Consider the following 72,089-nt stretch of genomic DNA (forward strand, 5'->3'; position numbering starts at 1 on the left):
TGCTTCTGAATCTTGTCGTCTTCAGCCGGCGCCATTTTCCAAAATGGCGCCGAAAAATGGCGGCGGCCATAGACGAAAAAGATTGGACGGCAGGAGGTCCTTCCGGACCCCCGCTGGACTTTTGGCAAGTCTCGTGGGGGTCAGGAGGCCCCCCACAAGCTGGCCAAAAGTTCCTGGAGGTCCAGCGGGGGTCAGGGAGCGATTTCCCGCCGCGAATCGTTTTCGTACGGAAAATGGCGCCGGCAGGAGATCGACTGCAGGAGGTCGTTCAGCGAGGGTTCCGTTTTAGTGTGCCGGTTTTTCGATTTTTCGATTTTTAACGATGTTCCGGCGAGGGATGGGGTTCGGGAGGGTGGGGGATTTAATTTAAAGGATCGGGGGTGGGTTTTAGGGGGTTTTAATGTGCCGGTTTTTCGATTTTTCGATTTTTCGATTTTTAACGATTTTTAACGATTTTTCATGATATTTTACCCCCCCAAACGGCAACAATACGATTCCCTCCCCCTCCCAGCCGAAATCGATCGTTAAGACGATCGAGGACACGATTCACATCCCTACTGCACATCATTGAATGTTTAGGGCTATTGCCTTCCAAAAGAGAGGTAAAAAAATGTCAGTGCACCCGATTTAAAAGTCTAACACTTTTTTTTTGACAGCTGTGCACCACAGCGAAGCCCTATCAAAGTCAGAGCTATGTGTGTGCTGGCACTAAACCTATTCCCTGGTGCAAAAGTAGATCTGACACTACGCTCCATTGGATTTGAGATTGGCTTGATATATTCATCCAGTGGCACTGACATTTCCAAATGCAGAACAAAATAACACTGCTATTATTATTATGTATTATTGTAGGGTTGCAATAGTACATTAACCCCACAGTCTCACTGGTGGACAGTAAGACTAAAATCAATGGGGATTTGAATTCATACCAGGGCAAGTCACAAAAGCATTTATGTGAGAAACGAAGTATTCACTCAGATAAAACGGCCTAACTGAGACTGTCCTTCACAAATGTGGCAAAATGTGCACATGAGCGTGTACTTTTGGCTGTAGGAGAGAGAGACATTCCTTTAGAAGCTGGAGGAGGAAAACAACCAGTTTCTACCTGTGTACGTGCTGCTACCTCTCCGCTTCGGGGGAGGGGAGGGGAGGGAGGATTCAGACGACAGCCAAAGCTGGACCCTGACATTACCTTCTGAGGTGCTGATGCACAGACATTAGGGATAAAGCACAGGCCTGCTTCTGTGCCTAAGCACGTTCCAGCAGCATTGTCTGAATTATCAAGAAGGCTCCACAACTTGTAAAAATGTTGCTAGCAGTGATTTTTTTTAATGGATTTCACAGTTATTTAGTTTTGATTTTTTACATTACTATCTTTAACATAAGGCTTGGGGGTTACCTGCACGTAGTAACAGTTACTTCCCTAAACTGAAACATGGGGGGGTAACCTTCACAGAGCGGCAGTTACTACCCTTAACAAACATGGGGATAATCTCATGGCGTGGCAGTTACTACCCATAACAAACATGGGGATAATCTCATGGAGTGGCAGTTACTATCCTTAACAAACATGGGGATAATCTCATGGAGTGGCAGTTACTACCCATAACAAACATGGGGATAATCTCATGGAGTGGCAGTTACTACACATAACAAACAAGGGTTAACCTGACCGAGTGGCAGTTACTACCCTTAACAAACATAGGGATAATCTCATGGAGTGGCAGTTACTACCCATAACAAACAAGGGTTAACCTGACCGAGTGGCAGTTACTACCCTTAACAAACATGGGGATAATCTCATGGAGTGGCAGTTACTACCCATAACAAACATGGGGATAATCTCATGGAGTGGCAGTTACTACCCTTAACAAACATGGGGATAATCTCATGGAGTGGCAGTTACTATCCTTAACAAACATGGGGATAATCTCATGGAGTGGCAGTTACTACCCATAACATACATGGGGATAATCTCATTGAGTGGCAGTTACTACCCTTAACAAACATGGGGATAATCTCATGGAGTGGCAGTTACTACCCATAACATACATGGAGATAATCTCATGGAGTGGCAGTTACTACCCATAACATACATGGGGATAATCTCATGGAGTGGAAGTTACTATCCTTAACAAACATGGGGATAATCTCATGGAGTGGCAGTTACTACCCATAACATACATGGGGATAATCTCATGGAGTGGCAGTTACTACCCATAACAAACATGGGGATAATCTCATGGAGTGGCACTTACTACCCATAACATACATGGGGATAATCTCATTGAGTGGCAGTTACTACCCTTAACAAACATGGGGATAATCTCATGGAGTGGCAGTTACTACCCATAACATACATGAGGATAATCTCATGGAGTGGCAGTTACTACCCATAACAAACATGGAGATAATCTCATGGAGTGGCAGTTACTATCCTTAACAAACATGGGGATAATCTCATGGAGTGGCAGTTACTAGAGATGTGAATCGTGTCCTCGATCGTCTTAACGATCGATTTCGGCTGGGAGGGGGAGGGAATCGTATTGTTGCCGTTTGGGTGTGTAAACTATCGTGAAAAATCGTTAAAATCGTGAGCCGGCACACTAAACCCCCCTAAAACCCACCCCGACCCTTTAAATTAAATCCCCCACCCTCCCGAACCCCCCCCCCAAATGCTTTAAATTACCTGGGGATCCGGTGGTGGTCCAGAACGGCGGCGGTCCGGAACGGCCCCCTCAATAGAATCGTGTTGTCTTCAGCCGGCGCCATTTTTCAAAATGGCCGCCGTAAGATGGCGGCGGCCATAGACAAAAACGATTCGACGGAGGAGGTCGTTCCGGACCCCCGCTGGACTTTTGGCAAGTCTTGTGGGGGGTCAGGAGATCGAGTGCAGGAGGTCATTCAGCGGGGGTTCCGGACCGCCGCTGAACGACCTCCTGCACTCGATCTCCTGCCGGCGCCATTTTCCGTACGAAAACGATTCGCGGCAAGAAATCGCTCCCGGAACCCCGCTGGACTCCCAGGAAACTTTTGGCCAGCTTGGGGGGGCCTCCTGACCCCCACAAGACTTGCCAAAAGTCCAGCGGGGGTCCGGAACGACCTCCTCCGTCGAATCGTTTTTGTCTATGGCCGCCGCCATTTTGCGGCGGCCATTTTGAAAAATGGCGCCGGCTGAAGACAACACGATTCTATTGAGGGGGCCGTTCCGGACCGCCGCCGTTCTGGACCACAGCCGGATCCCCAGGTAATTTAAAGCATTTGGGGGGGGTTTCGGGAGGGTGGGGGATTTAATTTAAAGGGTCGGGGGTGGGTTTTAGGGGGTTTTAGTGTGCTAGTTTTCCTGCCCTCCCCCTTCCCCCGATTTACAATTTTTAACGATAAATCGGGGGAATTGGTATTGTATCGTGGCCCTAACAATTTTTTGATGATTTAAAATATATCGGACGATATTTTAAATCGTCAAAAAATGATTCACATCCCTAGCAGTTACTACCCATAACATACATGGGGATAATTTCATGGAGTGGCAGTTACTACCCATAACAAACATGGGGATAATCTCATGGAGTTGCAGTTACTACCCATAACATACATGGGGATAATCTCATTGAGTGGCAGTTACTACCCTTAACAAACATGGAGATAATCTCATGGAGTGGCAGTTACTACCCATAACATACATGGGGATAATCTCATGGAGTGGCAGTTACTACCCATAACATACATGGGGATAATCTCATGGAGTGGAAGTTACTATCCTTAACAAACATGGGGATAATCTCATGGAGTGGCAGTTACTACCCATAACAAACATGGGGATAATCTAATGGAGTGGCAGTTACTACCCATAACAAACATGGGGATAATCTCATGGAGTGGCAGTTACTACCCATAACAAACATGGGGATAATCTAATGGAGTGGCAGTTACTACCCATAACAAACATGGGGATAATCTCATGGAGTGGCAGTTACTACCCATAACAAACATGGGGATAATCTCATGGAGTGGCAGTTACTACCCTTAACAAACATGGGGATAATCTCATGGAGTGGCAGTTACTACCCTTAACAAACATGGGGATAATCTCATGGAGTGGCAGTTACTACCCATAACATACATGGGGATAATCTCATGGAGTGGCAGTTACTACCCATAACAAACATGGGGATAATCTCATGGAGTGGCAGTTACTACCCTTAACAAACATGGGGATAATCTCATGGAGTGGCAGTTACTACCCTTAACAAACATGGGGATAATCTAATGGAGTGGCAGTTACCACCCATAACAAACATGGGGATAATCTCATGGAGTGGCAGTTACTACCCTTAACAAACATGGGGATAATCTAATGGAGTGGCAGTTACCACCCATAACAAACATGGGGATAATCTCATGGAGTGGCAGTTACTAACCTTAACAAACAAGGGTTACCCTGCACCGAGTGGCAGTTACTATTATAAGAAACTGGCGGGGCAGACTGGATGGTCCTTTTGGTCTTTTTTTTTTTAGGTCATTACTTTGAGGCCGATTCAGTGAAAGTCGCGGGAGAGCGGACGAGCGCCCGCGTTTCAGGGGGGAAGAATATGCTCACGAGGGCCCGCCGGGGCGCACTGTGCTGTATGGGCCTGTAGATTATGCCCCCCTATCCCACCACGTGAACAGCAAGTGCACAGGGGCTTTTGCTAGGTGTACTTTGCATTTGCTTGTTCTCAAAGAGAAAAGGATGACCAGGGTTTGTTAGTAGATTGTCCCCCTATGGAAGGTAACTAAGCAGCATCAGAAGAGTTGAAATTCCTGTGCTTTTAGTGATGGTGTTTTTGGTAGGGAAGGCCACAGTGCAAAAAAAAAAAGAAAACAAAAGAGAATCCCATGAAAACGTTTTCCTTGTGTCACACTGCTATGAATCTTTTGCATGCCTTAGGGCCTTAAATTGACACGCGCAATATTACTGTTAATTGTTATTACTCAAGTTTTGTGAATTCGAAAAAAAATACAGTGTTAATGGCTCCCCTTATTCGCAGTAGTTCGAAGGATCTTCTACCCCTTAGCATCAGCAATCCTTTGGCTGCCTTCTCCAGTGTGTCTGTGTCCTCCCTTCCCGCCTCGCTCTCTCTCTCTCTCTCGCTCTCTCTCTCTCTCTCTGCAGCCTGGAAATGTAGCTGCTCTGGGACCGTTTCTGCTCTGCTCACTTTATAGCCGGGGTCTCCTGGCAATCCGCTCACCCTCCCAGAAGAGCTTCGTGCTAATCCTGCAAGGATATGCCTCTTGATTTGAGGTCAAGCCCCCAGTAACCGGAGACAACAGCTGCAATGTCTTCGGCGGCTTGCATCCGATCGAGCGACTTTCAAGTGACCGCGCGAGCGGGATGGCCCCCGGGGACGTGCGCGCACATCAAAGGACTGCGCGGGGGGGGCGAATGAAATAGGGATCTCGGCTATCTGGCGTTACGATTACGGATGTAAAAAAAAACAAAAACAACCCAGGTGTCCGTCTTTGGATAGGGAAAGTTGGCCGCGTTCTTGGGGGCTCTCACCCTGGATCTGTCTTGCAAGGGATCCGGATACGGAGAGAGAGCGAAATAATTTACGCAAACAGCAGTGAAATACGGAAGGTGCGAAAAGGATTGGAGAGACAGCATGCTGGAGGCAATGCAGGCAATCCCTGCTCGCACTGAAAGCATCCTCCGCAGGTCCTGAAAATCACACACCCACCCACACCCACCCCCCCCCCCCCCCACACACACACATACCCACCCACCCACACACATCCACACACACAGACACATCCACAGACACACATCCACACACACCCACCCACACACAGACACACACACACACCCACCCCCCCACACACACCCACACACAGATAGACACACACATCCACACACACACACACACACACCCCCACACACACACAGATAGACAGACACACATCCACACACACACACCCACACACACACAGACACACCCCCCACCCCCCACACACACCCACACACAGATAGACACACACATCCACACACACACACACAGACACACACACACCCACCCCCCACACACACACCCAGACACACACATCCACACACACCCACCCACACAGACACACACACACCCCCACCTCCCACACACACACCCACACACACACACACCCACCCCCCCACACACACACACAGATAGACACACACACACCCCCACCCCCCACACACACACCCACACGCACACACAGAGACAGACACACATCCACACACACCCACCCACACACACACAGACACACACACCCACACACACACAGATAGACAGACACACCCACACACACACCCACACCCATTCACACAGCCACACCCACAGACAGACAGACACACACACACCCACACACAATATATTTGTGATACTAGGCTAGCAACTACCGTTCAAAACTCCCATCAAAGCAATTAGACCACCAGCTATTGCAGCTCCCAGTGACTCCCCCGCGCATTTATCCTCCCGAAATGTTTCATTTCACCGTTTCCTGTAAGCCACCCGAATTTTTTTTTTATTTTTTTTAGCGCTTGCTGGAAAACTGCAGAAAGGTGGCCATAACCCTGGCTCGTCTCATTCTCCTGGCTTGTGCGCTGCACTTAAAGCACTGCCGGATTTTCAGGCCCCAAGCCCGTGGCAGAGGCTTGTTCCCCCCCCCCCCCCAAATCTCCCCCTCCTCCGCGGGCTCGGGTCCCCCTGAAAGAGGAGCAGCTTAGCAGCCCTTTCATTGCCAGGAAGTTGGATGGGGGCAGCTTGAGATTTCAGTGCCTTTAGGCGTCTAAATAAAGTACGTTAATAACGCTGGAAATCAGTCACCAGTGTATTGTACAGAAGAACGCGGAATGTATTAAACTTCCTTCAACACCACCTGAGTGAGTTTGCCTTGATCAACAAGAACACATTTTTCAGGCATTTTTCTCTTGCCTTGGGCCTCCCTTTTTGAAATTATAATTTTAAAAACGCTGTATGGACAGGAAACGTAACTTTCTGTGTGTGGTGGGGAGATGTTCCTATGGAATGTTTTATTTTATATCTATTTACAGCTGAACGTGAACTGAAGAGCAAGGGGGTATCATTAAAAAAATAAAAAATCCCCATAATTTATACAAGAAAATTAATCTCCCGCTTCTGAAGGGCTGCATCCTCGATGCTGGTGGGTTTTACTTAGCTCCCTAATCCCTGTAACAATTCCCACTCCATGCTGCTGTTTATTTGTGCGCGTATCTGCGCCACAGATCTGCAGCCGGCTAAGGAAGAATGGGCAAGAGTTAAGGTTGTTGGCCTGAAGAATAAACATGAAAGGGGCACCCGCCCCAGGTATTTTATCTTCGGCTGAAAAAGTGGCCGGAAGCTGATGCTCTCGGGCAAACAAAAGTGCTGAATGGAAGGGCCAGATGTGATTGTCAGGGGAAACAAAAGGAGCCATCCGAAAATCCCAGAGCTTTTGGCAAGGATCATTTAGTTCCTAGATCTTGTAAATATTGGGAGAATTTAGCCAGCTATAAAAAAAACTCTTGAGAGAGAAAAGGATGCGGAGCTCAAATTAGCAGATCCTGCATTGCAGGAAGTGCAACGAGGTGTAAAATGAAATGCAGCTGTTTGAAAAGGGAAGGAAAAAAAAAATATATATATCACTTCCTTAACAATCGGAGCTGTTGGGAGGTGAAGGGCATTCTCGGCGGGGGTGCGGACCGGCAGCGCGCTTTATCAAACGCGCGGAGTTTTTTTCTCCAGAATTTCCATCTCCCGAGAAACCAAAGCAAGACGCCGAGCGCTAGATTAAAAAAAAAAAAAAAAAAAAAAAAGTCGTCTTTGGCATTCCAGTGCTTTTCCTGGCGTCAGCAAGAGGCTGGCAGCCCGCACACATTTGGAAATAAATATTACGTGGCAGATAAAGACCGCCCTGTATCTGATAATTGAGGGGGGTTATCTAGCCTGGGGTTTTTTTTTTGTTTTTTTTTAATAGATGGTCCACGATTACTTTCTTAAAACTATAACCCGAATAGGATGTTAAGTTACATTTCCAGAGATCAGAGTGACTGTAAAACAAAAAAAAAGTTGACTTCCTAGAAACGCCTCTTTCACTAACTGTTAATATGCCTCAGGTAACTGCTCCTTTATTCCAAATATTAATTATTAGTAGTAACAAAACAAAAAAAAAAAAAAAGAGAGAGAGAAAGAAATATCCCAAATGCCTAGAAACAGTTCCCAGTAGCCAAGGTATTTAATGTCCTGTCTGAGTTAATGATCCTGGGCTTCTCCCAGGTCCTTGGGCGAGCATCAGACGACTTGTAAATTCCCGATGCATGAAACCGACTCTTCCCTGGAGTTTAGAGTGACTTTTAGAGAGTAGCGCTCTATAATCCTGGGGCTAAGGAGACAGACACACTGACCAGCTTCAAGCTTTTGTGCTGGAGGAGGGGAAAATAATAAAAAAAAAAACACACAACTTTCCAATGTGGTATAGATTTTTAGGCTCATTAAGGAAGCACTCTCCATTTAGCTGGAGTCAATCAATTATAATCAAGGCTGTGGCCACACAACGATATCAAGCAGAACAGTTTTAGATTATTCTCTGCAAGAAAAAAAAAAAAATGCCCCGAAAGGTTGCACGAGATAACTCAGGCCACTACCGAGAAAACTTCACCTTCCGCCTTTCTCTAATCCGCTTCAGTTATTCACATCTCTAAAGGAAAGTAGATCTACTAAAAGCCAAAGCACAACCAAATTAAAAAAAAAACAAAAAACACCTTTTTCACAGTTGCATTTGTTTGCTTTTACGATTATTATAAGGTTTACGATTTTTATACACACACAAAACATAATAGTTTATCACAATTAGTTTCAGTGCTTTACTCATTTCAGAATAACAAATCCCACGATTTCTAAAAGTGACTTTTGTTTCAATTTACGATTAAAGGTTTCGAAGTGATGCGGTCCCCCTCCTTCGCGCCGTCGACCACTTAATAACCATTCCGCGAGATTGAAAAGCGGCGTTAAAGCAAACAACTTTTGTTGCTCCGAAAACGACGACTTTCGATTCGAAAGCCTCGTTCGTTGCAAATTCCTACGTCAGAATCATAAATAATCCTAAAAGCATCCCCCATCCGTCTTCTCCCCGCTCCAGGCGACCTGCAGAAAAGTGCAGACCCAGTGCCGGTTAATGCTGCAGGAGGGGAGGGTCTGTAGAGAGCCAGCAAGCAAGGAAAGCCCAGCCCTGGCCAGGCTTGCACTCGGAGGGGGGTAGGTAGGTACCACTTTGAAATTAAAAGCAACTCTTTGCAGACAGATCTAGGAACCCCACACGGGGCACGCCAAATTATTACAGGGATCCGTGTGTCCCCCCCCCCGACCTTCCCTTCCTACCGCTGTGCAAAGAACTCGGGTGGGGGGCTTGGAGGAGACCGAGAAACTTCTCCTTTCCCGCAAAAACCCAGTGGTGCGCAAAGAGCGCCTACAGCAACCCGCATCGGTCGCAGCTGGAAACAAGATCCAAGCAGCTCTCCCCCCCCCCCGACCATAGAGCTGGGCGGCGGAGGTTAGGGGAGCGTCGGTATCGCACCGCTTACATTCTGCTCAGCTAAGGGCCACGTTCATTCACCGGGGGGAGGTACAGCAGGCTCGGGCCCTGGCACTCCCGTACTGCTGCGGATGAAACAGGCCGGGGTTCAGCCGCTGCACCTTTCTGACTTCTGCTAAGCAAACAAACAAACAATAAAAAGGCCCCAGGGGAGACTTTCAGATTTCCCTGTGTGCAGGTTACTCTGATGAATGTTTTTGAGGTTGGGAAGGACACAGTGACAGACGGGGGTTAGGTCGAGCTAGCAGATAAGGCTGATCCCTTTTCACCTCGGCTCACTTCCAGCCCTAAAGACCTGGAGCTTGGCCACCTCAGTTTTCTGAACTGCTTGGGGGGGCGGGGGGGAAAGAAAAAGAGAGACAGGCCCACGCTAATACCCACACACTGAAAAAAAGGTAACAGGAGTTTCAGCCTTCTGACAATTCAACCTGAACAGATCACAATTCCAAACCCTCTTCCCTGTGAAAAATATAAACAGATTTCCAACCTAATTAAAGTCAGGTAACAGGACCAGGACCTGCCCCTCAATCTTCCGCATGCCGGCAGTGCCAGGCGGCGTTAAACAATGCTAAAAATTAACAGCGTGGGGACACCAATTCCCATCATTTGACATCACATCATTAATATAAAGTTGGTAGTTTACCCTCTTCCCCTATATATAATTTTAATATGGAAAGGAACCCCTATCTCTAACTTTTAAATGCAACCTTATCTTCGAGGGATCTCAGCAACAGAGACAGCTTGCTAGTGAGGTTTAGAGAGTATAAAATGTCAAAACTTCCGTCAAGTGTGGCGATTGGACCTAGGATGAATGTATTTTCCAAATTGATTTCAAAACATCTAAAGACTACTAGAGGCCTGTCCAACCTGTGTATTATACCCCCCTCCCCAAAGTTAAATACACAAAGGAAGTGGCAGGACAGTGTTCAAAACACATACACACAACAACACATCTGTTGCAAAACGTCTGTATTTGATTACTCGAGTAAAATTACAGTAGCTCTTCTGTTAGTAAGTATTAAATGTTACAGAAACGGGACCCCCCCCCTTTCCTTCCAACCTTCCACGAAAGTGCATGTGACAGTCCATTGTTTTCAATACCAATACAAAATAATCGAACGCTATAAGGTGTCCTCTCGCTCCAAGAAGACGAGCCTGGATTTATAAGGAACGCATGTACACTTTGTAAATGAAAGTGAATATTTTTTTTTCCCCCCCTCCCCAGATTTTTATATACAGGAGCATCTAACATTTTCCACTGAAGGTCGATCCAGATGCTATCACCTTAGCAGCATTGTGAAATTCCAGCACATTGTCTCTAATGGGTATACCTACAAGGCAAAATGTTATGTCTCAGTTTCAACTACCAAAACAACACTTCGTTATCTTCTCTAGCTGCGTGCTTATTACTGTACAGAAACTTACTACCGTGTAAGACGACTCAAGTAAAAAGCACAGTACAAAGAACAGTTCAAAACGGAAAGTTAAACCTACAAAACTTAAAAGCAGTTTTAAAATTTTAGAATAAAAATCAAAAAACCAAGCCTGGTGGAAAGGACCCCACTGTTGGGAGTCCAGAGTCTCAGATTTCAGTCCTTTTTTTTTTTTTTTCCCCCCCCTTAAATCTGTTTGGAAGATTAAACAATGTTGTTGCTGATGAAATTTCCAGCAGGATCAAAAAGTATACATTTATATACAGACTTTTATTAGAGATCTAATGCATTACTGAGGCATTGCATCAACACCAGAGTTCATATTAAACTGGATATATAAAATAAGTTAATGCCAGAATAAGATCACCTAGCAGAACAGACTTGCAACTGCCATAAATGTTACAGCATGTTTACAGCACTCTAGTCGATTAGTATTTAGTTCAAAATACAGAAGACCAAAGTTAATGCTTGCTTTTGTTTGCAAAGCAAGGTTGTATCACTAATAAATAAGCTCTCTTAGAACTCTAGAAGTTGGACGTCGTGTACAAAAGAAAGCAATGTCTTCATTTCATAGTTAATAAATTTGAAGAGAAGAAAAACAAAAAAAAAAAACAAAAAAAAAACAACCGTGGGTTGCACTATTTGCAGAATTGTCTTAAATAATGTTTTTTGTTTTTTTTTTTCCTAGTTTGTTACAATTTCTTTGTTGTCTTCTACAAAACGGGTAAACCGGAAGCTTGTTCCATTCTCCCCGCTCGTCATCCTCTCCAGACCAGCTAGAGGTGCGCTGGGTTCAGAGTTTTGCAGCTTCTCCAGGGTTCCCGTCAGGCCCCCCACTGGCGAGCAGCCACCGTTCCCCAGGCTTCCAGGAAGAGGAGGGGTGCCGCCGTTCTGGATGACCGAGATTTCGTTGGTCTTCATCGCCAGGCCGTTGGAGAGGGCAGCGGCGTATTGGTTCCAGAAGCTGGACGGATCGCCGTTCGCGGCCCGGGCGGCCAAATCTTTCTGGAATATCTCAGGGAGCTTGATTGCACTGCCCCCCAGGAAAGTCATAGGGCCATCCACGGAGAGCCTTCTGCCTCTTCTTGCAGGAGTGCTGTTCCACATATGAGTCCCCATGTGAACCTAAAAAGAAAAAAAAAAAAAAAAGACAAGCATGACGGACAGAAGAAGAATTTTGCAATTTCTCAGTTAAAATAAAAGTCCTAACCCCCGGAGAAGAGCAGAGGAAGATATCCAGTTTTCCTTTATGATCAAGGGAACAGGCCAGCTAGGAATATGGACACGCCTCAAGTTTGGCCAGCTAGCTAGCAAGTATACCCTGTACAGTACTCCCTTATTACTCACTCATTATTAAATGCATTTAGCTTAGAATTGTTTTCTGTTACTCAAGTCAGCTGCTTCTGGTGCGAGAATTGCTATGTCCACTTTCATTGCAGTGGCAAGTATTATATTTGACACCTTCTACCCTATAAATGTCCTTTTCAGACAGGGGAAAAAAAAAAAAAGTATCCCCTACCGATTGCTCATTGGAGAGAGCCCAGGCTATAGACAGAATGGACTGAACGTAATTATTCATCTCACATTACTGCCAGCAATCTCTGGAGAAATACTCTCCTGTGCAGAAAAATGTCCACAGCGCAGTGTTCAACTGGTGCTCTACAGCTGTAATATGTTCTAAGATATATTTGTTTCATTCCCACCCCCCCTCTCCATCAGTAGGAAAACATTACAGGTCAATAAAAAAGATGCTGTGGTCATAGTCGAGAATTCTATTAATTAATAAAAGCATGCGGTGCTAGTCACCTTTCAATGTATGCAACTATCTTAACTAAAGAATAAAAGATCTCAGTCCCTTTCTGCATCCTGTAAGCTGGTGTTCTCTCATTGGGTAGGCACTTTCAGCTAGTTCAGTTGGCTGTACATTACCAGATGTTAGGAATATCTTTGGTTTTGCATGGTGCACTTAAAAACAAAAAGTTCCACGTATTGAGGGTTTCAGAAAAAAAAACCCAAAAAAACCCCAAACAGAAGCTGCAGCTGCAAATGCCAAGTATAAAAGCAAAATCAATGTTGATACCAAAATAGTTTAAAAGCAACGTTTCAGAACAATTTATGTGAAAAAAAAATGAGAAAGCTTATTGCAATGTATGTGAACAATAAAATACAAGATCATAAAAACAGTGACTCTAGCTCCAATATTTTGCTAAAAAAAACCCAACAAAAAACAAAACAAAAACAGTATCAGGATATATATTGGGATACACTTAAAAATATTTTAAAAAGTTAAACTCAATGGTATTTATTGCAGGTTCTCTCTTATAAAAGACATTTCTGAAATGAGATAGCATGATTTGGTAGAAAATAGTTTGGTTTTCTCACTACTTAAAATGTGTACCTAGTGTTCCTCTGCTAGATTACATGTAAAAAAAAATAAAAAATTAGGAAGTACACTTACCTAAAAATAACAACAAAAAAACCCCAGACCTTGCTAAAAGCGTGCAAACCTGGCAAACAGAGCTGCTCATTAACACAGTTAAAACCACTAAGCCAAGAGCCTGGCAGAGCCCATTGCAAGGCTCACTATGCTGAATCGTCTCCAGGCACCCTCTCATCCGCAAGGCAGCGCTTGTTTGACTCCAGTAAGCTTAACCTCCAATTGCACACCTGCTTCAATCTGTCTACAGACGGAAGAGAAGCAATGGAAAGGAAGAAAAAAAAAAAAAGATAGCTGTAATCTGGTTTAAAATCTGCTTCTTCTGCCCACAGCTGACCAAGGCTGGCTTCAGAATAGGAAGCCCTGGCTTAGACCAACTGTACACTGCCCTCACACCCCTTCTAAGCGCACGAAATGCCAGGACAAAGACAGAGGCCCCTGCACACTTGCAGACCATCGCAGACACCGCCGAAAAGACAACAGGCCCAAACCAACCTGGCACGTTTTCATAACTAAGGAGGGGAAATCCAATTAAACCCCTTTACTTTACAGTGGACTAATTATATGGTCAAAGCAAGGTGCCGATGCCAAAAACTGAGCATCTGAAATTCAGTGCACTTTCCTATTTTTTATTATTTTTTTTAATACTCCCGATGCAGTAAGCTAAGGGCAGGCTACTTGCCCTGGGAGTTAAAAATTGCACACACTCTAGAAAACATGCACACACAGAAAAGGCTCAAGCGTACAGAAAACCAAGCTTGTGCGCCCAAATCATATTTTACGTGTGCAAAATGATTTATGTACATAAAGCATGTTTTCTGCACATAAAATATGATTTATATGCACAAAAAATGTTTTTAGTGCAGAAAGCATATTTTTGTGCATATAAATCTTATTTTATGCATGGAAAACTTTTTTTTTTTTTTTTTTGTGCAGAAAGCATGTTTTCTGTGATTTAAAATCCCAACCGGAGGTCACAGCACCAGAACTCCAGCTTCCACCACAAACTAACATCAGCCCTGGAAAATGTTATTCCACCTTGCATTAGGAGTCAAGTTTCCAGTGCTAAGAAAACAGGAGCTAAACCAGCACTCCTCTCTGGGCTGGGGAGTGATACCTAATGCCATCACTGGCACGGAATTCCCAGGCGAGGGCAGCAACTTAAAACGACCAGTGGGGTCTACGCATAAAACATGTGCACAAGACTGAAGGTTAAAACCAAACGTGGCGCTGAGCGCACCATTTTGCATCAGTCCCTAAGTCTGTTGGAGATGCAAGCGAGGGGCTGCCAGGCCGGGGACAAGAAACCATAGTAAACGGAAGTGTGAAATGGAAAGGACCCAGGTCTTCTGCTTCCCTTGGATCTCCTTAACACATAGAAAGAAAGGACCACCATGCACATACTGGGCCTGATTTTCCAAAGCATTTGTAGGCTGAACATTGGGTTTTACATGCAGACATGCACATTACCTGCGTAAGTGGGCTTTTGAAAATCGCTACAATAGATGCCATTAAAATGTCAATAGGTTTCACCCATGTCAAGTGCACTTAATGCAAGTAAATGGCTTTTGGAAATTTGCTATGACAGTAACTCCTTTGAACATTCACCTGACAGTGTACAAGCAATTAGGGGTTAAATCTAACACATTTAATACATTGGGAGGGGGGACTGGTAAACCCCCCCCCCCCCACACACACACAGACAGACAGACACTTGTACATACAGACAGACAGACACAGCTTTCCCTGGCAGCAGCAGCATTCTGTGCCTTTGGATTTCCAGCACAAGACATGGCTGGCTCTTACTCAGCCGACCCTGCCACGAGCCTTCCTTCACAGCTAGCTATGCATTTTCTTCTTCTTTTCAATCTCCTCCCTGCCGGGGGGGGGAGGGGCGAAGTCCCACTAGCAGAACCACCCCCATTCTAAAATCCAGTGCAGGTGCCCACTGAGCCTGCAAGATAGCCAAGACCCCCCCCCCCCCTTCCCCGAGGCTGTAAGCGCAGTCCCCACATTATGCCAGGAGCTTCGGAAACAAACCCTGGGCCTCCTACGCCGTGGGGCACCCACAGCCCCTTCCACCGAGCCGTCGGGCTAGCCTGGAATGTGTGTGTGTGTATACATACAATGAAGCAAGTTCCTTTCTATATGCCCACGGCTGCTCTAAAGAACGTTAAGAAGAGGTACCTTCAGATTGCCTTTTGTGGTGAAAGCTCTCCCACATATAGTGCAGGCAAATGGCTTTTCCCCAGTGTGCGTTCTCTCGTGAATCTGTAAAGCACTAGAGGAAGAAAAGGTTTTCCCGCACGTGTTGCAGTAGTGCTGCTTGGGAGTCCTCCTTGGTAGGGTTGGGAGCAGAACTGGTGACGTGGCAGAAGATGGCAGGGGCCCTGCTGGCGCGATGCTGGGCGGTGGCGGTGGTTCTTTATTATCCTGAGGAGAGCCATGCAGAAAACCATTAACCTCAGTTTTTATGAGAGCTGACAGAGAATTAGCAGGTACAACTGAAGAGTTCTGATTAGTGCCAATACTGGAGTTGGGCTCAAAAAGCTGTGATGGTAGATCTCGCATCTGATGTGTCAACATGTGCTGCTTCAAATTACCCTTTGTGGAAAAGCCACGATTGCAAACTGTGCAAATAAATGGTCTCTCTTTGGTATGGCTTCTATAATGAATGTCCAAGGCACTCTGACAAGCAAAGGTTTTGCCACAAATATCACATGCTGTGTTTCTAAATTTACCCCGTTCTCTGAAAGGAAATAGCATGCTTAAAGACTCTTCTTTAACCATTTTATCTGCGTTACTAGATGTCAAGTCCAAAGTGCCCCCATTAGCAGAAGCTGGGGACAAACCATTGGCAAACTCACTTGATAAAGCTGCATGCTGTTTCTCTTCCATGCAGGGGGACTTCTGGTAATCATTCGTGCTGTTGGCGGGGGATAAGGCCTGCATGGAGTAGGTAGACTCGGAGATGGCAGGACTTCCAGCGCTTTGGCTATCCACATCTCCACCAACAGAGGACGACGAGTCATTTGTCATGACATCCCCCTCCACGGATCCAATTTCAGCCGACCTCAAGCTTGCCTGAAGCTGCTCTGCCAGCCCGGCGTTAATCATCTTCATTTGATTTTCTAAAGCAGCAATACTTGAGATTTCAAGAGGCAGAGGGGAAGAGGAGAAGCTGTCTTGGGAAGCATCAACAGATTTAGGTGTGTCTGGCACACTGCTGTCAGGACACTCTTCCATGTTCTCATCCGAAAAGTTGTCCAAGTCATCAAGAGTCTTGTCGTCAAAAGATCCAGTGTCAGATTCCATTGACTCGGGATAGTTTTCCGAGACAGGCGTGTTGGGGATCTGGCCCCCCATGTGCATCCTAATATGCTGCTGTAGCACCACAGCATTAGTGAATTTCTTCTGGCAGATTGGACAGGAATGCTGGACCCTTAGTGGGGGCATGGCACGGTGGACACTGTAATGGGTCTTCAAATTTCCTTTTGTAGTGAAAGCACGGCCACAAACTTTACACTTAAACGGCCGTTCGCCGGTGTGAGTTCGATAATGCATTTTTAGTGCACTCTGGCAACTGAGCACTCGATGGCAAATAATACACTCGTTTGGGTCAGTTGCCTTTTTGTCAATGTTTTCCACCAGCTGTTGTAATTTTGATGTCTCCGATGCTGGGGCAGACTCTAAAAGACCTCCGAATGGAAACTTTGCTTTAAACTGTTCTGACATCAGAGGCATTAGTGGGTTGGTGAAAGTGACAATACTGCTGGAGCCAGAGTCGGCGGCAGGAGAGCTGCTGACGTTTAGGAAAGTGTTTGACGTTGGTGGGCTTTCTTCAGTTTTGCCGTTTGAGGTAGGCAAAGCGCCAGTCTCCGCTTCATCTGAATGTCCATTCGAGTTTTTTAGGCTGAGATCAGTAGCTCCCGAGTCACTTTTAACAGAATAAGGAGGGCTACTGGAAGGGTGACTAATAGGAAGAAGTTGGGGCTCCTCGGTTTTGATAAATGGCGTCAAGCTTGGAACTGTTGGAGGGAGTGGCAGCCCAACCGAAGTTGTCAGAGTAGGCAATACTGGCTTAGTGTCCAACCAGCTGGTTACCGGCTTCTCCGGTGGTATAGACATGCCGTAGGGGATGCCCGTGCTGGTTGGAATGTTGTCCAAATGCTCCGGCACTGGGTAGGGATTCATTTGAATGTGAGGGTATTTTTCCTTGTGCCGCTGAAAGTGGACTTTCAGATTTCCCTTGGTGGAAAACCTGTTCCCACAGATGTTGCACTTGAACGGCCTCTCCCCTGTGTGGGAGCGTAAATGAATCTGCAAGGCACTGTCACTCCCAAATACCTTAGCACAGAACCTGCACTTGTGTTTAAAGAACGCCTCGTCGGATGTACTCTTTGCTTCAAAGGCGGTTACGTTGGGTGGCTTGCTCTTCCTTTGCTGTGCCAACGCAGACGAGGAGTTCAAATCTTCTGCCGTTCTTCCAATACTGGGCAAGGGATTGGAGAAAAGAGAGTTACTGGGGGAAGACTGAGGTAGACGTGGATTCGATGCAGGACTTAATAAACTGCTTATTGCAAAAGCTGGTGAGGATGACGTGGATACTGGTGGGTTGCTGAGCTGTGGGCCCCCAGCATTTGAAGTCACTTTGTCTGAGGATGGTGGCGTAACTACTGCTGCCAGGACATTAATATTTGGAGAAGAGCCACTACTGGATGGAACTGCGGTGCTGCCAGGGTTGCTCTGAGGTAGCTGTATAGGGGGCAGTTTCACACCGCCGATGCTGGCAGAATGACTGGCGAGGCTCTGTGCTAATCCAGCTGCTGCAGCCAGCTGCTGGGACAAATGGGAACTTAATGTGGTCAAGGGGTTGGTAGATGGCCGGAGAGTACCTTGAGAGGCATTAGACGTTACTGGCATTTCGGTATTTTGAGACGCCAACAATAATATTTGGTGCCGGATTTGTTCGATCAGCTGCAACTGGTGGATCTGCTGCTGTTGTAAAGCCAAAAGCTGCTCCATCAGGGCAGGCACAGCAAGTTTATTGTTCGAGGCCCCTTTACACCGGGCTTCCTGCGAAAACTGTGCTACTGCCACTTTAGTGCTCTGGAGGTTTTCAATTATGACATTACTATTTATCACTGAAAAATTGCCCAGTGTTGTCAGATCCCCTAGTTGAGGTAGAGAGGTTGTGATAGTTGAGGTACCCACCGTGGAACTGTTACTGCTTGAAATACTCTCGGTGATGCTATCGGAGCTGCTACCTGTATTGTTAATGCCGGAAACCTCCACGTCCATGCACACTTCCTCGTCAAGTTTGTCATGCTCCGAAAGGTCGCAGCGGTCGACTTGATCCGTGTTATTAACTGTGTCACTCATCTGCTCATCAGGATTATCCGAAGGGGAACTTGGAGAGAGCGCTTCAGGAGGAGAAGCTGCATTTTCATTCACAATTAGAACCAATTGATTTTTGGTGCAGTTCTTCTTGTGTTGCAGGACATCTGATAATTCAAAGAACTCGGCGCAGCACCTGCCACAGATATGAGCATCCTTGCTCTTTGTTGTTCGATTTGCTTGAGCCCTCTCAGTGTCTCCTGAAACATTGAAAGATGAAGGATTAGGAACAGAGCAGAAATACAGAACACTATCTATGGCTTTTTAATTTTAATCCACTATTGTCTATCAGAATAAACTATAACCAATGTTGGACAAGAAAACAGATCAATATTCCTACCTCACAGATATTGCTCACGACAGATTTTTTTTTTTTTTTTTAAGGCTCTGCAAGGGACGTCTATCAATTCCTGTGTCTTAGATAATCATTTCCTTCAGATAATCCATCAAAATATAAAATACTATGAACTGAAGACATTGGGGCATAATGAAATTCCATAGCTAGGTATTGATTTCCAATATTTCATACTCTTTATTGTCTACTTGTCCGCTGAGTGCAAATCAACCATTTGAAGGACTCATTAGACTCAAGTTCCTGTCAACCTGCTTCATTTTCAACTGACTCAGAGATTTCTCTGACAGTTTGCCCTGTCACTAAACTAATTTGTAGTCATTCAGGTTCCAATCAGTTGTTGACAAGTAAAAAGTGCACAGCACTCGGCTGCGGAGTGACAACTTGAAAAGTGCTTTGAGCTTCTGTGCAAACCCTCCGCCGAGTCTGATTCTATGAAAATTATCGGTTCGTTTCGATCACGAGCAAAGATTGCACTGCTGCAGAATGCAGAGGAAACCCCTAGATCCTGCAGAAGAGATTTCAATTTTATTTCACCACTATTGCAAGCAATTGTTTTATAATTTGGACTATAAGATACCTAGGCAACAAAATCAAATCTGTTACCGCTCAAATCAAACATTGTATTTCAGTAGCCTGGTAAATATATATATTTTTTTAAATAAATGCTCTCTAAACTTGCATAAGTTTTGCATCTCTGATTAAGCATAGCCTTTAAGAAAAAAAGGGCATTCAAAATGGAAGAGACAACTTGTAAAGTCTCACCATGCCAACAACAACAACAAAAAAAAAATCATGAGTCTTAAAACGGGATATTTCTACGGAGCTGTTTGAGTCCATTGCAAAAGGGTTTTCTGTTAACTACTTCAATTATTTAATTGATAATTCTTAGTCGCTGTCATAAAACCCCCATTCATTTTGTTTGTTTCCGCTAGTTGCACATTCTCCTTATCAGTGGGATCCGTTTGCAAATTAAACATAAAAACCTCCGACTCTAGACTAAAGGGATCCTATTCAGAGTCAGGGTGGCTTCCTATTGTTTGCTCAGCATGAGGACACCAAGTTCTGTTGTACAAATGGTGTGTGGTCATCCTCGGAGGCTGTGGAGAGAAACCTGTTTAATTCAAGGATTACCTCCCCTACAAGAAGGAAAAAAAAAAAAGATAATAGGCAGTTTCCATGACTTTCAAACTGAAAGTCACTGAAAGCTAAATCAAAACAAAAAAAAAGTTCTTGCAAATATTAACAGGCATGACTAAAAAAAGAGGGATTCTCTAGGGAGTTACGTGCAAAGCTGTTCTGCTACATTAAATGGATGGGAAAACCGAGAGCAGATTAGACAAAACGGCTGATGGCACTTCTTTGATATAATCAACCTGTTTGCTGCCAGGCATATGTGCATTCTCCCCTTCTGATATTTGTGTAACTTAAATATTTTTTTAAACATGATTAGCATTAGCACATCAATTGATATTAAACGTCAATCTCATCCTATGCCTACTTGACTGAATATGATGCACATACAATGGCTTCATTGCACTGTCAAAGAGTTCTGATCTTTGCATTGCATTTTTTGTTTTTGACTGATGTACTGAAAATGATATCAGTACACCCTGCCCTCTTTAGAATCCCTACTTTTTTTTTGCAAGCTCAATAACTGCAGCCAAAATATTATACCAGACTTACTAACCCTGAGTACTTTGTTAAGCAATGTGGTACAGGACTGAAATAATGCCAAAAAAAAAAAATTCACCATGTAAAGGTTTTTGTTTTGACAACTAATTTCAAGCAATGTATCCACTCCCAAAGGCTTATTTTTAACAAGGAAAAAGGCAATTCCTAATATATGCAACAGAAATTCTATTTCTTTCTCTTCGCACATTTCCATATGTAATGGCTTATGTTTCCATCTACTTTTACAGCCAATTATGAAGGAACAAAAGCTATTCTGTTTGTTCACACATTTTCAACAAAATGCATTAAAACTATTATGTCAGCATGTTCTATTAAGCTCTGCATTCAGTGGAAAAATACTTTTCAACCAGATCACATTTATCAAAACATAAAGCCACTTTAAAACACAGTTTTGCTTGGTCAGCTGTGCTAAGACAAATAACGGCAGATTCACAACTACATAACTAGCCAGAGGGGGGAGGGGAAAAAAAAGACAAAACTGCCTTCATCAATTGTACAGATTACAATGCCATTATTCCAAATATTTAAGACTGCCACATGAGGAAGACCGACTATGAATGCTTTACAGTCAGCAAATATCTAATAATCACATTTTAACTCCCACACCTCTACTTCTGCAGAGCAACCTTAATTAGCGACTCTTACGCAGTAAAACCTAGCAGAGATTCCAGTGTAAGTGCCTGACCTTTCAAGATATTGTACACTTATCTGAACACTCAGACACGATGAAATGTACAAAACAGAGATCCCAGACAGCAGAAACTGAGAAACTATTTCTAGGGTCTAACCCACAACAAATGAAATTCAAATTTTTTTTAAAAAAGAAAAAATGTATTGACATACTATCATTTTTTATTTCTGATTTCATGTCTTCTTGTCCACACTTCATCTGGTTTAATTCTCTGATGATCTTTAACTGTAAGTAATCCAATGTACCTGGTTTGAGAATAACAAAAAAATACATTATATTTATAACACATTATTTAATAAAATTACACTATGTCTCTTTCCACATTTCCTTCCATCACATCAAGTAAACATTTGCAGTTTGATGAACATATCAACCAGTGCACTAACCGGAAACCTGCTGGAAAAAAAAATGCAGTTTATGTAACAGCAGTGTACAAAACGCTGTACAAGACAGGACAGTTCATTGTCTTGAAATGTCCCTAACTGAAAGAGCTTAAAACTGAAGGATGAGAACAAGGAGATTTAGATGACACTGAGCAGTGGGAGAGGGGAATCAAACTCGGGTCACAACTACAATTATACGTAAACCACATTATTGGTTTAAAGGCTGGAAGCAGAGTCACAAGCAACCAGAGGAAAAAAGGTTCCATTGCTCTGAGCAGTACCCTACAGGCCATAAACCTTACATTTTACACTAACCTGCTCTGGGAATGCCATAAACATTTACATATATGTGCTTAGAGGTTTTTTTTCATATCTGAAAAGTGCATTACAGAAAACAATTTTTTATTACAATAAGCACTAGTTCCTATCTTCGTGGTTTTCAAGAACTATCCAAATTCATATAAAGGGTCATGAATGCGTAGGCTCCAAGGTGCAGAAACCAGAGATCTTGGGATACAGCAAAATGATTTCTCATGCTAAAAAGGGCATGGATATGCATCAATTACACATAGAAATAAGAAACCTGCAATCCACAAAGAGAAGCAAGAAAGCAATGCTTCAAAACGGGCTCACCTACTGCACATTACAGAAAACATGTCTTCCCTGCGGAAGAATCAAAACGAACACTAGATGGGGTTCCAGCTGCAACAGTTTCTTGGGAAAAGTTCAGGGCTGTTGCACACTTCCATGTAAAAAGAAGGGCTCCTTAGGCGATGTCTAAAAACCCGACTACACAAACATTGGCAAAGGAACAAGAAACCAAATCCTGGTTTGGAGGGGAGAGCTGAGCTACGGGAACCACCTGTCAATCTCTTCTCTGGGGGTCTGCCATCTCAGGGTGAAAGGGGAACCGGGGTTAGCAAAAGAAGCAAAGCCGATAAGGTGTAGCTAAAATATCAGACTGACTTCCTGCTAAGTGACTAGCCGGACTCAGTCTGGGGGAGGAGGGGGGGGGGGGTCACTGGCAGGATCCTGCGATCTGAACTCTGCCACCTCTGCACAGAAAGAGGCTAACAGAGGTTAAAACAGCTGAAAGTTTACTTTTTTTTTTTTTTTCTTCTTGCAACCATGCTCTAAGCTTTATTGAATGTCAAATCAATTAAATGCATTCCCTACCTCGAAAAAAACACGAAGTCAAACCTGCCAGCAGATTCTACATGGGATGTCCTGTCACAGACTAAATTTCCCCAAGCTCCCGGGGAACATGTTTGTTTTTTTTTTTTTTTTCCAAGCTCTTGATGAAACTGTGTATAGGAACTTTGGTGCCTGCCTCAAATAGCTTCTTATAAAGGGGAAGGCTAATGTGGCTTATGCGCCTTAAATGTAAACCACGAAAAGGCTACACTACAAGTTTTAGCCCTGTAGAAAATCATATGCTAAAATGTTTTAGGCACGACAAGTCTTTATTTCCTCAATGTATTTTACACTAAAAAGCTGACCCTACTGTAAAACGTTAATTTGTTTACACTGAAAAGGACTACTATAGACGAGCCTAAACAGATGCACGGCAGCTAAGTGTATTTGACTAATATATAACACAGATATTAAGTTATACAAATAGACAGCAACAGGTCTAAACATTAAATTAGAAAAGTGGGACAATTAATTCTGATTCTCACTGCTCTTTGGACCCTAACGATAAATTTGTGGCCAGCATCATTATTAAACCCTTCAAATTAATAACGCCAGGAAATTAATTAAATCAACAGAAATAAAGAAGTGGTTTCTATGAAGGGGATGCAATGTATCTTTTTAAACTGAAAAATACAGAGCACGCTGCAGTACGTTCACAGTTAGGCCAGGAACTCTCAGAAGTAGCATGCAAATTCTTGAATTTCACCATCTCTTATGGAAATGAGCTCAATTTAATCAGCACTACACAGTAAACACTCGATCAAAATGTACAGTTGAATTCTAGGTAAGTTCAATTGTGCATTTCTTACATTTTACTATTCCTAGAAAATATCTTCTTTTTTTTTGCTCCAAATATGGCATGGTAGGTATGCTATAACTGACCAAAACAAACCCCACAGTTATACAACATATGTATTTTAAAAACTCATTCCTTTCCTGTTTGTAAAAAAAAAAAAAAAAATACCAGTAATAGTCAGATCCCATTCTCTAATTGAACAAGTCATTTTGGAATACAGGGTTCAAACATTTCTGCAAATTTCAAAGCCTTAAGGATGGCATCTAATGTACTTACCAGTTTCAAACTTGGCTAATTAACAATTATTCTTCTGTATGCATAAATTACAATGAACTAAAAAAAAAAAAACCAAAAAAAAAACTAGGCTCCAAAATACATGCACCGTATTTACCAGTGGAAAATTCTCACAATAAATATTTCCCTAATTTATTAGCATATTAATTACACACAATGCTTCACTGATCTTAAGACAAACTCACTTTCTTTAATAACTTACATAAACTACAAAATTGTTAAAGAGGAAAAAAATATATATATATGTATCCCTTCCTACAAAATCTTCTGTGGCACAACACAAACATAGTATATTTATGGATAGATAGATGCGATACATACACACACACATATATATATATATATATATATATATATATATACATACATACATACATACATACATACATACAGAGTGCCTTCTGGTTGTGGAATTAGCCTGTTTACCAATATTACAACACACTAAATCCTGTAAGACTTTATGAAACATACCCTGAGGGCAACTTGGCCCAAACCTTATTGTTCGAGCATGTTTAACAGTCCTAGCAAAAAAAAAACAAAACCATTACTTCTAAGGAACAAAGTCTCTTACAAACTTTCTAATAATTGACTACTTTAGCTGAAATACTGAGCTAACATATTTGAAAGCTAAATTACTCCTTGGTCCTGGTCGATTGTGTCCATGGTGTGCACCTATGTAATGGACTGTGCTTCTCTGCCATAATTTAACCAAAGTGTAACCATTAAATACTTTTTTTTTTTTTTATGATCTGGGAGAAGGAAGCAGACTGCTAAATGTACTTGGGTCTTTCAGTTTGGAATTATTTTCTTAAAAGATGCCCAAATCAAAAGGGCTACGTTTTGCAGAAAGTTGTCCAACCTCACTCAGTGACTTTGACGGATCACCTTCCCTACAAACTAAAAAGTTGGTGGAGGGGGGTGGGGAGTTTACAATCAAACCAGATGGGCCCCGGTTCGGACCGATACCCGCATTTAAAATGTGACTTTTCATGTTCTTCGGCGTTTAACGTTCAAAAAGCAGCAGTTCCTCAACAAGCAAACGAAAAGTGCCATCCAAGGCACAAAGCAGACGCTTCCAACCGAGGCGGATCTCCCATGCAACATTAAGCCAGGATAAAACTGAGCACCACTTAAATAGCAGCAAGGGGACCGCATGCGTTTACACAGCCAAGTCCAAATAGGATAAAATGCACAAAGACAAACAAACAAACAAAAAAAAGGGTTTAGGTAGCAGAGCTCCTCTACTTTTCGAAATACTGATTTGCACATTTATCAGAAATAGGGAGAGAAAACAAAATAAGTCAGAGAGTTCTACCGTTCCCAGAACCTCATCTGCTACACCTTATACGCTTCTGGGCTTGCAAGTGTTGAGTATCAAACTTTTTTAAAGTTTGCGCAGAGAGAGAGATGGAGAGGAAAAGGAGCTGCCATGCACAAAACTGGACAAAAAGTAAATTAAAATAATAATAATAATAATAATACAATGTAAGCAGAAGTATTGCAGTGGCCATCCCCCCACCAAAAAACCTACCTCAATCCTGACCCATGGTAGCATGATTCTCTCAAAAAAAAAAAAAAAAAAGTTAAGTTTTCAAGAGCTGGATTAATCTATAACCAGGGGTCGCGCTAGCTCCGGGTTAATGGCAAATCCGCGAGCTGATTGCGCGGAGAGCTGGAGGGGTTTCATCTCCATGACTCAGATCGGAAACGGGCACGTCAGCTCTCTCACCAAGTCCCTGAGCCATCCAGCAATCTGTTCGGTAGGAAACCCGGCGCGGTGCAAAGAGGATGCGTTAAAAGCCTCAACAACAACAACAAAAAAGTTATCTGCAGAAGTCAAAGGTGCTTCCTATCCTCGGGGCTGATGAGTGCAATCAGAAGTAGGAGCCAGCGTAACTGCGGGAGAACTATGGAAACCCCCGAGAAGCGAGGACTCCCTCATCCTGGGCCTCTCCAAAAACGCCAAAAAGATTCACGGACAAGCGGAGCGTTAACCCCTAAAAGCAAACAAACAAAAACCAGCCCCCCCCCCTGAAATGATGAAAACGGCTCAGAGGAACAAGTGCCCCCCCCCCACCCACACACACTCACTCTCTCTCTCTCTCTCACTCTTAACTCAAATAAGGGAGGGGAAGCGAAAGCTTTGCGCGCCTGCCACCCTCCGCACCCGCGAGAGAGAGCGCGCCTTGGGCTGGCTCGCCCGTGACTTTTCGCGCTCCTGCCCGACTTGCCCCTCCGTTTCATCGCAGCTGCGATATTTGCATAGCCCCTGCGTGCCGAGAAGGAAGCCCCTCGGGCTTGTTACCGAGATGATGGGACCCTAAAGTTTACGCGGGCGGACAAACAGCTCTGCGGGTAGCGGCCTCACCCGGGGGGGAAGTGCGCGTCAGCAGGAGGCAGGCATGAGATGGTAACTCGGTTAAAACAACAACAAAGTCTGCCTCGCTGCTGCTTTCTTAAATGCTTGCCGCCCTAGCGCGCTTTTATGTGCGCGCGTAAAATGAAAGCGAGCCAGCGAGTACCGAAGAAGCGCAGCCCGGCCAGTCCGGCGAGTTTCTCTGTTCTCATCCTGCGCGCCTGCCAAGTGAAACGGGTTTCCAGGGACCTCCGCTTCAGAACAAAAATAAAAGGCAGCGCTTATTCCTTCCTTTACTTTGGTTTTAAAAGAAATAATATGTACGTACGGTAAAGTGCACCCCCCCCCAATATAGCTCCAAGATGCCGAGAACATTTCAAGCGCCTCCAGATCCGCCGCCGTCTTATTTCCCTGCTGCAGCTGCGAGGAAAGTTGCCACTTACATTGCAGAAGAGGAAGGGATCGCGTAAAGGGAACTTTATTAGATAAGGGGGAAAGCGGCGAGCCCTCCCCCTCAGGACGGGAGCTGCTGCTGCTGGACCCTAAAAGCAAAACGGAGGAGGGTGGGTGGGAGATAAATCGCGCCGGCAACTCTCCAGGGCTCAGGTCGCAGAGGAGGCGAAAGGGGTCCCCCGGACTTCCGCGAGAAAAAACGCCAGGGAAGGGCGATCCCAGGCTGCGGACAGCACCAGCTTTCATCTCCCTCGGAAAACCAAGCTTACAAAAAAAAAAAAGATGTTTCCCAAAACTTGTCCCGGAGATGCAGTCATCGCTCAGGGGGTAGGGGAAGAAGTACCGGGGGAAAAACAAAAAAACAAAATACTCCCCACCAAAAAAAAAAGGTAAGTTCGCATTTTTTGCGCGCCTGTGTGTGTGTGCACGCGTGAGTGTGAGCGCGTGTGTGTGCGTGGGGTCCATCCCGAGCTCGCACTCACCATTCCTCTCGGGTAAGGCCAGATCGGGGTCCGACTGGAAGTGCTGAGGCTTCGCCTGCTTCCTCCGCGACATGCTGGCTCTTCCCACATCAGCCGGGGCAGAATAAAAAAAAAAAAAAAATTTTACGGGGAAGGGAGAAAAAAAAAAAAATCCGCTCTCTCTCTCTCTCTCAAAATTTACGGAAATCGAGCCCCTTCCGACCGCGCATGTGTCCTGCTATAATTATGATTATCAATAATGCATTGCGATTAATCATAGAAAAGGGGGGGAGGGGGGGTCGCTCTTTGAAAGGCGATTGGCACATGGCCAGCAGCGTTCGAAACCCCCCCCCCCTCCCCAGCTCGCCTTAATCAATTAGAGGCCGTGATTCGCCGGCGCCCCCTGTCTCTCTGCGCTCGCGCCCAATCAGCCGCGCCGGGGCGGGATCTCGGAGGCTTCTTTGCATACACTTTAACCCTCTTAGCAACCGGCTGGCACTCTCACGCCAGCCCTCCTTACTACAGGAATGTTTTAAAGGCTTTTTTTTTTTTTGCTTTTTCTTTTGCTGGTGCCCGGCGCTTTTCAAGAAAATCTATATAAAAAAAAAACCCCCACAGAAAACGAAAAAGGTCAGATGGGTCTGTTGTGTACAGAGGCTTGGTGAAATGCGCGCTGACTTTTGTGATCCCCCTGCTAGTCTCAGAGAAACGCGATCTTCCCAGAAATGGAGAAAAAAAAACAAACAAAAAAACCAACCCCAAAATAAAATAAAAGCTTAATGCATGTCTTTTGTTGCTGTTTTCGTTTTCCCTTGCAAAGCGGCACTAAGAGAAAGTTGCAACGCTCGCAACTGTTGTCAGTCCCAACTTCTCCCAACTTTTTGTTTACAAGGCAGGCGCTTGCTACCGGCTCAGGCTCTACCGTATTGCACTGCAGTTGGATGTTTTAAGCAATTTAAAGAGTGCATTCCTCCAATTTCCCTCTCCCTCGCTTTTTTTTTTTTGGTGCCTTCCATATATAGCCGACTGGCTTTGTAAGGCGACCAGGGGGAACCCCCTCCCTCCCCTCTGCAGAGTTTTACCTCGCACACATTCCCAGGACAATTCGGCAAAGGTGAAGGAGCTCCAGGTGCTTGGCAGGGAAGCCTGGGGCCCCGCCCCCGCCCCGCCTCAATTGGCTGCCGGAAGTGTCAATCAGGGCGGAGGGAGCCCGTCGCCTGGGGGGCTCGGCGGTCGGCAGCCCCTGCGGAGCGGAGGGAGACCGGCGCCGGACTTTTTAAGTTTGCGCGCACGGAAGCGAGCGCTCTGCTTCCTCCTGCTCCCCCGAAATGGCCTTTATTGGATGGCTCGGCTGCTGAAGGCGGCTTTCGTGTCCAAAAGCGTCCTGTGTCGTCCCCCCCCCGCTAATCCAGCTGATCTCTGGAAGCAAAAAAGCAGCCCATTAGTGTTCTTTTACGAAAGGACTTCACTTAAACTCTCGCTTTGGAAAGTCCTAAGAAATATATGGCAGATTACATGAACATTATTACACTTTTCCATAATGCAATAATAGGCTGCATATAAGCATGCAATTTGATAATGCTATGTTACGAACAAATATAATTGATGGTCAATGTAGAATATTCTGCATACATATCTAATGTATATATATATATAGGCACGAACTCGACTAAATTACAGTTTACAAGCAATTGGGGAAAAAGGCACTGTAACAAAAAATATTCCAGAAGTTAGAAAAAGTCTTTTTAGTTTTATTTTATGCGCCTAGAAAAAGCAGTAACTGAAAGGAAAAGGGTTGGGGTTTTTTTTTGTTGTTGTTGTTGTTGTTTTTTTAGCAACAGTAATTTTTGTTTTTCTTCCATTGTATCAGCGCCACGTCCCGGCCCTGACGGGTTGTTTCCTCTGAATTTAAACCGCTTGTTCCCGTATCACTGTGAGCAAACACTCGTAAACGCAAAACAAAGCTGATTTCAATTTCAAATTAGGCGGCGGGAGCAAGAAATATCTCCAAAATGGGCTCTGACAGCTAAACAGTCTCTCTCTCTGTTAGCGCCGCTTGTACTACGGCAAATGTTTACCAAAGATCGGGAAACAAATCCTAACAAACTTTCGCCAAAGACGTAGTCATCTTTTTTCCATCCGAATGGCAATTGTTTTCGGGCAGTGCTTTTTGTACAGTAGTTTTTGATAAAAAGACAAACGCAGCTATCAGTGGGGATGATGTTGAAGGATGGAGATAATAATGTTTCTATACGTGGCACTTCACATGCCATTATTTTTCACTGAATATTTAAAGAGCTCATGCGGCAGAGATGGATATAGTCTGTGCTTGTTGTCAACCCCCTTACACTGAAACAGTGCGAATCTATCTATCTATCTATCTATCTATCTATCTATCTATCATACACATTGCAAGGTATATTATGCTAGGCTTTATGTGTATATATACAGTTTTATATAATGATTCGAAGATCACAGCTATCCTGTACAGCCTAGGAAACCATTATTTGTATGTACAGTTCATTTAATTACTATTTACATTTTCACATTAACCCTGTTGTATAGAGCACTTTTTACATCTACACAATTATTCGCGCGTTAATTAGGAGGGCTGAAAATTGAATTTTTTTTTATTCTCCCCTTTTAACCATTTCTAGACAAGTTTATTACTATTTTAATTGTCTGGTATGCTTCTTTCGTTATTAAACTTTTTTTTTTTTTGTGTTTTGTTTTGTTTTTCTCTCTGTCTTTGGAGACGGAAGATGTCTGAGGGAAGAGAATCGGCCTTTATTATTTATAGCAATACATCTATTAAGTGTCATTGTTTTCTTCACAAGTTATGAGTGTTTACAAATAAATATTTGGATCTGTTTGCTACAGGTTCCCCCCCCCCCCCCCTGGAATGACAGATCATTTTTGCTCAGTGATCTCTCTTAGGTGAGATTCGAGATCTAAAAAAAAGTTATTGGATGCAAATGAAGCCTGGGCTTGGGAAAAGCTGGAATCGATCTGTAATTCATTAAGATGAGCAGAGAGGTGAGATTGTAAACAGGGGATGATTTGCAGTTCATTTGGGTGCCAGACGATTTAAACGAGAAGCCACACGCATAAACAGGCTGGATTATTGTTATTAAAGGTTTGTGATCAGCTAGAACTGGTTCAACGCTTAGGAGTTAAAAGCTGCTTAAACTCGGTCATGAATAACGTTCTGGGGTGAAGAAAAACAAAAAAATCCAACTGGCGTCATATTTTCTGTGAATTGTCACCGTAAGTCTCAGCTAAAGATGTTGAATGCACTTAAGCTAAACATTGCCCTCATTACAGAAGCAAAACAAAACAACAACATCAACAACACAAATCAACCTGCGGTGATAGAAATGGACCTGTTCAAACATGGGCGCTGGGTTTTGCTCCCATCAAAGCATTTTAGTAGTGATTAAAAAAAAAAAGCTGCACTTGTAGGTCAGTATAGCTAAACTAAAATTTCCAGTGACATACGCACATTTACTTACAACAAATATGAAAACAGGATCATAGACTCATATGGGTCAGGACTCCGGCTAATTAATTTCAGAAGACATACAGAGGGATACATGCAGATGCACATCCTAGTTATATTATAATTATATCGAGTCCTGAATGCACGTCACTTATATATATGCTGCATAAAACCTGGAGAAAGTTGTATGTATAGTGGATAGGGAACTGGAGTGCTGCACGCCTTTTGTCACGTTACCTATTGAAAATACATTTCCCATCCGCGCCTTTGTAGCGCTGTGTATACATATAGATATTCTTTTAAAACGACCCTTGCTGATACGGCAGTGGTTTCTTGCATTCATATCAACAATGTGTCATCTGGTTCGCTACTGAAAGGGGCATAGAGATCCGCTCCTGTGCGCTGAAGGAATGGTCCCTTTCTGCGGGGTTTCTTTTAAAAATGTAGTGCTCGATGATCGATAGTCAGAAAAGGGAGCCCGAATTTAATCCTTCTCCATTATTACTGACAACCGATAATTGATCATTGCTCGCCAAACAGCTTTTGGCCACATAATTGAATCATAAGCAATTTGGGGGGTGGGGGGAGCTGAAGGCACAGAACTAAATAGCACCAAACTGATGGAGCCTTTTCGAGATGACCAGAGGGGAAATCTGGTAAAAAAAAAAAAAAGACTAATGTTACAAGCAGCCAAGGTGAAATTGTTTAACACAATTGCCTCCTTCTACACTTGCTGCTTTCTCTTTGACCCGATGACCAAATACATTTTTACACCTAGCTAGAGATGTCCTTTTAGAGCTTTACGGATGAAAGTGCTTTAAAAATGATTAGCAGGAGATTTACAGCTGTCACTCCTAACAAGGGGCAAAGTAATAAAATCAATCCCCCCCATCCAATCAATCAGAGCCTGCACACAGCTTTGCTTTTTTTTTTTTTTTTTAATCTATTCATTTTAGCGGTGTTTGCTTGTTCTTACAACTCGGACATTAAACATGTGCGTTTCAGATATTACACAAAACGTCTCTTAAAGGCTGTCAGCTTAGCTTAACATGAATCAGCAAGTTAACAAGGTAAATTAAAAAAAAAAAAAAAGATTTTCCTTGTTAGAGGTAAAGCTTTAGAAAATAAAACGTCCACATAGCTTGATCCATTTATTAGCCGTGTCCTTAATACGAGGGGAGCTGACGGCTTAGTCGCTTGGCATGTGTAGGGCATTGCAGTAGACGTAAAGCTCCCTGCACTTTGCTCTGGTTTTCCCTATCAGTTTTAAATCCAAAAGAGCAGAACGATTAAAAAAAAAAAAGTACAAATAAACGTTCGCATATGTATAATTATCTAAACAGTTACTATTTTTTTTGTTTCGTATTGGTAAACGAAAACAAACACTAAGAATTTTGTGTTTGAAACCTTGCCAGCACCTTAAATTTGCACCTCCTTCCCCACTGTGTCTTTATTAATGAATACCGCGTTATACATGTCACGTTTAAAAACTACCTTTGCATTGGTATTAGCAGGAGTGACTAAAAAAAGGGACGCATGTTAGCCCTAATTTTAAGTGCATTGCCAAACTATTGCTTGGCAGGTCGATTAGGACTTGAAGACCATCCTCTAGCTCAGAAACTGTGGACGTTGCCGGGGCTCCCCCACCTTCTGTGGTGCTGTAAGACTCGCGCGGGTTCATCACTACTTCACTAGCTCCTCTTGCTAGAAACAAAATACAACAACAAATGTTTGCAATTGTATTTTTGGTCCCTTTGGCTGCTGTGTATTTTAAAAGTACGAAAGAAAAACAGAAAACAAATGTGCAATTTCAAACGTTTTGGTGTAGCACAAAATCAAATCGGAATGACTCGATGCAATATCCTGCAAAAAAAAAAAAAAAGTCAGCCAGCTGTTCATGGGACAGTGAACGCTGCACTGAGGCGTCCTGCCCTGGCACGTGGAGCTCCCTCCTGCCGGGCACACTGCCTTTCTGAATCGCCTCCCTTGCTGGTCTCACCTTAACCTGTGAAACAAGACAGCTCTGGTTGTCTGTGACTGTGGGGAAACACCTAAGCTGATACTGCTGGGTTATTATTTTATTTATTTTATTATTTTATTTATTTTATTTATTTATTTATTTATTTTTTTATTTTCTGGCTGCCTGCTTTCACTTGCCTTCAGGCACTGTGGCTGGAGTGCGTATATTAGTAATGTGACGTGAACACTGCAGGAGGGTGTGAAACAGACAGGGAGGAGCCCATGCATTGGCATTAGAATTTTGGATTGCAGCAGGTACACAATGCAAGCATCGGGTGAGACTTTATACTAGGGATGTGCAATCGTTTTCTGACGATTAGGAGATTCGTACAATATTGCCCAAATCGTCACGGATTGGGAAACCGATTAAAAACGATCACATTTTCCCTGAATTTTCATTCAAAAATCGTTTTTCGGCTTAGCGCGCGCTAATGGGGTTAGCGCACACTAACAAAAATAATGTTTTTTTTTTGTTAGTGCGCGCTAATGGGAGTTTTCCCGTGGCCACACGAACCTGAAAGCGAAAACGATCGGGCACCCGATGCACATCTCTACTTTACTGCATTTGCATAACCTGGAAATTAGGGGGCGATGCAATATCACGCACGCAAAAAAAAACCCCCGTGCATCCAACCTGGACACGTGATTTTTGAACGTGCGCACATCCTCTCACTTGGGCGCTGCATCCAATATTCTAATTAGCTGGTGCGCTGAAAGGGATGTGCTATGGATAATTTGTGCGTCTCCTAGCACGTCCATGCCATTGAGTGCCCAGGAGGAGCGGCTGTGCGCAGGTAAGGAAAACGGCCACTCAATTTTCTGAGCGTCCATTTTTCCTAACCCATGCACAGCCATGGGTTAGGAAAAGGGACGCTCATAAATTGAGCTTCCCTTTTCCTAACCGGACCACCGTCAAGATTTTTTTGTTGTTGTTGCAGCTTTCTGTGGTTCCTCCTACTTATTATCGCAACAATATTAAGTAGGAGGAGCCACAAAAAAAGCCGTAATGTTTGCTCTTCTGAGCATGGCTTGGGATGCCTGAAAACACCAGCTCTGGGCTGGCGTTAATTTTTGAGCTTTAAAATGTGCGCGTCATGCCCACTTTTTTTTTTTTTAGATCGGGGGTACTAGCTAATAGCCTCATCAACATGCATTTGCATGTGATGAGCGCTATTAGTTTCGCGGGGGGGTTGGACGCGCATTTTGGATGCCCTAATCCCCTTGGTAGCAAAAGGGGTTTTGGATGCACATCCAAAACGCGTGTCCAACCATGGGTTAAACTGCACTTGGCTGAGTGCACTGCATTGCAACAGCCCCTTAGTGTCTTACATAGTTAATGACAGATGGTGGCAAAGAAAGACCAATTGGCTCCTTTAGTTTGGTCAGTTTGTCCTGGCCACTGGCCACGCTTGCTCAGAGATATCTCAACTGCCATCCTTAGAAGTTTTGAGTGCTTGTAGGATATCCCTCCTTCGCCAAGTCAGATTTAGTTGCCTTCCTCTTTGGTTCTCTAAAATCCCATGTAATAGTTGCTATTATATGCTGAATGACATTGGAAACTGTTGGTTTCCCTGTAAACATGAATGGTTATGAATTATGTTTCTTTCTACAATAAAACAATCTTTTTGGTGCATGCTTCTCTATCCTCATACCATTACTTTATGCATACAAATGAAGTCATTGCATTCTTCAGTGCTACAAAAATATGCATTTAAAAATAATCTAGTAATAATCAATTTTAATAAATTTTAATTATGTAGAGCACTAGCTCTACATAATTGTATTCTCTTTTCCTTTTATTCCTGGGTCTTAATTTGTTCCCACTTTATTTAATTTCTTTATATATATACATACACATTTACCAGTTCAATAAAAGGCATTTTTTTTTTTTTTTTTTACTATGGTCATTCCCTTATTTTAAAAATTTCTCAGAGTTGATTGGACTTTCTGCCATGGTCCTGCTTTATTGGGGGCAGGTTTGACCAGCCTACATTATTTGCAAATTGCAAGGGCACTTTTAGCTTGGATGCCTGCATACAACAAGCTTTCAAAAGGAAACCACATACATGATTCCCTTTGAAATTAGCCATGGCAAAGTGTGCCTGCTAAAAGTGGCTGAATACTTTGCACCTGCTATTGGAAGGGGTGGCTGGGGACAAAAGAGTGCATGCATTTTTGAAAATGCCAAATACATGCAGTGTTTTCTTTCCCCAAACTAAACCTGCCCTTAGGGATTCCTCGTTGTAACACAACCAAAAGTACATGTTAGGGAAACTCATGTATGCTTTCAGCTGGGCAGAAGAGAGCAATTTTCAGCCAAGGCACTCCCCCCCCCCCCCTGTAAATTGCTATTTGAAAATTGAATTTGTCCTCAGTACTGCTGATTTTCAAACCTTCGCGCATACGTGCAAAGCTTATGGGGTAGTTTTACCTGCAGGTTTTGCACTAGTTTGCAAAGGGCAAGTGCAAGGGGTATTTTCTCCTTTTTGAAAAGTGCCTCAGGAAGAAGCAGGAGCACAGATTTGCTCCTGCTTTTTGTGTGGTGACCCTTTCCATGGAAAACACCAGACTTTGCATGCTGCTGCCTGCTGCAAACCTAACCCCATCCCTGAGTCTATCTACTTTTCGGCATTGTTGACTCCCAGACCTATTTGTACCTGGGTAAAGAGTGGGCGGCTTTTAGACTGTCAATTTATCTGGGTAAACGGCTTTTGAAAATTCCACAACTATGGGTGGAATCTTCATTATGTCCGTGGTGCTTGCAATCCTGCAGGTACATTGAACCCTGGGCATTGTAGGCTGCAGGGCAGTGGGTACAATGTAGCCACAGAAAGTACACATGGGTTTTTTTTTGTTTTTTTTTTTTAAATAAAAGCCCTCCCCACCCCCCACCACAACCCACAACCATGCATAGTTTGCCTCTGCAACCTCTCTCTCTCTCTGCCCTGTCTCTCTGCTCTTTTATCTGAGAGGAAATGGGAACAATTTTCAACAATTTTATGTTGGTAAACAGCTGCTTATCCCGGTAAAAGCTTTACAAATTGGCCTTCCCATTTATCAGCCTGTATGAATCAAATTTAAAAGAGCAGCTTTTATAAAGCCTTCTGAGTCTTTTTCCAGATACTCTATGTAAGTATATATCGGTAAGACGCCTCATGTGTGTGTGTGTTTTAAATCTGCTTTAATATATTTTACATATCTTGAGACATAAGTAGTGGTGGCTTCATTTCATTGGAGAAATGCTCTCGTTATTAATCACTCAGCATAGCTTTGACCTATGGAACCTGGAGATTTCAGACCAGTGCAACATTAATCTTGGGTATTGAATATAATTAAACAATAACACTTATTGGATAAATAGGTGTAATGACAAAAAAGCAGGAGTCCTCAGTGGGAACATTCCTGCGCTCTTTCGTAAAGTCATTTTAAACAGTTTTTAATTTTGTTCAAGAAGATGGGTCAATTTAATCTTTTTTTTTTTTTTTTATTTCAGTGGCACGCATGAACAATTTACTGGCTACAGCATCCAGTCTGATGACAGAATTCATGGTCTAATGTTTCACAGAGGCAAACAATGCTGCTAAGTTCTCCTGTTTTATAGTTTCAAGAATCTCAAATTCTCACAGCAAGAGGACAGACAATCACAAGACTTGCTGATTTTCAGAGACAAATATTCTGGGTGCAAACATCCATGCATCTTCTGTATTTCATTAGATATTTTTTTTCTGGTGTCGATAGAACCAACTAATGTCTACTATTGTGTAGAATTTTTTAAGCCATGTTGTATATAACTTGCTTGATAGTACTTTCTCTGTGGTTCCTTATTTAATGACTTTGCCTCTTTTCCTTGCATGTGTGCTCTAATACTTTGTCAGGGCCTGATGTAATAAACTACACTGGGCTGTATGCACAGTTTTACACAGGTTTCTGCACATATGTTTTGTGTATAGACTTTATTCCTGATTCAACAAGGAGTTTTGCGCACAATAAATGTACACACACACACCTGTGTAACACTGTACGTGCAAATTAGCACTCCCTTATATAAATGCATGGTTTCTTAACATTCGAAATTGAACTCCTGGAATAAAGTTGCTCTGGCTAATATTGGGCTGGGAACATATGGGCTCTTTTTTCAGGATTTAATATTGGGCTGAACCTGGAGTTTGTCGTGCGGGAGTCCTATATTTGGAATTTCTGTGCAAAAATCACAATTTGTGCACAAATCTTTTTGCATGTAAAGCATATTTTATGCACAGAGATACTTTTTTGTGCAACAGGTTTCTTTGTAAATACATAAATTGTGTTAAGTCATCCTTTATGCACAGAGGACACTGTGCACACAAAGATGTTTTCATTTTTTGTGTGCAGAAAACATGTTTTATGCAAATAAATCATGTTCTGTATGCACCAAGAATGTCTTCTGCACACATTTTTGAATTCGTATGCTTTTTTAAAACTTCTAATACATTAGCATACTACATTAGCAGTTAATATTGTTTTGTGCATGCATCAACAATCTATGTGCTGAATTTCAGCACACAGTTTATGCTCTGCTTATTACATCGGCCCTCAAAGAGCAAACAGCATTTTATCAGGTCTGTAGGCAATCAGGGTATAATCCAAAAGTACAAACAAGACAAACATTTTCAATTTGGATCAGTAAAGTTTTATAAAACTGTGCATTTGTATTGAAACCAGATTACTATGAAAGCTCTATGAGGGTACACCCAGTGAGTAACACAGATGATACAGATTATTTTCTTTTCCTATGAAATCCAGTTGGAGATCTGTGTTCACAGCTTAGATATGCTATAAGAAGAATTTTGCAGACAAGAAAAGATGCAACACAAAATCAAATGATTAAGGGATTGGGTCAACTCAGTTACACTGCAAGGAATGGATAAAGAACCAGGGGAGATTAAGGAAGAATTTAAAGGTGCATAACATTGTGAGATGAACAGAGACATGGAAGTCATAGCAGTTTTTCAACAACTGAAGACATTCAGAAACCAAATCTTTACTTTCTATAGTCTGAATGGATTGCTTGTTCTGAGCACTCAGTATGAAGGCTTACAGTCCTCTTAGTATTGGAACCTAAATTAAACCTAAATATTTGAGCATGTACTGCATAAGTGGAATATTTTATATAGCTGATGAGTGACTGAAAATGAAGGTTTGCCTAAGAATGGACTCTGGCCTGGCACCGCCATTTGATCCACAACTTTCACCTTTCTTATGTTTAATTAAATCAGTTAAAATGGGAATGAATGGAGTTAGGCTGGGTCTAGACTTAGCCTAGTTGACAAGTGAATTTGGATTTGATATGAGTTGCAATAGGATAAATGTGGTTCAAATAATCCAATTTCCTGCACTCTTAGTTTCCCCCTACCTTTCCTCCATTGGCCTAGAATTAGACTTAATTAAATACATATTGGATCATCCATTCTCAAGTTGAATTGAGCCATAAAATTATTAGTTCTCTTCAGGGTATAACTAACTATTTCTTCATGTTACACTTTGGCCCCCTAATATATGCCCTCATATTTAATGCCGCAGTGACTACTTCATTTTATTCTTATTTAATCTGCTTGGCACAGCTGGACTAGGAGAATTTTAAATACATATTCTTTTATGGTAAAATAGAAGGTGTGGCCTAGTGATTAGAAGAATGGGCTGAGAAACAGGGAGACCAAGATTCAAAGCCTGCTTCCCTCACTGACACTGTTTATGACCTTAGGCAAGTCATTTTATCTCTTGTTGCCTCAGGTACTCACTAAAAGGTGAATTTTCAAAGAGTTGTGCGCATGATACATAATATACATGACTGCACGTGCGCTCCCACCTACGTGTGCTCCCGCCGACATGCGTTCATTGGTGAGCTCATTCATATTTTAAAGTTATCCTTCTAGATTATAAGCTTTGTGGGGAAGGGACTTATTGTACCTGAATACTATAATGCTGCAAGCTGCCTTTTGCATTATTTGGAAAGGCGGACTAAAAATGCAAAAAAGTATATTTCTTTGTTTCCTGCTGCATGCTTACTTTTTTGTGTGTTTGTATGGTGTTATTTTAATTATTATTGTTTACATTTATTTCATTAAATTTATTGTAGTTTGTTTTATTTATTTATGTAATGCCTGGTAAATTTAATGTGGATGCTATTTAATATATAAATCATGCTTTAGTTTATGAAATGTTTTGATGATGTAAATGGAATTGCAGGTAAGTAAATAAATATTGATATTATTATTATTAATAAATTAGTCTATATGCTTATACAATATTGTATAAGCCTATAGTGAAATACCTACATTTTAGGTATTTATTTATTTGATTTATATTCCGCCTTTCAGACACTTCAATGCGGATTACATTCTGCACAGTATGGCATTCATAAGTGGAATGCTAAACTCTTTCTATGGTGGTTTATATAGATGAGAGGAAGGTAATCCTCTTAATAATATCACACATCTCTTTCCATACAGTTTGTATTGTAGTTACCATACTTAGTATAATTATGCCTCATGTTCAACAAATAACCTTTGCTCCTCAATATATCCTCCCCTAATTTACCCCTTCTGAACATGTCTATGGTTTCCTAAACTTAGTCATTTTAAAGTGGCTTGCATAGCCTTAGATCCCTGACCTCCAAATGTAAGTAATTTAAAAGATATGTAAAGCTTTCTTATACTGAATATGTAGCTATAGAGATTTCAGTTGTGTTTGGTTATACTTTATTGCAAAGAGAGAGTAACATGAACCCACTTAACAAGCACAAAATTTTATGCTTGTTAGCGGGTTCATGTTACTGTCTTTTTGTTTTGATTGATTACTCTAATTGAGATAGATTTTGGCTGTGTTTTCATTGTTGTTTAATACTTTTTATTGCACCAGTATAAGAATTATCCAGTGATGATGAGCTTATGTTGGTGGAAAAGAAGATATCGTGACCTGTAAAGAAATATGAATTGTACAAACGTACATATTAAAAACAAAAAATAGGCATAGACATAAATATTTTAGTTTTTTTGTCATTTTGGGAAGCTACTACTTAGAAAGCATAAACTGTGAATTGAACACATTCATCATTGTATTCTTTTTCTTGTCATTACAATAAACAAAATTGCTGTTAACTGTAACTTTTAACAGCTGCTTTATTTGTGTGCCTATTATGAGTTCTGAAGACATATTTTCAGTGCTGACATACAGGCAGCAATAATCTTTCTAAGCTGTAAAAATATTTGTGAAAAAAAGAGCTGCAAATGTCTCTGTGTATAGTGCTCCCTTGAAATGAAATGGCCGTTTTGGTACCTGGACATCCAGTCTGGCTTCTGAACTTTCAAAAATCAGATGGCTGGAGTGAAATATGAACTGCACTTGAGAGAGTTTAGAGCTCTTTTGAGAGATGATCAGTTTTGACCTCTGTTTTCAGCCTGAAAGTAATCAGGGCGAATTAACTAAACAATTCATCCAAATCTCATTTCTTGCATCTTGGAGCAGGACGGTAACTTTTAAACAGGTGCCCGCGCACCAGGGACGCGGTCATTTTGTAACACGCACGTGTATGTCTGTGCATGTTATAAGACAGCCCGGACACATGTACATGTGCGCTCAATTTTAAATGTACACGCATGCGCGGGCAAATTCCGCGTGTACTGCATAAGTGGGGAAATTCTTACTAGGAATGCCAATGCTGCTTTTCCCAGTTTGTTCCCAGTTCGTCCAGTTAATGAATGGGACATCCAAATCCCCCCTGTTAGCCCCCAACCCTTAAAACTTTGCTGACTTGCTTAGATCTTTTGGATTCAACACATCCATATAATCCATGGCAGTAATAAAGTTATGCGGCGGGGGACCCTGGTGCGCACCAGTGCGCTATGGATGCACGTGAATCCCAGATTATGCCTTATGCCCCACCCCTTTTTAAAAACGTTTGATTGGTGCGTGCAGCGGACGGCCCAACTTGTGTCCTTGTCTCCCGGTTTTGAAGTGCGTCAGGCTGTTTAAAATTCACCTGTATCAGTCTATCCTGTGGTTTGAACTGTATCACTCTGCTTTCCCTGCACCTATAGACTACGTACCTTATTGCCTTTAATAACTATGATGTCACGGATGAGAAAGTATGCTGTGGCCTGTTTGTCTACATTATCTCTCCATCCAACCAAGTAATGGTACTTCATGACTCCTTTCTTGTACATGTATCCACCTAACACTAAGAAACAGAATAAATACTTCCTCAACGAGTAACAATGCTTTTGCCAAATTAATTAGCCTCCCTCCAAAACCAGGGTTGCCATTATTACATGTGGGGCTAACTACAAGCTTTGAACTTTTACTAGCTGTCTCTTCCATTCTGGGAAGCTGACTAAAGTCTTTTCAGCTAGAAAAGTCTGTTGCTGTATCCTTAGTTCCCCCCCAAGCAGTATTGTACTACTGGACGGTGTCTTTACCTGGACAGTTTGGAGGAAGTTGATTGCGGCTAGTTTGTTTATAATTGCCTGGTTGCAAAGAATGCGCCATGTCTTTATTATTTTTTTTTTGGTTGTTCTTCCCTTGTAGAAAAGTCAGGCGAGATGAATATGCACAGTAGGACGACTAAGCATTTTCTCATTGGCACTAAATGTAGTGTGGTGGCTGGGGGTGGTCCAGTGAGACACGAAGCCCCATTCCTCCCGTTTCCATCTCCCCTTCACCCCACCGTTGTAATACGAACTATGATTTGCTTATTTTCTGGCAATGGCATCTTTCACCTGCATGGAAGGGAGTGTCAACTCCTAAATGTTAGTCAAGAAATGTATTAAATTAGTTGAATAAAAAGGTATCCCCTCATTTTTTTTTTTTTTTTTGCGGTTGACTTTTATTTTAGTATACAAAATGGAAGAATCCCTTACTACGTCTCTCGTTGATGACAAAATTTCTGTTTTTCAAACAGCAAGAAATGTGTAAAAATCTCAGCATTAACTAGCCCTGTTTATCTATTTATTAAAAAAAAAACCAAACAAACAGAGGAATTATCTGTTTCAACAATTGCCAGAAATGGCCTGCACGCTTGCATTGTTTTATTTGTAGCTGCTCTGTGTACAAGATGCTTATCAGTAACCACCAGACAGTCATGCAGAAGAGAGAGCCTTAATGCTGTCTGAGACAGCCTGCGATTGCTATTGATAGTTAGCATCGGTGTCCAGCCTGAGAAATGGAAGTGCTGCAGGCAACTTCAGTCAGGAGATGCTATTGATCTACTGCTTCCTTTGCCTCCCTGAAGCAAGGGAAGGAGAGTAAAGGGGAGGAGAAAGCTTGCTGTATCAGGAACAGTGCAGAAGCCCCCCCCCTGCCTTATAATAGCTGGAAAAGACAGCACCTGCGTGTAGATGAGTGAGCAATCTTCATATCTAGGCATCTGAACACGTTATTCATCATGCATATGGGATGATCAGCTCTTCTTTCTGTGTAGACAGGCTGTGGGGGAATCCTGGATGAAGCACAGTCGCTGTGGTTTTTTTTTGCTTCATTGATGTGCCCGTGCCATTTAATATCCCAACCATCCATCTAAAAACATGATATTACCTACAGACAGACCCTTGAATAGCAGGCACCCTCACTGGGGGTAGTGAAGGTTTTTTTTAACAAACTCTTTAGGGGGCCATGGCATAGGCGGCCATCTCTGCAGTGGAAATGAGTTGGGAATCAGTTTTCATCAGTACCCAGGAGTAAGGATGGACAAGGGCACATTTAGGGAAAGGAGACAGGGACAGGGACAGAGAGAGATAGAGAGATGGGGGAGGGGCAGGCAACATGAGAATTTGCAACTTCCTCAAGAACAAAAATACCCCTTATAGTATGAGATTCAAACCGGGGAACCCGGGCCTTCCGTTTTCCGGTGCCATACAATTTATAATGGAAAGATGGAGAGGACGTTTTACCACCTAGGACATCCTGGTACGATTTTCAGGCTTCTCGGCCCTCTGCAAACCTATTCTCCCCTCCCCCCTTCTTTACTTTTTACCTCTGCAAACAAAGGCCAGCATTGCAAATGCACCCTGTAATTTCCTCCTGTAAGTGAGCGGCGGCAGCGTCCATGCATGGCTCATTCTTCACTGACCCTGGCCCCCGAATGTGTGAAGCCAGACCCCTAAAAATGGTATCACCTGCAGCTCGCCCCTCGGTCTGCCTGCCTTCCTCCCCAAGCGGACGGCCACGGCCCCCGAGAATCCCGTGCTCACTGTGGAACTTCTCAAGGGCTGCAGAAATTCTGCAGCACTACAGTCTGCACTATGTATAGGAGGAAGCCATGTTTGCACGAATTCACTTCCACTTCTCTACATGCAAAGAGCTCCCCTTGCAGTTCCAGGGCTTTGCAAGTTGTTTTTTTACGTCTTTCCCCCCACCTCCTTTTTTTCCATGTATTTATGAGTAAATGCCCACATCCCCGGAGCATAATAGCCCCGCGAATTGAAACGCCCCTAGCATTTCTTCCCATGAGCCGTCCCCCTCTGTACGATTTTGCACCACTCCGTGGCCCCCACGAGCACGGACTCTGCTGGATCGGGCTGTGGCCTCCTTCCCAAACCCCCAGCGTACACAGGGCAGGCTGCTTGAGGAGCAGAGCTTTATGGTGCTTTCCAGAGGGAGGGACCCTGTAAATCACTGTAGGCACCAGCAGCAGCAGCAGCTCACACGTGTACAGACTGGGCCAGCTTTTTCCACATCGATTTTTCTCTGGTGTTTAATAAAAATCTGCCCTGCTCTTAACCAGCCCTACATCTCGTGCAACATGTGGTGATGTCCGGGATGCAGGGCACATTCTTCTGTAACCCCCATTACAAATACACCATGTGCAAGGGATCCGCACACATTGCATTTATCTCTGGGTCAGTAAGCTGATATATTTTCTTTAGGGTTTAAGACTTTCAGTGCTGTAAAACGTTTCTTCTCATAAACATATTTCTATTCCCTCAAGGTTTTCATGTACAATACGAAAATACAGTGTGTGGTACTATATATATATATATATATATATATATATATAGATTCTATATATATATCTATATATATATATAGATATATATCTCTCTCTTTATATATATATATATATATATATATATATATATATCTATATATAATATATATATATATCTATATATATTATATAATCTATATATATATATCTATATATATCTATATATCTATATCTATATCTACTATATATATTCTTTTTAGGGACTGGTGAGTTGATTACAAACTGGCTCTGATCCTCTTTCATCACAATTCAGTCGGTCTGTCTAATTTAAACAGGCACTGGGTGAGGGGTGTTTGACCAGGATATAGCCTGTGTTACTGCAAAGTGTTTTCTTTTACTATAAAGTCTGATGACGTTCAGGGTTAAAAGATAAAAATTTGACCTTTTACCTCAGAAATATCATCACATGTTGCAGAATCTCAGCAGAAAGTCATTGAACTGGCTGGGTACGGGATGAAATAAACGTGAGTCTGTCCAGTTCTCACAGGTCTAGTTAAGCTTCCCTGAATTGTACCAGAGTTTCAATTCTTAATTTATTTAAAATAACATTTAATTATCTATATTTTGCTTTGCTATCTGGAGCAGTAGAGTTTGACATTTTTGTGGCGTCTATGCTTTCACTCCCAAAGAGCATCTGAACCTGTGATCCACAGAGTTATTGCAATTAAAAAAAAAAAAATAACTCTAGAAAACTACAACTCAGCCAGCCTTACACTCACCAGCTGCCCCAGATGTTGCTTCCCTATCACCCTCTACCAACCCCCCTTCTCCTAGTATAAAACATATACATACATCAGAGCTTGACATTTAACATTTTTATTTTGGAATTGCATGGCTGTAGCAAACCATAGAACATCATTGAAACAAATTGCATTAATAATAATATTTAATAATCATAATATTCTTAATTGAACATTTCAGTAAACCCAACAAAATAACTTTTGCACTCAAGTTTCCCAGTGGGGGCTCATGGAATCATTAGCATTCCCTCTAAAGTGCAGGTAAGTATGGCTATACAGTGTCCCTTGCACAACCACACATGCTGCACCTATGGCTAAGCAGAGTGTGTGAGAGCAAGTGTGTGTGTGTGAGAGTGAGAGTGCTGGAGGGTATGCATGTTTGTGTAAAAATGAGTGTGTAAGAGAATGTGAGGGAGAATGTGTATGTGTATGTGTGAGGGAGAGGGAGTGTGTCTGTGAGAGCATATGTGTGTATGAGAGAGAAGGAGGGAGTTTTTATGAGTGTGTGTGTGAGTGAGAGAGAGGGGAAGAGTATTTTAGAGCATGTATGTGTGTGTGTATGAGAGAGAGAGAGAGAGAGAGAGAGAATGTTTGTATGAGAGTGTGTGTGTGTGTGTGTGTGTGTATATATATATATGACAGAAAGGATAAAGTTTGTCCAACCCTCCTCTCCACACTAATCCACAACAATTTAAGGGAACTGTAAATCAAAAGTTGCCTTTTATGTAGAACAGGAGCTTTATTTATCTTTATTTAGTTTTAGTTATTGTGTGTTATTTGATATGTTTTATCTTTTAAAATATTTATTTTTGGGAACTTTTCAAACATTTTAATACGAGTTTCTAATTATTGGGTATACTTTTTTCTTCAGCTGTTTTGACATATGTATCTTTGTATTAGTATGGTTTTACTATTAAGATTGATATTTTATATTTCTTGATTTTATTGTTTGATGTTTAAAGAGGAATGGTATTGTTTCTGTTTTTCCATTGTTGCATTGTATAAAGAGTCTGGCTTGTTGTGGTTTCCAGGTCAGCTTTTGTCTGCACCCTTCTGTTTATACTGTTTAGTCTCAGTCTTTATTCTGTATTTGGTGTGGGTCTGTCTGTCTTCTGCATTTATGAACGAGGTGAGATATTCTGCTAGCGTGCAGTTTCTGTGTAGGGATCTGCAGCAGCCTGATTTGTTCTGTGTTCATAATACATCACAACAATATTGAACAAATGTACTTCATACAAAACCATTCATACCAAACCATTCATACCATCCACCTCTATACTGCCCTTTACGGCTCACTTATTTCATAAACATTCATAGGAATCAACTTGATCTTAAACATATTCATCTTATAAGACAAACCCTTATTTCAAAAAATTATGGTCATGTAATCTGTTTCTAAGTACAAAGCCTTGTATTCTTTGTGCCACTTATTTATTAGATGCACTTGCAGCTGAGACTCTTAATATGCTCTCAGTTCAGTCCCGGTTAATAGGAGGACCGACAAAGCAGGAGGGTAGGCTGTCTAAGAAAGCCGTCAGGGTAACAGAATGGATTAGACGCCAAAATAGTCCAATTTCTGAGCTTTATTGGAATGGAGACGTGATCTTAGTATGTGTGCCCGACTCCGGCCGAGTTTCGCTCCAGGGGCTGGGTGTAAAAGGTCTTAATATATATGGATATCCTTCCATAAAATTAATTCATAAGGTATCTGTAGTCTGGTGGTCTCAAATCAAACCGGCTCCGTATTCACTTCAAGCGGCAGTCACAGGAAAAAATCTTGACGCTAAATTTGTACCAGAGCGACAACGAGTTCGTAGTAGATGCATCTATAAAACAGCGTCTCCGATTTGAAAAGCAGCATAATAAAGAGCCGCGAAGGAAAAAGGGGCGGGGGAGGCCATAGTTTGCGCCCGGCTGCCATTGCGGCGGTGCGGTTTTTGCCTGCTGCGGTTGCGGACAGCGCACGCTGTCGCCCCCCCCCCCCATAGCGCCACCGTAAAAAGTGGTGTTATTTCCGGTGCTAGTGCCGGCGATAATGTCTAAAACATTATCGCCTGTAGCAATACCAGAAAAAAAAAATGTTTTCCTAACCCCGCCCAATCCCCACCCTAGACCCTTCCCCTTTCCCTTATTTAAATTTTACTGCCGCGATGTGGGCAATTATTGTGTGCGGTAGGTGGTTATCGTGTGTGAAAACGCTGTAACGCACGCGGTAACCCCACGTCGCGTTTTGATAAATGACCCTATTAATCTTTTAACATACTCTCGGGTCATGTAATAAAAATAATGTACATTTTTTTTGGGTATGGAATATTAAAAAAGGTTAAATTGTCTATATTCTTTATGATTATAATATTGATGGTGTCACTCATTCATATGTAAATATTCTTTGTATTATATTATAGTGTTTTGTGTATTATTACCACTGAGCAACAAGCAGCACCAAAGGGTAAAAGGTAAAAATAATATTTTATTACTTGAGGTAAGACCAGAATTTGAATGTTATTTTTCTATGGTGAGTGGTAAGGGGAAATATCCTTCTTGTGTTCTGTACTCTTTTTTAGGGGGAGTTTCTGTGAATTCAGGGTATTGTAGAACTTGAGTCACAGGGTTCATATTGCAAACTGTCCTATTTTGTATAGACCCCAGACATCACTTCTATGTATAACTTTATTGATCAATGCTCTCAATTCATTTTAGTGGTAGGTGAATAGCCAGGGGTTTCTTGGTTGTTTGGAAGGTTCTTCTGTCTAGAGCCATCACTGACATGCATGACCGGCACCTTGGTGCAAAATGTTTGTAGCAGTGCCTCCCGCTTTATGAGCGGGGGGGTATCCTGTCTCGGCTTGGATACAATCTGGTAAGAGGTGGCTATGCAGAAGATCCAATGGATTCCTGCCCAGATCAAATTAACAAGGTGGTTTCTCCATCACGTGTCGTATCCAATGACTCTCGATGACAGCTCTGTGGAAACATAGAACAGTGATCATTTGTATGATGTCTAATTATGTGGGGTATTTTTTTTGGGTTTTTTTTTGGATTGTTCATGGTGGCGGGGGTTGAGGGTGGGGGAAAAGCTTCTAATCGTGATTGAAATAATTATCAGAATCTTGGGGAAAGGGAAGAGGAGGGCTTATGGATCATGCCCTGGATGTTTTAGGTACTTGTTAACGATGTCGCTGGTTGTGACGTGATTCACAGCATTCCAACTTTGGCTCCCTCACGCACCGAGCTACCGTTTCCTCTTTAAACTATCAGAAGGCTAACCTCTTCATTCTAGGCAGAGGGACAATAACCTTTGCTCATCACAATAATATTGAGCCATTACAAGACCCATTCAACCTCGTGCTGCTTTGACTGTTGGGGGAATCTTAGCCATAATGTCACCCAAATCATCAGGGTCGGTGGCACAATAGTATTTCCCCTGCGTTATTGACGCTGGTCTGGTAGGTCAGGGCAAATCCTCTGGTATTGCAAGCTCACCCTGCTGCCTACCCTTTTTTTTCTTTGAACACAGGCAAGCTGAGCCAGATAAGTAAATAGTATTAACTATTGGCCTCGACTGATCCCTGACCAGTGCCCTTTCAATTTCCTGCTGATCTTTTTTTTCCTTTGGGGGCGGTGTGGACAGCACCAGCTGAAGCTGCGGGAAACCAAAACTGGGCATTCGAGTATATGCCCGATCCGCAGCAGTTGAAGCCTCATTTAAGTGAGACTGGACATCAGTTCTTACTTTATTTTACATATAAGCATTCTATTTCCTAATTTTATATTGCAACTTCAGGCCTCAAGTGCCACAGATAGGCCTGATTGTCAGGATGTCCACATTGAGTAGGCATAACACATATTTGCGTATGATGGAGGCAGTGTATGCAAATATAACCTCATGCATATTCATTGTGGATATCCTGAAAACTAGACCTGTCTGCTACACTCGAGGACCAGAGTTTCTTCCCTTGTGTGTGTCTGTATGTGTAAGTTCAGTATTCAACGTCTGTTTGCATATAACTTTCCAAGTTCTGTGCACAAAAGACAAACTTTGAATATTTTTCACCCACCGAATGCATACAATTTGTGTGTACAACTTTTTGTGCACTCAAAATGTGTCCATACAGAAAAGGGCATCAGAAGAAGTGATTTGGGGCAGTGCTTAATTTCACCAAATGAGAACATGTATTCTGCAATATCTGGTAAAGTTGTGTGCTCAAATCTGATCAGAGTGGGGGGGCATAGGGTGAATTAGCCTGGGGGCGTGGGGACCCCCCTTCCATTTCTCTCCAACCCAAACATCATCCCTGTCCCCCCTCTACCAGCCCCCTGTTATCTCCTCCCTCCCACCATCCCGATGAATCATTGGCTTTCTCTCACACCTCCCAGAGCAATTACCATCTCTCTCTCTCTGCATTCACCCTCTGGGGTAATTATCATCCCTTCCCCCCCCCATCTCAGAGCATCAAAGCTTGCCCCCCCCCCTCCCAGGACAAGCATCATCTTTCTCCCCCTGGCCCCTTTCAGGAGCAAAGCATTAATTCTCTTCCCACCCTGTCGCAAGCATCATCTCTGATACTCTCTCCTACCGCCCCCCCCCCCCCCCCCGAGCACATCCGTTCTATCGTACTCCTCCGGTGCAATCATCCTCATCTCTTTCCCACTCCCCCCGCCCCCCTCCCGGGCACCATCGTCTTCTCTCTCTTACCCTGGTGCAATTCCCTGCCACTGGTAAAAGAGTCGAAACAGCAGCGCTTCTTACTCACGGGTGCCTCGCGATTTGCCAGCTTTAATAGGAGGCCTAAGCTGCGTAGTGCCCAGTAGGCCTTGTGGGACCCGCGAGCTCCACGAGGAGGAGGCAGGTAAGAAATGCAACTTCTCTGGGCGACTCCCCCTGCTTCCTGCTGGAGTGGGTAAGCATTGCGGGGCGGCAGCGATTAGGAGAGAGGATTGCCAGACATTCTGGATGGCATGGAGGCTTCCCCCCCCCCCCCCCCCCCCCGTATAATGTGGGGGCCTTTCCTCCCTCCCCAAGGATGGTCCTGTCCCAAATAAACGAGAACTGGAAAAAGTTTTGTCGACATCTCAGTTTGAGAAAATGGGCTAATGTAAGTCTGAAACTCACACGCAACATCTTTGGATATTTCTTTAATATTGGTCGAGCAAAAAAAAAAAAAATATCACCAGATGCAAAGAATCCAGTTTTCCCCAGGATCAACAGAAATGTGCAAGCTAGAAGCACCACCTTGTGTAGGTAATCTTCTACATCATAGGCTGATACTTATTGTAGTGAAAGTCACTGATCCGTAATTCGTTCCTTGCCATAAAATCGTGGCAAACTGTATGACTTTCAGAATCTGAGTCCTCTATACGCATCGGAATGAGATACGTAAATCACAAGTTCTATTTTTGTCTCCACACAATAGGGATTAATAGCCAAATGGTTTTCAAATGGCCTTGTATTTCATCATAGGTCCTCCAGTCTGAAACAGACTTGAAACAATTTTTTTAAATTATGCTCTTTAAATATTGTAAATAAAAATTTATCTCCTCTTACCTGTGCTCGTCAGTCCCCCATTTGTTATCTTCGTATTTTCTTTATATTACAAATACAACTATATCTTCTCTTATCTTGATGCTCGTCTTGATGCTTCCTTCTTCAACTCTCTTTTGGTTTCCCCAACACGAGTCCATGTTTCGAAGTTGATTCTGCATTAGAGTAAAAGCATTTAATCACATTTCCAGTCCATCACGAGGAATGCGTTGTAGCGACATTTCCTTACAATCAGATATCCCGCCAAGCGTAAAGAAACGATTTTGCCACATTATCACAATATTAGTTTAAAAACGTCAACAGAGACTCAGCATGTAGCACTACTTCCACGGTGCACTAGAAAACCTCAGCTGGGCAACCCCGTCCTGAACTACTGCCACTGCTGCCACCTCTGCCACCTCTACCACTGCTACCCCCTCCCCTAGATCTTGGCTCAGGGCTCCAAGCAGTGGTGCTCACTGGGAAGAATGTGCCGAGACGAAACCTGCACTGTCGGGCCCCGCCTCCACTGGGCTCCCATCGCAGTGGCAGGGCCTGTGAGCGCAGGCCTGTTGCCCAGGCTTACTTCACTGTAAGGACTGACACTGGAGCCGAGCCCCGGGGACAGGAAACGTGCCACCGCTCAGAGGTTTGCTCAAGGGAAAGGAATCGCACTAACACTGAATCAGTGCCTAGGGGGCAGCAGAGAAATAAAATCTTCCCTGGTTACTGCCTGTCTCCACTCTTTAATATTGGCTTGGTCCCAGTCTGCTATGGCTGACCTTCTTCCTGGAGCCCTGAGCATTTTGCTGTGTCTTTTGTCTCTGATCAGGTGTGTGTGTGTGTGTGTGTGTGTGTGTGTCTCTCTTTCTCTCCCAGAGACCCACGGAAATGTGGCAGCTTCACTTCCCTCCACCTCGCATGGTCCCTGCCTCTTTCCTTCTTGACACAAAGCTACTGGTGCTTCAGGTATCAGGGGGCAGGCGAAGTGGCAGAGGCATGAAGTGGCAGGTGAAGTGCCAGGTTTGGGGCGAACAAAGAGAGGAGGGGACTGAGAAAAACTGGGGGACGAAGGGTAGTGGAAAATGTTATGCAGGGAATTAGAAGGAAGTGAAAGGCAATAGATGAGAAGTCATAAGAACATAACAAAATGCCATGCTGGGTCAGACCAAGGATCATAAGAACATAAGAAATTGCCATGCTGGGTCAGACTAAGGGTCCATCAAGCCCAGCATCCTTTTTCCAACAGAGGACAAACCAGGCCACAAGAACATGGCAATTACCCAAACACTAAGAAGAACCCATGCCACTGATGCAATTAATAGCAGTGGCTATTCCCTAAGTATAATTGATTAATAGCCATTAATGGACTTCTCCTCCAAGAACTTATCCAAACCTTTTTTGAACCCAGCTACACTAACTGCACTAACCACTTCCTCTGGCAACAAATTCCAGAGCTTTATTGTGCGTTGAGTGAAAAAGAATTTTCTCCGATTAGTCTTAAATGTGCTACTTGCTAACTTCATGGAATGCCCCCTAGTCCTTCTTTCGAAAGTGTAAATAACCGAGTCACATCTACTCGTTCAAGACCTCTCATGATCTTAAAGACCTCTATCATATCCCCCCTCCAAGCTGAACCTCCTAACCTCTTCAGCCTTTCCTCATAGGGGAGCTGTTCCATCCCCTTTATCATTTTGGTTGCCCTTCTCTGTACCTTCTCCATCGCAACTATATCTTTTTTTAGATGCGGCGACCAGAATTGTACACAGTATTCAAGGTGCGGTCTCACCATGGAGCGATACAGAGGCATTATGACATTTTCCGTTCCATTAACCATTCCCTTCCTAATAATTCCTAACATTCTATTTGCTTTTTTGACTGCTGCAGCACACTGAGCCGACGATTTTAAAGTATTATCCACTATGATGCCTAGATCTTTTTCCTGGGTGGTAGCTCCTAATATGGAACCTAACATTGTGTAACTACAGGAAGAGTTATTTTTCCCTATATGCAACACCTTGCACTTGTCCACATTAAATTTCATCTGCCATTTGGATGCCAAATCATCCAGTCTTGCAAGGTCCTCCTGTAATGTATCACAGTCTGCTTGTGATTTAACTACTCTGAATAATTTTGTATCATCCGCAAATTTGATAACCTCACTCGTCGTATTCCTTTCCAGATCATTTATATATATATTGAAAAGCACTGGTCCAAGTACAGATCCCTGAGGCACTCCACTGTTTACCCTTTTCCACTGAGAAAATTGACCATTTAATCCTAATCTCTGTTTCCTGCTTTTAACCAGTTTGTAATCCACGAAAACACATCGCCTCCTATCCCATGACTTTTTAGTTTTCGTTAAAGCCTCTCATGAGGGACTTTGTCAAACGCCTTCTGAAAATCCAAATACACTACATCTACCGGTTCACCTTTATTCACATGTTTATTAACCCCTTCAAAAAAAATGAAGCAGATTTGTTAGGCAAGACTTCCCTTGGGTAAATCCATGTTGACTGTGTTCCATTAAACCATGTCTTTCTATATGCTCTACGATTTTGATCTTGAGAATAGTTTCCACTATTTTTCCCGGCACTGAAGTCAGGCTCACTGGTCTATAGTTACCCGGATCGCCCCTGGAGCCTTTTTTAAATATTGGGGTTACATTGGCCATTGGGGTTACATTGGGTCCATCAAGCCCACCATCCTGTTTCCAACAGAGGCCAATCCAGGCCACAAGAACCTGGCAAGTACCCAAAAACTAAGTCTATTCCTTGTTATCGTTGCTAGTAATAGCAGTGGTTATTTTCTAAGTCAACTTAATTAATAGCAGGTAATGGACTTCTCCTCCAAGAACTTATCCAATCCTTTTTAAAACCCAGCTATACTAACCACTATTTGAGTCTGGAAGGGAGAAAAGTTATAAGTAGAAAGCAGAATTAGAGGAAACAAAAATGAAAGGATGGATAGAAAGAGATGGAACGGGTAGAAGACGGAAGAAATGAGATGGATGGACGTAGCTGAGAGATCGGAGAGAAAAGAATCGGAAGAAGAAAAAAATGTAAGGGAGGGTAGATTGTTAAATGGGAGGAAAAGAAGAAGCTTTGGGAAGGACAGAGAAGCTGTAGTCAGGGGAGGGAAGAGAAGAATGAAAGAAAGTGCTGGAAGGAGAAATGAAGGGAACTTACATGAAAAGAGGGAGAAAACTGAAACGAAATACAAACGGCGAAGAACAAAATAAAATGAGACACATTATTAAGAGGGAAACTTTCAAATTGTGTGCAGAAGTGTAAAGTCAACAGGCACCTCTTACCAAAGGTTAAATTTTCCACACTTCCCTTTGAAAATGGGCAACACCGAAGCCCTGCTTTACCCCCTAGAAATGGCCCTTTAGAAAGCCACGGGACTGATGCGTGCCCAAACCTCCATGCAATGCATGCACACTGCGTCCAAGTACAGGGGGTGGAGTTTGGCAGGGGCTTGGGACTCACGTGCGTACTTTTAGATCTTTAAACGTCTGAATTTCATTTCTCCGGGCAAACTACCTGCACCAAATAGCAGGTAGCACTGGGCATGCCTCATTTCTCCCGGGATGGTTTTCGAAATAGACTTCTGTGCAAGTCTGCTTTGAAAATTGGTATCAATTTTGTACATAATTGCCAGCTAACGCAAGTGCCATATTCCCCCAAATTAATCCCCGAGTTGGAAAAAAACAAAGTGCGCATACTGACCTGCATCTGCCACATGTGCAGGCACGTTTTCCCAGCAAAACGATGCGCTTACGCAAACGCGAACACGTGCAGGCGTTTGCGTGTGCACGTGCATGCTCTCCCCACCAGGAATGCCTCCGCTCTCTCCACGCACAAGCACGCGTGTGCTGCCACCATGCACATTTACATGCAGATAGGGAGGGGTGCTTCCCGCATGCAGAACGCTGTATTACCCCTGGCCATGAAAACTGCCCGCTCTGTGATAAAAAAAAAAAAAGATGAAATATTTTTAAACATAAATACAAGTGAGTGAGAGAGAGAGCAGTTTCTTTAGCGAGCGCAAGTTTAAGGAACTCGCTACCGATCGAAACCCGCCTGCAAAAAAAACCCCATAAAAATTAAAAAAAAAAAAGAATCTGCAACCTGGCTGTTCAGTAAGGCTTTTTCGGAAATCCACTAACGTATTTTTTCCTTCAAGAATAAGTTTTCAGACTCACGTGTTACTAATTCACTGTCCTTTAATGAATTTTAGTAACATTGTTGAACCTGTTAACTTATTTTTATCACCTTAACGGCGAGTTCTCATTCCCCCTCCTGCCATTTTATAAATTTTTAGTAAGAATGTTTTTTACCTGTCATTTCTATGTTTATCATTGATTTGAATGCTTTTACTGTGTTTATATGCTATTAACATTTTAACTATGTTTTAGGAATGTTTTATATTTATAATATGGTGATATGTGTTTTTAGGAACTGAAATGTACTAGAAAGTTTATGCCATGGTTGTAAAACCGCTATGATGGAAGTTCCCGAATGATGGTATACAAAAACTTATAAATAAATAAATACAGAAAAATAAATAGATTTGGATGTTATGAGACTAATAGGGTACACCCATATATATATATATATATATATATATATATATATATATATATATGCTCATTTCTGTAAATCTATGGCAGAATTGTTACCAAATGTCAAAAAAAACGGTGCCGTAGGATTTTCTAAATGTTTTCACAGAATCCAGCTCAGAGCTGGGGGGGCCTTTGACTCCATATCCATGTGCCTCGCACTAGCCACGGCCGCCCGTCTCCCCGTTTCACAACTGCCAGTATTCATCAAAGTTAACAGCATGCAAAGAAAGATTAAAAGAAAAAAAAAAAAAAGGTAGGGATATTTTTTTGGGAAGAATATTAAGAAACCAAGCAATGCTATTAAACAACTAAGCATGTATCTTAAGGAACGATAAATATTTGTACTTTTTACAAGTCTAATTTAAATTCTAAAACCGCAGGCTAGTATTTTATCTGCAGGATATAAACATCATCATAATAATAAAATCCTTGACTGTCATCATTTTCTTCTGTTCACCTCCCCCCCACCCCCCCCCCCCAAGACTTGTCATCGGTCTTCATCTTTAAGTTGTCTTCCTTTTGTTGCCGCAACAATAACAACTTTGCATCTCATTTAGCACATCAACACATCTTTACAATAGAAAAGAAAAATAATAGTAATAATGGAAAAATGAAACAGGGAGACGTCTTAAATTCTGAGGGAAACGGGGCCTCTTGTTTTGCTGCCCGGCTTAACAAACGCTTAAGAGGTCGGAGAACTGAAAATCGCCGTGCGGGAGCTTCCTTGGTAAAGGATGGAGGGGGGGGGGGGGGGGGTAGAGAAGCCACTATGCGACTGTTCTCTTAATACTGAGGGTAAAGAGTGATCTAAAGGAACTACTCAGGGTGATTAATTCAATCCCCAGAGTGAGCACTAACACTGGGAAGAGAGGGGGATTTCTTTTTTTCCCGTGCATTCTTAAGCATGTCACTCATTCGCAATGGCAAGACAGTTCTAGTGAAAAAAAACCCTATGATAATTTGTTGGAAATTAGCGTAGACTAAATTATTCATTGACAATGACTTCCATTGTACTGTATTAGATACATCTGCATTTCTTTCAAGAGGTACAGGTGCTCTCTGAGCTTTCGGACCTGTTGCAGCCCTGCTCATTTTTGTAATGATGAGGGGAGGTAGGGGACAGCAGCTGATGCACCATGGACCTTTATTTTTTTTTAAGGTTGACTACCTGTTACTCCTTTTTTAGCCCCACCAATTCCATCTGCTCCTCCTCCTCCTCTTGATCTGGGATTTGGACTTCTCGTCCTTCAAAATCTGGTGCTCTGCATAGATGCCCTGTGGCTGCGGCTCTCTCTCTCCCTCCTTGGGACTTTGAGTGCTGCTCCCAGACTATTCCTAGTCTCAGTGCTGTAAGCGGGTCTCCTGCAGGACTGCCCGCAGCACTGCCACTCAGCTATCAGGCTGGCCCTATGTGTCCATGGGTTGTAAGCTCCAAGGCTGAAGGATCATCATGATAACCTCTTTCTCCTTCCTCTTCTTTCATGGCCTTCCATATTGGGTACACCAATGGATACCTCACCCAGGCTAATATAAGGCATGCTCTTATGTTTCTTTCCCCTTTCCACACTTTGCCTGGAACAGCGGATGAGGAGTAACCTGAATTATGACACAGGTCGGGGAGGGAGGTGATATACACGAGAATATTTGGAAGGGCCAACTGGATGGGCTTGGTGGGTCAAACAACTGCCATGTTACTACGTTATATACAGATGTGCAACACCATGCTATTCGACTGATACAGCATGAAAAATCAGAACTTAGGGGGTCATTTTCCAAAGGTATCGCACGCGAAAAGGGGCGGGTTCTGGGCGGCGTCTGCACCGGAAGGGGAGGAGTCGGGGGCGGCACCGGGGCGGACGCCGCGAAGACATCGCTGACGGCGAAAGAGTAAGGAGCCTTATCGCCATCAGTAAGGCGGCCAATAGCGCCACCTTTCACGGTAGCGCTATTGGTTTGCGAAAGCCGGCAGCCATCGCACCACGGTGGTACGATGGTTGCCAGCTTTCGCAGGCCCCCCCCCCCCCTGGTACCGTTGGATTTTCTAAGTCCTGTGAACTTAGAAAATCCAGGCCTTAGTTCATTAGTGCTGTCTATTGGCTCAAGTTACAAAACTGGGGACATTTTTAGAGCAATGTCATTACCTGTCATTTTTTTCTATGCTGTATAAAAAAATAAGCAAATAAGAAAGTTTTAATATGTTTCCGAATGATAAAGAGATGGGAATTACAATGTGCTTTTTCCAGCGATTGATTTCTTTAATTAATTTCTATTTTTGTAAACTAAAGCACCTGCAATGTATTAATTATCTATGAGACAGAAGCCTATAAATGCATCTCCTTGGTAGCCTTAAAGTCAATGTTTTGTCTAACAAAATGATATCTTTACGTTGCCTGTTTAGGGTGGCTGATCTGTGGCTTCCAGCTCATTTCTGCTCAATTTTCTAATTACATTTTTTAAACTAATTATTGCAGAATTGCTATGGAATATGAAGATCAGGATATGGTCCTACTTATCTTATTGTCTGTAGATATCGATTGCAGAAACTTGACTTCTCCACCCCACCCTTATCCACTCCATACACTGCAGTGGCTTGTGTTGGTTTTTTTTTTTTTTTCCCACCTTACCGTAATCACTTGTGTACAAAGGGATTTCAACTGCTTGCAGGCTTAACAGAGAGAAGCTGAGGTTACAAGAGCACCCAAACACAAGCAAAGCAGAAGAAATTATTTTTTACCAAATTACTTGTATCGCTAAAGAGACACTTTTGTCTGACTCTGCAGAAATAACTGTAATCAAGTGATGCGGTACAGACGCACAGACAATAATAGGCGAACACATGGGCCGTGCTGTGAATACCTGGCTGCTCTGCTTCACAGAAAAAGGGATAGAGATAGATTTACATAGACATCATGTGCCACCAGTGCCCCAGGGAGAGGCAGAGTGCTGGCAGGAAGATTCTCTGCCACCTGAGACTTGTTGCTAGTAAGATGGCTCTGCCAAGGCTGCATCACAATAGCCAGTGCCGAAAATTAAAAAAAAAAAAAAATGTTTCTGTCCTCTAACACAGGGGCAAGAAAATGTTTCAGTCTGAGTCTGTGAGAACTTAAAACCCTCCAGCAGAACTCCAGTGCCCAGCTGTAAGAGACACCGTACAAAGCAGATAACTATTGATCTCTGGGTGTGATAGGCTATCTGAAAGAGTAGTCATCCGGCAGCCACAGAGAGGGTTCAAGGACTTGCTTGCGTTGAGCTACGGCAAGCACATGCAACTCTGTTTTTCCTTGCAATGAATTCAAACTGTTTTCACACATCCATACAGCATCTCCATAAGTAAAACACTGAGGCTTGGACTGGATGCCAAACATTTATCTCAGAGACCCATCCTCTAAATATGTCTTTGTTGGAGCAGAAACATGCCCTTTGGGAGATGAGAGCTAAGCAGCTGGTGAACGAGGAAAACATCCAAGGAAAACAAAGTGACAGATCTCTGTCGGTAATAATCAAAACAAGATGATTCAGTGCTACGCAGGGTGATAGAAACTAGCGGTCAAACTGTGACCTCAAATGCAGTGACTGCAGTCTGGTGGAATGGAGACAAATTAGCCCCTGGGATCTGGTGGGATGCGTGGAAGACCATGTTCAAAATTTGGGGTTATTTAGATGGAACAACGGGGGCAAGCGGACAGGACAAATGAACAAACTATCAGACTTTACCTTTCATTCAAATTATAGAGCAGACGATGTACAGGATGCACGAAAAGGTGAACAAATGATTGAGAAATCTGCTACCTTCCTATGCACTACTGAAGAAATAGTAGAGAGCAGAGGACATTTTTCAAAGCCACTTACCTGGATCAATCGGCATTTGTCTTGGGTAAAAATAGCTTGCCGGAAATTTGCCCTTCTCTGCCCAGCTAAAAGTATGTGTTGGCTTCCATGGCACACATCCTTTTAGCTATCCGGGGTAGGTCGGGGGAGAATAAACAGTACAGGAGCCCTGAGTTTTCAAATGCATGCATGCTGTTTTGATTCCGACCAGCCTCCCATACAAAGGAGGTGCAAATAAAATACCATGCGCTTTACCCTACTAATTTACGGGTTGCTTCCCTTTGAAAATTACATGCAATCTACATGGGTTCAAAGTGCCCATGAACATTTGAAAAGAATGCAGGCTATCCAAAATTGTCCCCTAAACATGGAACCTGGTAAGAAAAAAAATGTATCAAGAAATACAAGGATCAGTCTTGCAAAGCACAGCTCCATCTCTTCTTCCTCATTCTCGCCAGGGAAATTTTCAAAATTGCTTTGTAGGGGACAGGGTTTGAGATAAAAAAAAAAAAAATCAAGGATACACTCTGAATTTCAGACTGGTTGAAGTTCAACAGCATTTTTCCCAGATTCCTTGGGGGAAATTCACCAAATTTGCCCTGGGAGGTCTGAGGGAAATTTGATCAGATTTGCAGGGATTCAACGTGGAGATACATAAATCCACAGTGGATGCGACCTATCTTCCCCTCCACCCCAACAAAAATGTTTGTCAAACCAATTAGAACAGTGTATGAAATTTTCTATTTTATACTTGCATCCCACCTATTCAATTCCAAAGAATTGGACAGAGCGATGATAGCACACACAGTGCAATTCATAAAAAACACAAACAAAATACTGTTCATAAAATACAATTTTTAGAATACTAAATTTATACAACCAGAGAATAATCCCTCATCGTATCCAACAACCCCCCCCCACACTCCCACATCACCTCCACTACCACCACCACCACACACACACACACACGCGTGCGTGCAAAGCATAGCCTGGGAATAGAGGCCCAATCCCTCCCTAAGGAGCTCCCTAAGGAGCTCCCCAAACTAATTAGCAAACTTAAGAAAATGTTCACATATCTATAGGTTAGGCCATCATAGATTTATGAAAGTACTCATAGAAATGCCTGTCAAAAATGACAAGGAACTCTTCTTCCTCCTCCTCTCTCTCCTCCCTCACCTTTTCTTCCATCCTCCCTCCATCCACCCATGGCCACAAGTCCCCTCCAGCCATGCATGCAAGTCATGTGCATGTAATCAAAATGACCAGTTTTCCAATTCCTCCATGAGTTCACCCAGTTCTTCTCCAGGTCATCGAGGCCCTCCTGGTTCTTCAGTCTAAACTCCCCCCAGTTCACCCAGACCTCCCACCCAGCCCCTAGAGCACCACAAACAAGTCTGATTTCAGTTAAGCAAGATAATTAGCAGGTGTAAAATTATGCAAATAAGTTGCCAAATGACCGTGCAGAAGTCTCCTTTAAAATAGCATCTTCCTCGTGTAACAGTTAGCCCCTCCGCAGAATTCCCCTCCACTGCCCCATTTCTCTGCCTGTATATGTGAGCGGGAAATGTAAAGTAAGCACGTACTTTCCATATTTCTAAAAAGCCATTTGTGTGAGTACAGGCTACTTATGTGCTTATATGCTCATTTCTACTTGCATTGCTCTTTACAAATTCACCCCTCTGTCTTCTCTCTGTTTTGTTTTTCTGTTGTCCTAACAGGCGCTTGTTATCTTCTTTCTCTCTTCAGTTTTCACTGTGAGGATGATTAAGGACAGCATCAGCTGACGCCATTGCCTTAGGGGAGGACCAGAAACAGCGGTATTACAGTATAGGCACAGGCAACTCATGCGAAGGCCAGAACATTGCAGCTTATGTCTGCAGTATACGGACTTCACAAAATGATTGAATGCAACAACAAATGTTATGGGGAAGATATTACAAACTCGATAGCTTCGACGTAGGAAAGCAGCAAGTACACACAATAGATTCAGATGTTTTGCCAGAGGAGACAAATTTTATATGGCTCAGTAGCAAAGAAGTAACTTAACAGTAGGGATGTGTTTTCATTTGTAACGACAACATAGGTCGAATTGAAACAACAGGTTTTTCACAAAATAGCGTGTTTTTTAATTTTTCATTTATTGCCCACTATTTCCATTTGGTGCGCATTTTTTCAACTCTAACAGTGGACATATAGATGCATTTTAAAAGCCCTGTGCACGCCAACACTGAGAGATACACGAGTTTCTTGGGCTGGCATGCGCCGTGCGGATTTTAAGAAGCACCCGAGTAAGTGTGTTTCTCCCGGTACGTACATAAATGGGAAAGGCAAGAAAGGGGCGGGGCATGGGCGGGGAATGGGCGGGCCAGGTATCTAACGTGAAATGTGCACGCAAGTATTCACGCGCCCAAGCACGCGCCGGGGTCCCCTAAAACATAGCTTTACTTCTGCTATGGATGATGTGAAAGTAATGAAACAAAAAAAATCGAGGCTAGTTAGTGGGGTCGTAAGGGCTGAGCCTAAAAGGGTAAGAGGGAGGCGTATTAATTAGGGGGATTAGGAAGTCCTGTCCTTTCCCATGGCAAACTGGGAATGGACTGAGGAAACTTGAAATTGTGTTGGCGCATGCATCTAATAATATCCCTCACTTATGCGGTAGAGTCTGCACCGCATGCACATACACACATCTGTATAAAATTGTGCACACATGTAGGTAGTTACAGTCAATTTTAGGTCATGTGTGCATATATGTGCGTATGTTATAAAATGGCCGCATCTCTAGGTGCGAGCCTGCATACACGTGTTCATGTATCCCTGTGCAGCTGTTTGAAAGTTACCGTCGTAGTGTGAACTAAACAGAAATAGTTGGCCGAATTTTAAATTGGCCACGCGCACCACGTGGCCGGGCCCTGAGCGCTACGTGGGCATTTTCAAAAGGGCCCCGGCCATGCGTGCGTAAGTGACAATAGATGCATAACTGCCAGGCCATGAAAAGGGGGCTCCTAAATTGGAGTGGACCGGGAGGGAAGGCCTAATTTTGTCGACACGTGCGTATTTTTACAAAACTAGCCCCCACCACCCCCGCGCGCGCGCCTCCCGCACATGTGCGTGCAGCCCACGGATTTCATAACCTGCGCTCGCCAGCGGGCGCAGGTTTAAAATTGGTGTGCCCGTGTGGACCCGCGCATGCACCTTTAAAAATCTACCCCAGTGTGCACCAAAACAAAAAACAAAAAGATGAAAAAAGCCCTTATGAATTTAAAAAATTCCCCCAGAATGGGCACCTAAGAAAATGAATGAAACCCAAAATGTTAACTGTAACAATGCGCGCCCCTCTACTTAACTGCAATGTGCCTGAGGCTAATTCCACCTGCTTTCTAACCGATACATTCTCCCTTCAATGCCAGCTCCTATGGGACTAAGAAGCACCTTTGGATGCCAAATTTTACCTCAGAGACCATCCTCTAAATATGTCTTTGTTGGAAGAGAAACATGCGTTTTGGGAGACTGGAACTCTGGATAAGGGGGAGGAAACACAGTTTGCATGTGAGATCTTTGGGGGTTTTTTTTTTCATTCCATGGCAAACTTACTATTAGGATGTATCTTGCTGAATGGGGAGTGTGGAAAAAAAAAACCCCTTTGCTTTTGTATGTCCGTTTGATTGAGGTCATCCTTATTCATTGCCTAATGTATCTGTACTGCTGGTACCCTGATTATGGGAGACCTCTGTCCTATATAGTTAGTACTAGCCGGGGCCGCTGGTCTCCTGTAGCCGTAGGAAAGACTGCCAGATCTGGCCTCTTTCTGTGGGATCGACCTGTTCCCATGGGATTATGGTGGGAGGCCAGGGGTTGGGGGAGATGGTGGCAGGCTGGAGGTGGTGGTGGTGCTTCCTAATCCTTCCATGCTTCCCCCCTTTTAACTACCCGATTCCTCCGTGCGGTCTTCCTACACGGTAGAGTGGTTGGCCAACCAGTCAACCAATTAATCAAATAAATAAAACACGGGCAAAGGTAATGAATGCTATGGCCTACAGGCAACAAAATGGCGTTCTTAGGATTATAAACAATTGACAAGGTAGAAGGAAATAACGCGGTGAGACGGTAACTTTAAAACCGGCGAGCTGGCGTACTTTGGGCATCTGCGCGTGCCCAGATGTATGCAGCCATTTTATAACTTGCATGCGTACAGGCGGACATCTTATAAAACAGCCTCTCTGCGCATACGCGTGCGCCCGATTTTAAGTGGGGCGCGCGCCCAATTTTAAGTGGGGCGCGCGCCCAATTTTAAGTGGGGCGCGCGCCCGTGTGCGTCAATCCCGCTTCTACCACGTAAGCCGGGGAATTTTAGAAAGGGCGCCCGTCCATGCCATGGCCAGTTTTACCAGTTTGTCCATAGGTTCACTCAACAGCTGGGCCCTCCAAACCACCACCCCACTCCCTCCTAATTTGATAGTCTGCTCTCCCCGCAGATATCCCAGACCCTTTAAACCCCCCCGAGAAATGGCTCTCTCTTTTTCTTTTTAAACTTACGCCTTCTCCCTGGCAGGACTAAACTTATGCGCCAGGGGGACTAGGCGTGCGCCCGGGCACCTAAATATTTAAGCGCACATCTCTTGGCCATGCCCCCAAAAGGCCCATGTCCTGCCCAGACTACGCCCTATCCCTGCCCCCTTTTTTTTGAAAACGTTTGAGATATTTGCACAGGCGCATGTGAGCCCGAGACGTATCTCCCAATTTTGGCACTTGCTAGGCTTTTAAAATGCACTTCTAAGTATTCGTGCATATGCTAAACCTATCAGACATTGAGCAGAACTCTTGGATGGAAGGAGATAGCAGAACCCAGTTTATAAAGATTTTTTTTTTTTACTGTGGTAAATTTCTTTTTGGTTAGAATATTTTCTTTTTAATCCATTTCCTTCCAATTTATTTTAGAGCAAAAATATCTGTTTTTAGTGAAGGCGCAACCTTTTATAATGAAGAAGCTAAATTAGTGCAGGTTGCTTCCACAGAAAACAATTTCTTTTCACGGGAATGAACATTTTTCTGTCAGCGATTCCACTGAAATTCCGGATGACCTTCATGAGCACAGAAGGAAAGAGAATTCAGTTTTGGATTTCTGGAAATTGCAATCAGTAAGGGCAGGGACCATCCTGATCTGAGACAGCATTGGCAGCTTGCATGCAATTCTTGATGCAGTATTACCAAATCATTTTAAAGAAAAATCTCGTAATGGCTCAGGGGATTTTATAGGTGTCTCGATGCAATAAAGAAGACAGATAACTATCACACGACAAGATCATATTGTGCTAATTCCTAGGTTCCTGCTTCTAAACATCCAAAAGACGATCCAGTCTGCCAGTTTGCTGACTCCTCTATGGCTGCTTGCTGGGCACAAGAAATGCAGAAGGAGCTGTGAAAACCTGAAGTCAGCCACCAATGCCGGATTCAAGGTTGGAAGCGGAAAGGCAGTTAAAACAGATCCACGGTCTTCTTCAACACCATCTGGCAAACTGCCAGAAGGGGAGTCAAAAATCTGAACTCGAGAACCAGGGGGGAGGAGAGCGAAAAACCCTCCCTTGGGTGATATGTGATAGGAAGCTTAGCCTCTGGAAGGGGCAGAAGGTTAAGTGAAAATGTGATGAAGAAATGATCAGGAATAGTCAGGTCAGAGATGTTTAGATACAATAACGCCAAGAGAAATATAAAGGACCAAGCAGACAGTATATTTTTACATATGAAGGTGCAGTTACGCTTTTTTTTTTTTTTTGCAAAGCTTAAATGATGCAAGGGGAAAAGACAAGTCCTCAAAAGAAAAAAAAACAATTTTCCGGAACAAAGAGACTCACTAGATTATAAGCATGATAAGGCATGCAAGGGCCGATGTACTAACCTGTGGGATTTCCCAAAGGATATCGATGATTTCTAGCACACAGTCTTTCCATGGACGCAAATAAGCATCGTAAAAAAAAAAAATCTGCATGCACAATTTTACTACGGTGCCTGTGCTAAAAGCAGAATGCAAAGATATTTTTTGTGTGCTGGTTTAAGAAAAATAAATTAATAAACAATGAGCTCTTTTGCATGTTTTTGCATCACAGCAGCTCATTTAAATAAACTTTCATATCTAGGGAACTAAACGCAAATGTTTATTACAGAGATTGGCCCAAAGTTGTGAACTGTGTCACAGAGAGGTACTTGCAGGAAATAAACATGTAAAATGCCAAAATCTTGCTTTTTTTTTTTTTTCCAGTGTTTCAAGGAGTCTTGTGAATTTTTTCAAGTGAATACTTGTTCTGCAAAAAATCTTTTACAGTTTCGTACATCAGCCTTACAATGTTTTACCTGAAAAAAAACAACCCAACACTTTTGTCTAAATGTTAGATTTTGTATGCATTTTATAAAATAATGTATAAATAAATACATTAAGTTTAATTGTTCATATGGAAGACAATTTTTACAGTGATTTATGTGGGTAAATAGTGTCTGACCCATAATGGAGTGAATTTTCAAAGGGGTTTCAAATATAAAAATAGCATATATGTAAGTAGAATGCACGCGAGTATTTGCTATTTTATAAATGTCGAGGGCACATGCATATTTTTGGTTTTGCGGATATAATTTACTGGGGGAAAAAGGATGTTCTGGTGTGGCATTCTGAAGAATAAGAGGTAGTGTCTATTTTGTAAGAGAGATTCGCGTATACATTACTGAGTTTATTTGTACACTTTTACACCTGTTGATAAACTCACAGAAGTCAAATCAGACTTGTCTGTTATCTGCAGTTTTTCTCTCAGTGACCCTAATTTTCAAACCTATCCATGGTACAGTATTTGTGTGCAGAAGTGGACATACAGAGTTTATTGCTAGTTTTTTTTATAAACAGTTGGGAACGGAATCATTTATAAAATACTGCATATTTTTGCTCTGAAAATACACGCATATGTTTCCATACTGTAGAATATTTCCAATGCAAGAAAACACATACTTCTAGTTCCTAGTTTATTAGGTTTTATATACCATCGTACCGGAAGGTCCATCCCAATGGTTTACAATAAAAAGAAATAAAAATTACAATAAATAAAAAACAAATTAATAAATGATACTTCCTCTACCAATTTTATAAACATACACATGTATAAGTTAGGCACAAAAAAAACCCAACATGTACATGTAATAACCCTGATTTATATGCAGAGGCAGGTATTTTATAAAGTATGGAAAATACTTGCACGTGAACTTGGCATCCCCAGTTTGCCCATATCTGCACCAGTTCACTCAGTTCTATGTTCATGAGAACCTCAACCATTTAATTCCCATCTCCCATTCAAAACTGAAAAAATGAGAGAACCCTTGACATTCATAAAATAGCATATACTGTGCATGCTACTTACCCACATATATGCTATTTTTACATGCAAAACCCCACTGAAAATTCACTCCAGTGTCCATACTTTTGACTGCATCGAGAGGAGATTTTCCCAGATGGTGTGTTGAAGTTGGGGAGGAAAATGTTATGCATAGATTGCATTTTCAAATCTACCCACATTATTTTCCATGAATATAGTATCCACAGAAAAGTCAGGTACAAACGTCCACAAGTATCCACAGCAAATTTCAAAGCAAAAAGCACCCTTGTATTTGATTTTTGAAAACTGATGCAAAGTTTGTCTCAGCGTTGGTAATTTGAAAAAAAAAATTCATCCATAGAAGGTTCAATCTGTGAATATTGGGGTTGATTTTAGAAGGAACGTGCCAATTTTATAATATACGTGCACATGTGTGGGTAGTGACGCGGGCGGGAGGAGGGGGTAATTTTAGTAAATTACCTGTAGTGACACAATCAGGCCTACCCCAGTTCCCTCCCAGTCCACTCCAATTAAGGAGCGGACTGGGAGGGAATTTTCCTATCCCTAACCCTACCCTTCTTACCTCTTCCCGACCCCTAACCTAACCCTATCCCCATTTTTTTTGTTTGTTACTTACTGCTCCATCGGAGCAGAAGCAACTTCTGCACACTGCCCATCTGCAGGCGTGTGCTTCCCCAGGACAGCAGCTATTGGTGCTATCTCGCCCCGCCCCCACGCCCCGCCCCTCGGCCCGCCCCCTTCTGCGCGCGTATCAGGGTTTATAAGTGTGGCCGGGCCTGTTGTAAAATGCGCGCAGGGCATGTGTAAGCCCCGAAATTTACGCGTGTGAACCTTTGAAAATTTACCTGTATGGTTGCAGAAAAGGTATGAGTGAAGGCATGAAAAAACACATGCCTATGATACACCCACTTTACAATGTGAGCCAGGCTCAGAAACCTTTGTTTCTAAACGAATTCCTGTTAAGGTAGACATTAGAACAATAATCATCACAATCTCTTATTATCACTCCTTTTGTGTTCTGCAGTACAGAGCTCTGGCAGCCACATCAGTGCTGAAGGAAACCGGATTCTTTTCAGATTCGGATACCTTGTGTTGGGCTTTTAAATGAGAAATCTAAATATGTTACATCAGGAGCGGATTGCAGGAAAATATCAGCCCGGGGGATTTTTTCAAAACCGACCCATGGATATTTGATGCCCTCATGCTCTTTCCCTGCAGCACAAGTGTCAACAGCTCCCAAAAGCATGCCAAGTTGACCCTGGAACCTGGCAGAATTAAGCCAAAATATCTCCAAAATAAACTATCTTACCTAAATAACTAAGAACTTAAGCACATTCTAGACTAGGGATGAGCAGGTGTGTGAGTGTGCATGACCCCAGTCTACAACAATCTTAGGATGGCGCGGGCGCGGGCCATCCATTGCTCCTACCATGTGACAGGGGCCGACCAATGGCACCGGTAGCCCCTGTCACATGGTAAGGGCAAAGGCCACCGGCGCCATTTTGATTCGTGGCAGCCGACGGCCCGAGAGGGAGAGATTGCTCCCAGGACCCAGCTGGACCACCAGGCTTTTAGTAAGTCTTGGGGGGGTCGGGATGGTGACGGCAGTTGTAATTAATGTGATCTGTATTTTAATACAGGAACATCGGTATATAAAAATCTAAAAATAAATAAATAAATAAATTAAGTAAATTTGAAGGGTTGGGGTGTTTTGTTTTTCTTCGTCGGAAATCACCGAAAAAAAACAAAAACCCAAGCCGCAGCCTTACCCGAAAATCTTAAACGATGCACATCTCTAGCAGACACATCAAATAACACCCAATAATTAAAACTAATAAGGATTTTAAAAAATCTCCCGCTCTCTATATCTGTCATCCTAAGATTGTTGTAGACTGGGGGCAAGCACACTCACACACACACACTCTCTCTCTCTTACACACACACACAATATACTTCCTCTCTCTCATACACACACATACATGTTTGGTGAGAGACAGAGAGACACCCACTCACTTCCTCTGTGTGTGTGTCTCTCTCTCTCTCACATACAGACACACACACACACACACACACACACACATACATGCTTCCTCTCTCTCATACACACACATACATGTTTGGTGAGAGACAGACACCCACTCACTGCCTCTGTGTGTGTCTCTCTCTCTCACATACAGACACACACACACACACACACACACACATACACATTTACATGCTTCCTCTCTCTCTCTCTCTCTTTCATACACGCACACATGCAGACAAAAACTGAACTGGAAACCACAAGACAGATTCTGTAGGCAGTGCATCAATGGAAAAGCAGCAAATCACTATTCCTCAAAACAACACAATCAAGAAATATAAATCAATCAGAATGGTAAAACCATATTAAAAATATACATTTCAAAACAGCTGATGAATAGAATAATGTTGAATAATTAGAAGCTCCTGTACAAATTTTAAAAAATGTCCTAAACATCAATATAATATTTCAAAACAGCAGATATCAAATAATACCCAGTAATTAATACTAATAAGGATTTTTAAAAATCTCTCACTTTCTATACCTGTCACCCTGAGATTGTTGTGAACTGGGGGTACATAAACATACACACAGACACAAACAAAATGTGCTCCCTCTGTCTCTCACACACATACACGCCTTGTGAGAAACAGAGGGAGCTTGTGTATGAAAAAGACAGACACACATGTTTCCTCCGTCTCTCTCACACACATGCTTCCTCTCTCTCACCCCCATCCCAATCCTCATCCCCACACACAGGCACTCTCATACACACACAGAGGCAACCTGTCACACATATGCACCCACAGGCTCCCTCTCATATATATACAGAGGCACACACACACTCACTCTTCTGTACACTGTCTCACACACACAGAGGCATCCTCTCATACACACACACACACACACACACACACACACCCTCATACACACACACATGCACTTACACAAACACGCCTCCTCATTCACCCCCTCATTCACACAAACCCCTCTCATACACTGGCACCTACTCCCACAAGGCTACTCTCGCTTCTTTGGCTGCACAGCAGTGCCTCTTCTTCTTCTTCCGCTGGCCTCTTCCACAGGACCTTGCTTTTGCTGGCGGGGAAACCTCCACTGGCACATCACTGCTCTGCGCCACCGCAGGACCTTCCTGCTGGCAGCAGTGGGCACCCCTCCCCCGGTTGTCACCAGGGGTGGACCTCCCCCCCCCCCCTTTAATATGCCTCTGCCTGGATTCCTGGTCTGGATCTTGAACCAGTTGCAAGTAATGTCACTGCCAGCCAATGTCAGACACACACACTAATGGGGAAGTAGTGCACTTTATTAATAACATTTTTTGTGAAAATGCTTTAAAAAAATCCTAAAAAATTGGACCAATGATTAAAACTGTACCCCTGTGATTTATCAATGGAGCACATGCAAGGCACTAAAAGATATTAAAGTGAGGGGTTTATATGATGGTCCCTTAGAAGATTATTATTCATTGTTATTTTTTGGTAAATATGTCCTGTTGCAATTGATTATTATATCGTATTGCCCATTAAGGCTTTTTTCTATACTACTGCTGCTAGTAATAGCAGTGGCTATTTTCTAAGTCAACTTAATTAATAGCAGGTAATGGACTTCTCCTCCAAGAACTTATCCAATCCTTTTTTAAACACAGCTACACTAACTGCACTAACCACATCCTCTGGCAACAAATTCCAGAGCTTTATTGTGCGTTGAGTGAAAAAGAACTTTCTCCGATTAGTTTTAAATGTGCCACATGCTAACTTCATGGAGTGCCCCCTAGTCTTTCTATTATGCGAAAGACTAAATAACTGATTCACATTTACTCGTTCTAGACCTCTCATAATTTTAAACACCTCTATCATATCCCCCCCCTCAGCCGTCTCTTCTCCATGTCCAAATATATCTGGGAGAATCTTCAAAAGGGGTTCATCCAAAGATCCACCTCCCCAGCCGGGGCCGGCTTTTTCTTTGTCGGTAAGAAGGATGGGATCCTATGCCCTTGTATCTACTTTTGCAGCCTGAATACCATCACCATGAATGATCGGTACCGCTTCCTCTCATAGCCGAACCATTTGACCGCCTTCAAGGGGCGAGGGTCTTCTCGAAGCTGGACCTCTGGGGGGGCCTACAATTTGATTTGGATACGGGAGGGCGATGAATGGAAGACGTCATTTAATACTCGGGATGGCCACTAAGAGTACTTGGTCATGCGATTTGGACTTACGAATGCTTCCACTGTCTTCCAAAATCTCATGAATGAGGTGTCCCGAGACCTCCTCTACGATTGTGTGGTTGTGTATCTCGATAACATTTTGGTATATTCCAAGGATCTGCACGCTCATCACCAACATGTTGCCCAAGTGCTATAACGCCTAAGGGAGAATCGCCTGTACACAAAGTTGGAAAAGTGTGTATTTGAAAAGGAGTCCCTGCCTTTTCTAGGCTACATAGTCTCCAACCGGGGTTTCCAGATGGACCCAGCTAAACTTAAGTGTATCTAAGATTGGCCACACAACCCAGTGGTTTACAAGCTCTTCAATGAATTCAGCTTTGCGAATTATTATACCTGTTTTATCCAGAACTATTCAAAGCTTACCGCTCCTCTCACGGCCCTGACTCGCAAGAAGGCCAATGTAAAGAACTGGCCTGCCAAGGCAGTAGAAACCTTTCAAGCCCTCAAAGGGGCCTTTTTACAGAAGTCATGCCTCAGGCACCCATATCCCAGGCTTCCGTTTACGGTAGAGGTGGATACTTCCTCCGAGGGAGTAGGAACGGTGCTCAGCCAACATGACTCATCAGGAACCTTATACCCCTGCTCCTTCTTCTTGAGGAAGTTTTCTCCGGCAGACCAGAATTATGCCATAGGCGATAAAGATCTTGGCCATAAAACTCGCATTCAAAGAGTGGCGTCAATGGCTTGAGGAGGCACAACACTGTATTAAGGTTTACACGGATCATAAAAACTTTGTACACCTCCAGCAAGCACAGCATCTCAACCTCCGCCAAGCTCGTTGTGTGCTCTTTTTCACACAATTTGATTTCAAGCTCCGTTATTGACCTGTGGCCAAGAACCTCAGAGCGGATGCACTCTCCCTTTCCTTCTCTCCGGAGGAGGAAGGAAAGGGAGAGTGTTCTTGTGGCCTGGATTGGCCACTGTTGGAAACAGGATGCTGGGCTTGATGGACCCTCGGTCTGACCCAGCATGGCAATTTCTTATGTTCTTATGTTCTTATCATGTCGAGCCTATACAGCATATCGTAGATCCACCCGCTTGATCCACTCCTCCACCCAAACCGTGCCGCCAGGTAAGACGGACGTCTCCAGAGGACTCCGTAACAAGGTCTTAGGCTGGGCTCATGATTCCCATGTTGCCGGTCACCCTGGATGGACCCGGACGCAGGCCCTTCTCCAACAGTTCTACTGGTGGCCAGAGATGCATTAGGACATCTGGGATTATGTAGACTTTTGCCCCATCTGTGCCCAGCAGAAGACTCCAGTGGGAAAACCACAGGGCCTATTGCATCCATAACCTGCCCCTAAAGAACTTTGGATGCACATTTCCACGAACTTAATTGTGGATCTTCCCGCTTCAGAGGGCAACATGGCCATTTGGGTGGTAGTCGACCGCTTTTCTAAGATGGCACATTTTACAGCACTGCCTAGCCTCCCCTCAGCTTCCCATCTGGCACAGTTATTCGTAACAACACATTTTTCATCTGCATGGGCTGCCGCAACATATCATTTCTGACCGGGGTCCCCAGTTTACCACTATGTACTGGCAGAACTTCTGCAAATAATTCCACATCGTTCTGGATTTCATGACTGCCTATTACTCCCAAGCAAATGGCCAAGCGGAGCAAACTAATCGCACCCTGAAACAAG

General features: G+C 43.0%; 1 protein-coding gene across 4 annotated transcripts; it reads right to left on the reverse strand.

Moving 5' to 3' along the window:
- Positions 1 to 10,557: 10,557 nt before the first annotated feature.
- Positions 10,558 to 27,732, reverse strand: SALL1 (spalt like transcription factor 1). Of its 4 annotated transcripts, none has more exons than XM_029608532.1 (4): positions 27,567 to 27,732; positions 21,761 to 21,853; positions 15,661 to 19,070; positions 10,558 to 12,161 (listed from the first exon to the last, which is right to left on the reverse strand). In XM_029608532.1, exons 1-4 carry the CDS (start codon positions 27,637 to 27,639, stop codon positions 11,721 to 11,723), a joined length of 4,017 nt encoding a protein of 1,338 aa, XP_029464392.1. In that variant the 5' UTR covers positions 27,640 to 27,732; the 3' UTR covers positions 10,558 to 11,720. The 4 variants fall into 4 exon arrangements, with proteins under 4 accessions (XP_029464392.1, XP_029464391.1, XP_029464394.1 ...); XM_029608531.1 differs by lacking the exon at positions 27,567 to 27,732 and adding an exon at positions 27,075 to 27,349 and having other exon boundaries at positions 11,197 to 12,161; XM_029608534.1 differs by lacking the exon at positions 27,567 to 27,732 and adding an exon at positions 26,960 to 27,051 and having other exon boundaries at positions 11,197 to 12,161.
- Between the last annotated feature and the right edge of the window lie 44,357 nt (positions 27,733 to 72,089).

Source organism: Rhinatrema bivittatum, chromosome 7, assembly GCF_901001135.1.
Source record: "Rhinatrema bivittatum chromosome 7, aRhiBiv1.1, whole genome shotgun sequence".
NCBI classification, from domain to species: domain Eukaryota; kingdom Metazoa; phylum Chordata; class Amphibia; order Gymnophiona; family Rhinatrematidae; genus Rhinatrema; species Rhinatrema bivittatum.

What these genes read in the sequence shown, in the direction of transcription:
- SALL1 (XM_029608531.1), bottom strand. Translation starts at nt 27,330, where the DNA reads ATGAAAGCTGGTGCTGTCCGCAGCCTGGGATCGCCCTTCCCTGGCGTT. An exon ending in ATCAGAAATAAAAAATGATA is followed by an intron (nt 19,071 to 21,760) that starts GTATGTCAATAC and finishes TCAATGTTTCAG; the next exon opens with GAGACACTGAGAGGGCTCAA. An exon ending in CCACAAAAGGCAATCTGAAG is followed by an intron (nt 12,162 to 15,660) that starts GTACCTCTTCTT and finishes TTTTCTTTTTAG; the next exon opens with GTTCACATGGGGACTCATAT.